The sequence below is a fragment of the Carassius gibelio genome, chromosome B21 (assembly GCF_023724105.1).
Source record: "Carassius gibelio isolate Cgi1373 ecotype wild population from Czech Republic chromosome B21, carGib1.2-hapl.c, whole genome shotgun sequence".
In the NCBI taxonomy this organism is placed as follows: Eukaryota; Metazoa; Chordata; class Actinopteri; order Cypriniformes; family Cyprinidae; genus Carassius; species Carassius gibelio.
The window spans coordinates 29052544-29124632 of NC_068416.1; the positions used below are offsets into that span (position 1 = coordinate 29052544).

A 72089-nucleotide genomic window follows, 5' to 3' on the forward strand; every position below is an offset into this window, starting at 1 on the left:
TGGCTGGAGGTGGACGGCTGGCCCTCCGGCGCCGGGCTGCAGGGTTTGGACCCGTTTCCGTTGCTGTTGGTGACGGTTGCTGGGGGAACCACTGCTGTGGTGGGTGTGGCTGAGGCGGGGACAGATGCTGTGGTGGGCGTGGCTATAATACAGGCCACGCCTTCATCGTTGTTGAGGGAGGGGCTGTCTGGTGCATCTGTCTGCGAGCGAATGAGAAGCTGGACGATGTCGTTAAGACCGACGTTATAATCGAAGAGCGTCTGACCATCTTCCATCTACAAGAAAGCATGTCTAATATTAATGATTAGTTATGTGAATAAGCAGTACATTATAAAATTTCATTATATAAAATGTGCAGCTATTGTGTGCAGTTTTATTATATTTATCTATTTAATATCTTTAAATCTTCAATATTCTTTTGATTTACTCTAATATTTTAATCAGAAATGTTTCTTGAGCAGTAAATCATCATATTATCATGATTTCTGAAGATCATGTGACACTGAAGACTGGAGGAATGATGCTGAAAATAAATTACACTTTAACACAGATTCACACAGGAAACAGATGATTTACATCAGAATAATATTACACAATTTTTACAATATTTTTGATCAAATAAATGCAACTCTGAATGAGCAAAATCATTAAAAAACTATTTATTATTATTGTATTGTATTGTACACACTAAATATACAATTAAAGCACACATGAACCCCAGTATTTCAGATCGGCTCAGTGTGTGTGTGTGTGTGTGTGTGTGTGTTATCGGGGCACAGAGGAACCATTCTGTGCTGCAGCGGACGCCATCAGCTTCGCCTTCTGCTCAATCTCCAGCACAAATACAGAAATAAAGAGATGCTGGAACAGTGATGACGGCCCTAGTGCGACCGTGTGTGTGTGTGTGTGTGTGTGTGTGTGTGTGTGTGGAATGGATCCTGGTTGGTTGCTATGGCAACACACACACACACACACACACACTCTCGCTCGATTGTAATGTGTGTGGATGTGTGCGGGTGTGAGATATGTACGGTGGATTGTCCGGTTCGTCTCGTGTCAGATGTGTTTCCTGTTCTCTCTCCAGAAGAGCGTCTGAGTCCACACCTCTGAGAAAACCCAAAGACCAGCGCTAACAGAGATCTGAACGCTTGCGATCTGCTCGACTGACGCCCGCGTTAAACCCTCGACTCGACAATAAAACATCTGGAATCTGAGAATCGAAATATTGAGAAAATCATCTTTATATTTGTCCAAATGAAGTACTTAACAATCATTTTGATCGTTTTGATATATTTACAGTAGGAAATTTACAATATATTTTCATGGAACATGATCTTTACAAAATATCCTATCCTACAGGAAATATAATATAATATCCTATAGGAGAACTGTATAATTGTGACAAGTTCAGTGTATTGTTGTCTATTTCTACAAATACATCTGTGACACTGCTGAGTGAAAACAGGAGAAAACCGCTGCTCATCTCAAAGCGCTGACACAGTTATTATTACAGATGTTACAGTTATCGTTACAGTTGATCTAAACGAGTCTTATGAGGGTTGGTTTAGTTAACGAACATTAACTACACACAACAGCACACACACTTAACCAAGCAGACGCTGCATCTATGAGCTTTAGGTGAAGCTGTATAAAGAGTGTTTATATAATCATTAACAGAACAGAACCACGTGTGTGTGTGTGTGTTGCTAAAGCACCTCTTCATCTCTAACAGTGACGCACAAGCTTTAAGCTCAACACACACACACACACACACACACACACACTGGCAAAATGACAACGCTCTCCTCTCAACACACCAGCAGCCGTCCGTTCCTCCCACACACACACACAGTTTAAACACAAATGACCCAAACTTTCATTAAAGTGTGTGAAGTGAGCGCTCTGAAGATCCTCCATTTGCAGCTAACGCCGCGCCATTTTGAGCGAACCACAACGCTATGATGGTTATGTAAATCACCAGAGCGCTTCACAAGCTCAAATACAGCCGTGATTCAGCGTGTGTGTGTGTGTGTGTGTGATATTTGTGCATTTCTTGAGCTGTGAAAGTGCACGTGTGAGAGTCAAAGCTTGTGCTTTTTCTTCCAACCAAGATGGAAAATCAAACTAGCCGAGCAGGGGAATGTACGCCACTGCAGAGCCGTGTGGAATTCTGGGATACGTGCAGACCCCCCCCCCCCTCCTCCCACCGGCGCAGGATTGAAGGAAGAAAGAAGAAGTAGGTCATGTTCAGATCGAACACAAACAAACCAACTTATAAATCAAAGTCTGTTTACTGACGATACTGCGGTAAAGTGCTCCGATCCAGCGACTCGTTACACCGGAGAGAACCGCCCGCGTTACACACACACACACACACACACTAAACACACACACCACACACACTAAACAAACACACACACACACGATACACTATTGATGCATTCACACTAGGACTGGACGATATGACCTAAAATCAAAACCTTGATTATGATTATTGAACGATTATTTTATTAGTCATTTATATATATAGTCGTGGTTTACAGTGATGTTATAACAGCTGAGGGGCATTAAGCACAACGCGAAACAGTTATTCCATATTCACAGTACAGTTTCACAAAATAAAACAGCAGATAAAAGTGTAATGATGTTAATAAAAACAGTATTCATCCACTAAACAATGTAGTTCTTCAGAAACTTGTGGTTGCTACAAAGTGGTTGCCAAGCAACACACAGAAGTAAACAAAGGTGTATGTTACTTTGTAATTAACAACAGCTTTGAACGCAGCTTAGCCAATCAGAATCAAGCACCAGAACCATCCACTTTGACCATTTATCGCATCCAAAATAAAAGTTTTTGTTTACATAATATATGTGTGTGTACTGTGTGTATTTATTATGCATATATAGAAATAATAAATATACACAGCACACACATACATATTATTACAAATATTATACAGACAAAAACGTTTATATTGGATGCGTTTAACCACGATTAATCGTTTGACATCACTAGTTTACACTTCAGCAGCAAGACAACATACAAAATATAACTAAAATATTATTTTTTTATTTTATTTTATTTTTTTACACTGTTTGTAGATTTTATTAATTTTCTAGCAATGAAATTTAAGAAACAGTAAATAATTCAAGATTGAAAGCAAGAAATCTGCAATTATATAATAATTACTAGTATACTGTGTCATTCCCAAACACACTCAGGGATACACTCGAGTGTGTGTGTGTGTGAAGATGGAAATCCCCTGCAGCGTCTGCTAATAAACCCACACACACACAGAGAGAGAGAGAGAGAGACTCTAACACACACACACACACACACAGAGACTCACACTGGTCTGTAACGACTCAGTCAAACACACACAGTGTCCGATTCTTCCTGCTCTGAATCTAACGACAGAAGCAGGTTTTTCTCCATCAGTGATGATTTCCTCCAGCCTCACACTAACCCTGACCAGCAGACTAAAACTCATTAGACGACAGACGCGCTCCACACAGCGGCGCAGGGTCACTCTGCAGCAGTGAAAGAGTTAAACAGCTTCCTCTCAGGACGCCAGATCATTCCTGAGCCATCTGCACAGTATTTATGATATATTCCTTATTATTTTGTATGAAAATCACATTGATTTTTCACATGAGTATGTGCGTGTGTGTCTGTGTGTGTGCATGTTTGTGCACTTGTTTGTGTGTGTATGAGAGTGTGTGTGAGTGTGTGTGTGTTGAGATTATACATCATGCTCTGGCTTGTGGTTCTTGGTGGCATTCAGGAACCCAATGGAGCTCAGAGTTCATTCTGACCGCAGCGTTCCACACACACACACACACAGACACACACACACACACGTTTTTTCTTTCAAATCCAATTCTTTCCAATGTAATTTTTCTGTATTCATTTTAAACATGATCAGTACAGTAATCAAACAGCAGCTGCCAACAGATTAATTAACAGTAGTGTATAATGATATCTGTTACGCTCTGGGGACACATTTAGAGGAAAACAGTGTAAAAATATAAATGTAAAGGAACAGAAAATAAAACATTATCTTGGTGAGGCGTGACAGATCCTCCACCGTCCGCGTCTCTTTGCTGTCTAACGTGCGGATCTGGATCCACATCAAAAATTTTATAGTCCCAGAGTATTAATGTCATTATTTTTTAAATAATATTTTTATGGATATTTCTAATATGAATTTTCCACAGTAATGGGTTTTTATAGAAGAGATTATGAAACCGTATCACTGCGGAGTCATATCTGGGTCCATAAATAATTATACTAGTTATGATAGTTAGACTAGTTAGTCACACACGTGTCCCTGCAGCACAGAAGCAGTAGAAATAGACAACAATACACTGTATGAGTCACAATTATACATTTCTCTTTTATGACAGAAATCATCAGGATATTAAGTAAAGATCATGTTCATGAAGATATTTAGTAAATCTCCTACTGTAAACATATCAAAACTTAGTTTTTGATTAGTAATATGCATTGCTAAGAACTTCATTTGAACAATTTTAAAGATGATTTTCTCAATATTTAGATTTTTTGACACCATCAGATTCCAGATTTTCTAATATTGTCCTCTTAACAAACCAGACATCACTGGAGAGATGATTTATTCACCTTCAGAGGATGCATGAATCTGACTGGTTTTGTGCTCCAGGGTCGTGTTTACATCTGAACATGTGCGTGACAAACACTCGTGAACGCGCGTGACATCCAACTGTCAGTCAGCGCTACGCGCGCGCGCGCTGGAACGGGCGTCATGGACGCGCACCAGTGAATCGCGCGCGGCTCTGAGCAGGAAGTTTTCTGGATGAATCCGGATCAGCTGCGAGAGCAAGAAGCGGATCGGAAGCGGATCTCACCTGCTTCCCGCGGTAGAAGAGCCTCTGCTGCTCCGGCTTCACGTTGAAGATGTCGCGGATCTTGACGCGCAGCGACTCGATCTTCGTGAGGCGCGACAGATCCTCCACCGTCCGCGTCTCTTTGCCGTCGATCGTGCGGATCTGGATCCACATCGTCGCTCCGCGCCTATCGACCGACTAGCGTCAAACACGAGCGAGCGAGCGACGCGGGAAGCGCGCGTGTTTGGGGGGCGTCGGGGGCGCGAGCGAGCGCGCTCCTCTGCGGGGGAAACGCGCGTCTTGTAAACGGGGGTCACGCCAAGTCTCGCGAGGAGAGGGAAAATCTCGCGAAATGTACGTTAAATACGCGGGAAAAACAGTGCTTTTAAAGAGACAGAGACACTTTAAAAAAACATTCTAAAGAGAAGTTTAGAGGAAAAACTGTGTAAAAAAACAAAAGTAAAAAATATACAAATAAGATTAATATAACCGATTAAGTAAATACATTTAAAATAAAATTAATAAGTAAAATAAAAAACAGATTCACACAGTAAATAGAAATTTGAATAAAATAATTGATCACATATATTAAAATAAACATACCTAGAATAAAAACATGATGGAAAATCTCATGAAATATAAATACATGGTGCTTTTACAGAGACAATCTTCTGAAGCATATTTTGTTCTTTGTGATACAAGGAACCAGCCTCAGTAATTATATTATAATTAGATTGTAATACATGGACTTGATAATTAATCTTTCCGAGTTATCTATAAATGCTTAACTATTTTAACCCTTAAACTATATTAAACAGCTGTTCTTCTCGATGTCAACATTATTACAATTATTACTTATTTATTAATCATATTAATCGTTAAAATAACTATATAATTATTTAAATATATAAAAATAATAATATATTACTTAATAATTAAATATAGGTTATTTATAAACCGTATAATACATTTATATTATTAAAAATAATAATTAACAATGATCTATTATCGTATTATTTTGTAATTGATTGTTTTCCATAATGTTCATGTCGTTTTATTAATTTATCACTGAATTGCTGAAAGGTGATAATTCAGTGAATAAAAAGCAACATTCATAACCTGTATTGATCTCAGAATCAGGAAGGTTTTTTTTTTTGGTGTTTATCATCGTAACTGAATGGAGGAAAATGTCTTTTGAGACTCTACTCTGCTGCCTTGCCAGTCTGAAGAGTATGTGTATGTGTTCCTTGAGATTACTTATGTTAATAACGTTTTTAGCACTAAAAATAAAAATACTACGCTGGTGGGCGGGGCATACGTCGACGTATTGCTCCGGAGGCGTGTTTATGTAAATGTTTATACTCCGATGACGTCACCTGGCCCCTCGGCCCCAAACAAGCAGTTTTTGTGGCTTAAATTCTTCGCAGGACGTTTTAATGGTACAAACACCTCTTACATGCCAAAAGATCAAGACAATCAAATTTAATTTCTAAAAATAAACCTTGTGCATTTACCTGGCATCTGTAACAACAAATGAATAAACACCTTTAGTAAATAAATTACAGTAATTCAATTTAGATTCAATTAATAAATATCTTGCATTAAGAAACTGCTGTAAGTGCTATAACAAGACATTAAAGATAATTAATAAAAGTCAAAATCAACTGAAATCAAGAGCTTACATATGCAAATGAGAATTTTTTGTACATGATAGAAAATGAAACATTTAAAAGAAATTATAAAAAGTACACAACTCATGTCTGTCTTTAAATAATGGTTTTATTATCACAGAAGCTGTATAATGTACCACTACAGAGAAGAAAGAGGCTCAAAACGATGTGGAAAATAAATTGAAGTATGGAGAGGAACGCGAGTATAAGAGTGAAAGACTAAACACACTTCTGATGTACACAATCAGGACAGGACCGCTGGAGAAGAGCGCTTCGGACGCCTCGACTTCAGGGTTTGTACCACATTCAGAGAGAAATCAATCAATCACATGCTCCCGATTCATCAGTCCAGAACATGTAACAAACAAACACACTCCGAGGTAAAAACTGACCATAAACGTCAAACAGAGGAGAAAAACCTTACCAATGGGGTCAGAAAAATAACCTCGTTTGGCCTTTGATTTAAGAGGATTTTTCTTACTCCATCGGTGGATATTTTTGCTCGTTTTAGGCAGAAACTAACCTAATCTGGATAATATTTTCAGAAAACAAGACAAAATATCTTGAGTCATTTTACTTCAAGTAAATGCATCCGGATTCAAGAACTTACAGATATTTATACTAAAAAAACAAGAAATATACTAAGAAAGAAAATCCTTTTTTGCGGTGTGTGTACTCAACTGTGCTGTTCAGGGACGTCAGGAATAAGAACTAAACTGTGCTTTTAACAAACTCTCTCCGAATTAGAAGAAAAGCATTTAGTCACCCATCTTTCATTCACTAGTGCACTATAAATAGTGACTAAATACAGTTATATAGTGTGTTTAAAGCACATTTTAGGTCATATTCACAGTTAAAATAGCACAGTTGATTACACTAAAGAATGACTTTAAGTATGTGAAGTACAAAACTTGTGCGCCAAAACAGAGTACACTTATTATTAACCTTGAAGAGCAGAACATCCAAAAACATAGAAATGAGCTTTTGTAGACTGCAGGAAATCAAACCAAGGGCGTTGAAAGCAAGCGGAGAACAGCACGGTCTGGACGCTGAGCTCCGTCTGAAGCCTGTAGACGGTCCGAGCGGTCCACACGCTGCAGACGGAGAGCGTCTCAGAGGAATGAGAGGAGGCTAGTCTTCATCCGAGGAATCCCTGTCAAAGTTGTAGGCCATGAAGAGAACGTCAGGTCGAGCGGGGACCAGAGCGTGGCCCGGTTTCACCATCTCAAAGCCCAGGAAGCTGAACGTACGCATCAGTTTCACTACAAGAGAGGAACACACACACAGGTCAGAGCAGCACACACACACAGAGAGAGATCAGCGGAGCACACACACACGAGATCGGAGCAGAGTCTGACGTACCTCGGTCGTCTCTGTTCTTATAAAAGCAGACAAACACACTGACGACCTTCAGATGTTCTTCAGCAAACTCCAGCAGAGAGACGAAGCTGAAACACACACACACACTTCCTCATTAACACAGATCTGAGACGCTCTCAGTGTCCTCTAACATCCAGAACCATTCAATCACAGGGACATCAGCTAAACACAATTAGTCTAATTTGCGCATATAAAAAAAAAAAAAATATATATATATATATATATATATACCTTATTCAAAAATACTTCATGATGAGGAAAAAAAACTAATTAAATTTATTTAGAACCAAGAGTTCACATTACCGTCTCCAGTCACGAGAGGGCGCTCTATGTTTTCAGTGTAGACTACAGGAGAACTGAGCAGCATAGAGCGCCCTCTGGCGGCTGGAGACGGTAATGTGAACTCTTGGTTCATGTCTCTTGGTTCTTGTCAAATTAATTTTATTGGACTGGTTTACTCTATTTCTTATTTATTTGAAAGTCATTCGTTTCAGATCTCTCTACTATTATACATTTAAATTCTCTTTTTTTTTTTTTTTGTATTTAAATCTTATATTTACATTTTAATCAAAATTAGTTTATTAATTCAGTCTAATTTGTATTATTGTATTATCACATTTTTCTATTTTATTTAAATCTCTCTCTTTTTTTAACCAAGTAATACTTTATTTTTATCATATGTATTTAACTTTCCTATATATTATTTCAGCATTTTAATCTTAATTAAACCTTTCATTTTACATTTAAGCCCCCCCCCAAACGTTTCCATGGACACCCAGCGCCCCCCTGTGGCCCCCGATGTTGTGGGTGGTTGTCAAGGTGTTGCTATGGTGTCGTGTGGTTGCTAGGCGCGCACCTCTCTTTGCTGCCCTCTGCAAATGGTTCGCAGGGAAGCTCCACAAACAGGGCGGGGCCTCGAAGCACCGCCTCCCATTGGATCACCCGGGAAACGGTGGGCCGGCTCTGGAAGTGCAGTATCCGGGGGCGACCGGCGCCAGCGGGCTCTTCGGTCACAGTCAACTTCCTGTCCTGAGGAGCCAATCAGAAGCAATAGTTCTCTTAAATATACACAGTATACACACATTATGTAAACAAACTTATTTGGGATGCGACTAAAATCGTTTGACAGCGCTATAAATAAAACAACTTCCTAGAAACAAAACACTTTTAAATGTATTTATTTAGTCTAATAAAAAAAAAGCACCTCAAATACACAAGTTCCTATTACACAGCCGTTTTCTGTTCAAAACTGGTTTATACTGGTTTAAAAAAAATAAAAAACATATATATGGACATTAAATCACTCCTTCCAAATGAACAGTGTGTGATGTAAAGAGGTCAGAGAAAGCGTGTGAACCTGCTGAACATGCAGAGTTAGACGTGTGTGTGTGTGTGTGTGTCATGACAGGATATGACACGTCTGACGCAGCACAACACGCCGGCCTGCTGACAGTGTGCTGAAGGTCTGATTTTTAAAACACAAAACACACTGATGTTTACAGAGATCTGAGTGTTTCTGAGAACGCCGAACCCTTCAGAGGACATCTACATTCTCAGAAGATCATCTGACAGTGTGTTCTCACCGTCAGCCGCTGGACCACGACGGCTCCCGCTGGGTACGGTGTAGTGTGGAGCGGTGATGCAGGATATTAATATTACATTACGATATTAGAAGTGTGCATTATGCAGTGTGTAGTTTTATAGTGTGCAGATACTCACGGAGTACAGCTGCTGCTGCTGTGGTGGTGGTGCTGCGGTGGATGCGTGATCCCGTGCTCCATTCCCTCGCCCACCTGGGATCTTCAGAGGTGGGTGAGGGACATCAGGAACACCACAGAGGCCCCGGACCAGTGGATGTACTACAGCACAGCGACAGACTGAGAGAGAGAGAGAGAGAGACACATCAGACACACACACACACACACACACATCTGATGCGCACCAGAGGAAGTCAGTCAGCCGTGACGCACTGACCCACCACCAGAACACCTACACACACATCAGACATCAAAAACAGCTATCTCTCAGGACTTTAAGACTTTGTGCTGTTTGTAAAGAGCCTGCTACTTTATATGGGTATCGTTTTCTTCAAATAAAACAAAAAACTGCATAAAGAAAATTAATCTAAATAAATTAGATGAAAATAATCAAATAACACGCAGTAATAGTAGAGAGTACACAAAAAATTAAATCAGTAATACAAACATACATTATCAAAATACACTAAGGAAAAAAGATTTGATTGAAAACATTACAACTCAAAACGTACATATCACTAAAATATAGTTTTTATTTATATTTTACACTTTATTTTATTATTATATATATTATATATTATGTCTTCTCATTTTTGTGTGTATTTAGTCCATTAACTTTATTTGAGATTTATATTTTTAGTAAATCAAGCTGAGAAATGTTTCCTTGAATCTAGTTTTTGGTTTTAGTTTCATTTACTGATTATAACCCTGGTAACAGGAACTAAATATTTAAAAAATGCCATGTGGCAGGACAACATTAGAGGCGTTTTGTTGTTGTTGTGTTACGTTTATTAATTTCTAAATACTTCTTTAAAAGAATAGATTAGGTGGGACATATAATTATTATTGGCAAATTTTGTCATTTTTCATGGTTTGTTCAAATAGATATTTAGAAATTTGTACAACAAATTCAACGCCGTCATGGACATAATATAATCATCCAATTTCAACACAAAATACTGTAAAATAAAAATCAATATAAAATAACCAACACTAATATTTAAAAACTAAAAACACGCGGCGCGATCAAAAGCCCGAGGCTGGTGACGTCATGACGACTTGTGTTACGTGCTCGTGAAAACGAGGCTTCGACGTCACAGCGCACAACAAAGCGACTTTAGAACGAAATCAACACAATAAGAGCGTTAATGATTTCGTGAAAAGCGAAAAAATTGTCGTATATCGCTGGGTGTAAAATCAGAGAATAATCAGATGTGTAGATGTGAGTTTAAAGGGCCACATCTGTTTAGGCCACAGATGCTAGCACAGGATTTCACTCAGATGGATTAAAGTGTAACATCTGAAGATCACACGGATAACAAATCAGGGTTTCCAACACCTTTAACCCCCTAAAAATATAACGTGCTGCGTGTTAGCTGACAAAAACTGCTGTCGCAAATGTTGAACGTGATGGAAAAAAGGCTGCTAATATTAGCATTGGCCTATCAGGCCCAGAGAGAAAATAACTCGCGATTAAAACTCCCCGCTCGTTAATTAACCCCAGCCTCCCGCACTATTATGACTTTATATAGTTGTATAAAGAGTGTTCTGCTTATGCTAACGGTTATATTTGTTGTTAAAGGACTCTCACCTCCCCATCATGTCGTTAATACTGTTACTGAGTGCCTCCATGATGTTGCTAGTCTCACACGGTTTATTTCCTTCTTTCTCGCGGGCAAAGCAATGACTGTTTAGGATCCGCTGGAGGTTGGATTTTACCATCCGGCCTCGGAAGAGTTCACGGCGGCTGTGTGTGCTCGACTGCAGTCGGCAGAAAGTGAGCAGCGCGGAGGCGGAGACGCGACTAAACGCCGTCCGCGCTACTACGGCGAAGGCGCGTGCTTCGGTCACGTGATTGATTAATATTCAAAAGTTAACGGTTTTAGCGAATCGGTTCGCTCGAATGAACGAAAGCGCGCTTGCGTCATTAATATTCATGAGCTGATCCTTCGCTATAGTACGCGTGATTGTTCGCGTTTGTTCATCGAGTGGAAAATTACTGAGAGGAAGCGACTCGAGTTCTGCACTGAGACTCAGCTGAGAAGTGAAGGTGTTATGATGTTTTAGCACCTTATTTACGCACATCTGAGAAAGTGAAGGTCATGCTATTGACAGAGAAAGTTTAGAGAAGACTCATCTTTAAATACAAGTGCAAAATACTATCTATAAGTATTCATTGTATGTATATTTTATTACATTATTATATTTTATTAACACGTTATTTAACGTGCATACTGCATCCTACACTTTACAAAGTATGCATAATTACATGCAAGTAACCCTAACCCTATAGTAAGTACATGTAACTCAGTAATTAAATGTATAATTACACTGTAACAAAGACTCCTTAAAATAAAGTGTGACCTTAACATTTCTTCAGTTTAATAATGTCAAATTCCTAATGTGTTATTATTTTGTGTAAATGTAAGACAGCAATACAGTGGAGCACCATATGAAGCCATCATAATATTTAATCCTCATGTTCTCAACTGCTACTGCTACACTTTACATAATTTGAACAAATACAGAGGAAATGTTTGTTTTTTGTTTTTTTTATCTTCTCACATTTTTTTTTCTTGCTGTTATTGAATATCTTTTCCTTTACCTCATTGTTCTGTTCTTGAGTTTCTGTTGTTTTTTTTAAACACTAATTAACAGACGGTATCACAGACTGTATGGATCAGTACTTGGCAAAATAATATTCATGTCCAGTGTCACGTAAATCATGTTTCATTGGCTTCACTGCAGATCTGCTGATCAGGGTTCAAAGGTCAAGAGATGTAATTGGCTTTATGTATGTTCTCCTTACAGTCACGTAGCTCACATTCAGCACATACAGCACATCATCATCATCATCATCATCATCATCATCATCATCGCTCTGCAGACAGAAGATGATTCATTTATTTAGGGCCAAAATACTCAAAAGTACTCACTCATTCAGTGCAGTATTCTGGTGTTTTATCATCACATGATGTGTGCAGGACAACATGAATTATTACTCTTGAAGGCCTACTGTCAGCTTGTACAAACAATTATTTACTAGCTTTTTTTCCTTATTGTGTATTTATTTGAAATCATCTTTAACTAATTATTAATTTAGTGTGGGATTGTGTGTGCAAACTATAATAATGCACACATTATATTTTATATATAAATAGTTGTTCAATTAATTTAAACAATGATTAATACTGACCTTTTTTTTTTCATTTCTACTTATCTTTGTTTGGTTTATTAATTATATGTTTATTTATTCAGGCTAATTTATAAATTATATTTATTTATTTACAGGTCGTAGACAAAGTTTTAAAATAGATACAAATGCATTTTTGTAAGTGATAAAACCTTTAACCCTTTCCAGAAAATATGACAGCAGTTATCACCATCGGGAAAAAGTTTTTATTTTAAGCAATATACATTAATGACATTATACAGTGTTATAAATGTGTTTCTTTTGATGAATGGGCAGTGCGCATGCGCGGTGGATCTGCGCGCACTGGCGCCCCTGGTGGCGCTTCTGAGTCAGTGCAGCATCTTCACCAGCAGCAGATGTCAGTCTAACACTAACACTGAGATGAAATCATGCTGAACCATGACACACAGCAGCACACATCACTGTTAATGCTCAGTTCAGGCCAGAATTGTGTGAAAAATCACTTCGAGAATCCCAAAACAACACATTCATCGAGTTGAGACTCAGTGTCTCCTGTTTACAGCGCTCAGGAGTCTTATATGAGGCCTTTATGTGTCATCTTTGTGAGGTGAGATGATGTTCCTATATCCCACGTTCCTACACTCTTAGAAATAAAGATATAGATGTTTAATAGGGCTTCCACTACAAACACACTTTTTTCCAAGGTTCAGCTTTGTTAAAAATGCCTTAATTTGTAATAACAAAGTTATATTTTGGATAAACTAGATATCAAGAGTTTGGAGAATGTATCTGAATCATATAAAACTGAGAAATGAATGAGATTGTTCACTTCTCTTTATATTTTTAATTGTAATATATATATATATATATATATATATATATATATATATATATATATATATATATATATATATATATATATATATATATATATATATATATATATATATATATATATATAAAACTTCCAGAAATAAGTAATTAAAAGAAAAAAAACTGATTAAATAAAATAAATGGCAGTATTTGAAAGTTTATCTTTTCAGATATTCTTTAGCAAATCGAATACCTTATTCAAAATACATAGTTCAGTTAATAAAATTGTGTATCTAGATTTACAGATAAAACATTTAGCCAAATGTATGTTTTTAAATTCGCAAATAGATTTTCCATGCAACTGTACTACAGTTGTCTCATAAACTGATAAACATAATGTGATGCATATTAAGTTTACTGATTTGTAATCCAAATTTTATATGCAATTCAAAAATATGAATCCTAGATTTAGGCCTAAAGATGTTTCGAGACTAAAGAGATTCAGAGAAAGAGTTGTTTATGCAGTTCATCAGATAATATAACCAGGTATAAACAGATCAAGAACACATCAGAAGACGCCTCATCCTCGCGCTCGAGGACAGACGGAGATGATCCTGATCTCTGGTGTTTCAGTGTCTGATCCGGTGTGTGTCTCTCCTGAAGCCTCTATTGTCTGTCGTCCGCTGGAAGCGTCCAGACTCAGAGCAGCTGAAGAGAAAAGCAGCGAATGAAGGCCTTTGTCCAGCGACTCGTTCTGGACTCCCGGGAACAGCATTCCATTGGCCGGAATTCCATAGCAACACATTCCACCTATGACAAAAGAGTGTGTGTGTGTGTGTGTGTGTGTGTGTGTTTCTGGGATCACCGGGCAGATTTCAGGGAATACAGCCAGACGTTCCCAGGATCCAGAGTCGAACTATTGTGAGCCAAAGAGCAGACGGCGAGGAGTGAGTCATAATGAGACTTTGAACATTATATTATCAGACGATCCTTCATCGCTTCATCCTCAAACATAAGTTAATAATCCAGAATAACACTTCCTCCAGTGAAACATCTGCTGTTGTTTCTCACATATTTGTTAAGAGCTGTTTAAACACTGCTTGATCTGTGCAGATTTCTCTCCTGATTCAGACCAGAACACTTTTTCACTGGAGGAAGTGTTATTCTGGATTATAGACTCTATGTGTTTGAGTTAAAATCATCTTAATGCTGGATGTGTTTCAGGTTTTGTCTTCTCCAGATGTTCACTGATGGACTGGAGTGCTGTGGATTATTGGGATGTTTTTATCAGACTCTCATTCTGACGGCACCCATTCACTGCAGAGCATCCACTGATGAGACACTGATGCAGTGCTACATTTCTACAAACCTGATGAAGAAACAAACTCATCCTGATCAACTTAAATATTAAATGAAAACAAATATTTTAATAAAATCAGTAAAATGTGAAAATATGAGACTTTATTGAATGCAGCAGAGGTCTTTGACACACAGTGTATTAATCGAGGATGTTACAGCGCATGTGTGTGTGTGTGTGTGTGTGTGTTTGTCCAGTGTCTCGTTTCAATTAAAACATCTTCAGACTGAAGGATGCTTATGTACAGTAAAAGCTTTAGAGCAAATGAAAATGAAAGAACATGAATCAGGTAATCAGACCGCATCTGCAGCTGTTAAGACCTGCTTCACAAAGTTATATACAAAATAAAAGCCCATTTCGGTTCCATCTGAAGATCTTCTGTGACATCCCAGACTCACAGTTTCATCTCCATCAAGCTCGAAATGATTCACAATCGGCTTCAACCTCAAAATATAAATCACAAAAGGCACCTGAAATAAATCAGTCCACAGAATAAACAATTAACTTTAAACCAGTTCATCAGTGTCCAGAGGAAGCTAGGAATATTGCACCAGGAAGTGGCTTCTCTTCACAAACAGGAAGTTTAATCAGAGCCTCGTGTTTCTACAGCCGCTTTCACGAGGAAGAGTCGACAGTGTTTCTGAAGCGGTCTGTTTCTCATCCGGAGTCTTGTGTGATTTACCCAGCAGAGACCGAGACGCTCTGAGAGAAGAACCAGCGTTACTGAACAGATCTAACACACCGATCGAATCCTGTCACTGCAGATCACACTTCACCTCAAAACCAGAACATCCTTCCCACATAAAGCTAAGAGTCTATCATACTGTGACATTAATCACATTTAAATACATTTTACCATAACCGAGTTACAGACAAGGACATTTACAGTAAGAATAAACTTTAAAAAAATACTGCATCCAAATAACATGACTGTCATTATTGTATTAAGATTTTATTTTTGCCTCACACACAATGTCATGAAAATAGTCACAAATGTAAAACTTCCTAAATTCAAAGAAAAATAATAATAATAAATATTATATTTATTATTGTATGTCTGTACGTATGTATATATTATTATTATTATTTTTTTTTTTTTTTTTTTGAAAAATAGTCACAATATAATAAAATCTTAAATCATTTATGTAGAAAATATTTTCTTATTAAAAAGGCAATATATACTACATTTATATAAAATTGTATATATAAAATTATTATTAATTAAATATAATTATTAATGAAATCATTGAAATAACATGAAAAGTGTACACAGACACACACACATACATATATATATATACAAACACACACACACACACACACACACACACATATATATATATATATATATATATATATACTTATTAATTAAATAGGAAAAGAAATAATGAATTTACATAAAATTTCTATACAACCCACCCACACACACATATATATCCCTTTTTAAATTTGGGGTGAAAAGTGATCTGTACATTTGAGACACACTGAGTTTCAGTCTGGAAGCAATGTTAGATCTATCCACAGACTGATTAGTAAAAGTGTAATGAAGTGTCGTGTGTGCTGGTGTTTGAGTCTAGTGAAGTGACTCAGTGTTAAACACAGCTGATCTGACGGCAGACGGTGTTGATCTGAGCTCAGTGTGTGAAGCGCAGGCTGTAGAGCAGCTCTGCCGTCTGACACAGGGATCTGGGGTTAGCGCTGGAGAAATACTGACAGCAGAGCCAGTCCTCCAGCTCCGCGCTCCTCTCCGGCTCCAGCGAGCGCTCGGCGAACTTCATCATCAGCAGCGCACGCTTCACATCCAGCCAGTTCAGCAGCCCGTGGTCCCTGGGCTCCAGCCTCCACCCGGCTCCTCCATCTGCTTCTGCTCCTCCACACACCCACGGCTGCTCCAGCAGCTCCCTCCGCGGCCCCCACAGCAGCGCCTGCAGAGCAACACACACACACACACACACACACACAGAGTAACACACCTGAGTCACCTGATGACTGGACGCAAGCACAAGACCGTGACCGTGTCCTGAACACTGGGGGGAGGGGGGGCGACTTTACACACACACACACACACACACACACACACACACACACGTGCATATAGACATAGATATATATGTATATGGGCAATTATTCTTTTTTTTCGCGATTAATCGCATGATTTTTGCAATTAATCGCGATTAATCGCATTGTTATGCACAAATTTCAATAATGGATTTAAAAGTAGTGTATTGTGCACTTTTTCCATTTCCAAAGTAATGCTTTATAAACAAAAGTGCAATAACATTTGGTTTGCAAACACAATTTACAGCAGAATTGCTTTTACACAGTAGCTGATAAAATAGAGGGGCGGGGATAAGTAGAGCTCATTAGCATTTAAAGGGACATGCACCAAAACGGCAGCTGTTTTTGAGGGTAAAAGTTGTTTTACATTGCCATTGCGAAATTTTAACCTTAGTACATTATAGAGGTTTCATTAAGACCCTAAGAATCATATTAACTTGTTTAATGCAACAAGACAGATTACGCTGGTGCAATCTGTTTTTAAAACTATCTCCAAGACTAATATTGATTATAGCTGATGAAACGGACACTACCTGCAGGATGCGGCGGGCGTCCTGGATGTGGATGCGGCGTCCGGGGTCAGGCTCCAGCAGCAGGTGAGCGAGTCTCTGCAGGCCGGGCGAGTAGATGGAGGCGGCGGGGATCGGAGGCAGCTCCTCACATCTGTAGTCGTATTTGCCCGGCGTGGCTTCGAACGGGTTACGACGGTGCAGGAGCTCATAGATCAGGATGCCGGTTTGAAACTCGTCGAATTTGTGGTACTGTGCTGCGGAGACGATCTCAGGCGCGAGCCGAGTGTGATCCCGCTTTAGAAATGGGTCGTCTGCATTGAGCCGTTCCAGCTTCAGAACCACAGGAACAAATTACATTTTAAAACAGATTTAAATAGAAATTGTAAATTGTAAAAACACTTCACAATATAAGTGCTTTTGCTGCACTTTGGATGAAATAAAACCAGGCTTGGTGGGTAAAAGAGACTTCTTTAAAAACATAATAAAGATTTTCACATTTTTGAAAAAAAAGTTGTTACAATTCAACAAGGCTGCATTTATTTGAAAAAAAAAATATAGCAAATATTAGAGGTCAACCGATTTATCGGTTTGGCCAATTAATCGGCACCAATAGTTGATTGGCGGAACTATCAGTTATAGGCAAAAACCCATGCTTTGATAGTTTTTCCAGGTTGTGTTTGTTGCTAGAGCAGCTGAAGCATGATAGGAAGTATACCTGCAAGTTTTATTTTGTTTTGTTTTTTTGACCGGTGTGTGACTGCCGTCTTATTTTTATTAGAAAATAATCAAATGTTCTAGAATAGATACTGTTAAAGTGTCAAGAGTTTTAATTTAACTTAACTCTTAACTTTACTGATCAATATACAGTTAATATTAATACTTTTTTTTTTAGTTGCTGTTCAGTCTTTTTTAAAACTATCGGTTGATTAATCGGTATCAGCCGATGTGGTTCAACCTAGCAATCGGTATCGGTAAAATCCACTATCGGCCGACCTTTATTAAAAACAACAATATAGTGAAATGTTATTAATGACAATTATTCAAAGTAACCCCGCCCACTTTGTTTGGCCCTGTTTTTTTTTTTTTTTTGCAACTAAATGACTAACAAACTTTTATCTGACCAAACCTCTTCTCGTCAACTAACAGTCGACTATTAGGGGGCAGCCCTAATAATTAATATTAATACTTTTATTAATTTACAAAATACGGTTCTGTATTTTTTAAAAATAGTAAAACTGTCGGTTGATTAATCGGTATCGGCTGCTGTGGTCCAACTTAGATATCGGTATCGGTAAAATCCACTATCGGTCGACCTTTAGTGAAAACAATAATATTATGTAAAGTTATTAATAAGCATGGCTCCTAATAACCTGGTGTGTGTCGCGGCGCTTGGCTTTGCTGAAGCTGCTGATGAGGAGGCGAGGGAGGCTTTGCTGCTGAGGATCTGGACGCTGCACCAGGAGCAGGTTCTCCATGCACAGATCTCGATGCGTGACGCCGTGTGCTTTCAGATGCTCCAGACCCGCACACAGCTGCAGCAGAAGAAAACACACGCGCCGCTCGTAAACCTCCGGCTGGGCGCGGTGGAACGACTCCCACTCACGGACGAAATCAGCCACGGTCTGGTGCGGGACGTCCCGTGTGATGACCACCACTCGCTCCTGCTCGGCCGGACCGCTCTCCTCGCTCGGGGACATGCTCCGCGGCACACAGGCGATGAAGTGACCGCAGTCCTGCTGCAGATTGAAGTGAGACGGGACGCTCTGCTGCACCGAGAGACCGTACAGATGAGTCCGCTTACTGTCCGGAGCCTGGCCTTTACAGATCTGACCAACACACAGAGAGAGAACAGACACGCGGCGATGATAAATATCAATTAAAAAAAAGTTTTTTTTTTTATATTTTTAAATAAAGCCTTTTGTGTTCAGCAAGGCTGAATATTTATATATATATATATATGTGTGTGTGTGGACACATTTCAAATAAATTCTTATCTTTTGAACTTTCTATTCATCTGTGAATCCTGAAAAATAAAATATGTAACAGTTTCCACTAAAATGTTCAACACTGATAATAATCAGAAATGTTTCTTGAGCAGTAAATCATCATATTATTCTGATTTCTGAAGATCATGTGACACTGAAGACTGGAGGAATGATGCTGAAAATACAGAAATACATTACACTTTAACACAGATTCACACAGAACACAGATGATTTACATATAAAGAATATTTCACAATTTTTCGTGTATTTTTGATCAAATAAATGCAGCCTTGGTGAGCAGAAGACACTTCTTTCAAAGAACCTTATTTATAACAAACATTTGACGGCTACTTTACAGTATATATGTGACCCTGGAGCACAAAACCAGTCATGAGGGTCAGGGTTTTTAAACTGAGGTTTCTACATCATCTGAACTGAATAAATCATCTCTCCAGTGATGTGTGGTTTGTTAGGAGGACAATATTAGAAAATCTGGAATCTGAGGGAGCAGAAAAATCTAAATATTGAGAAAATCATCTTTAAAGTTGTTCAAATGAAGTTCTTAGCAATGCATATTAATAATAAAAAACTAAGTTTTGATATATTTACAGTAGGACATTTACAAAATATCTTCATGAACATGATCTTTACTTAATATCCTAATGATTTTGTCATAAGAGAGAAATGTATAATTGTGACTCATACAGTGTATTGTTGTGTATTTCTCCAAATATCCGTCTGTGCTCCTGATGACTGCTTCTGTGCTGCAGGGACACATGTATATATTATATGTATATTCTCTGACCTTGACAGCGTATGTGTTTGCAGTGTCTGACGCGCAGGAGGCAGAGTAATACACGGCGTCTCCGGACACACAGCAGGGTTTGTTACAGGTCAGTTTGAAGAGTGACCAGTTGCTCTCGTCGAACATCAGTGTGTTCCTCTGTCCGCTGGAGAAGTGCTCCTCACACTTGAGCGCGAGCCGGCGCAGAGACTCGGCGTACAGGCCGCCCAGCTTCGAGTAGATGCCCTCGCGGCTGTCCATGTTCCTGAGCAGAGCGTGCAGGTGCAGCGTGTTGAGCTGCGGAGACGAGCAGGACGTCACCATCCCCAGACGCGGGCGAGGACGGGCGAGCGGATCATCACCCGGGTCGCTCGGAGCCGAGGCCGTGCGGTTCACCTGCTTCTTCTGTGGTAACGGAGGCGGCTGCAGCTGATTGGCCAGACCGCTGCAGGGAAACGAGTCGGGCCGCGGAGACGAGGGGGCGGAGCCTAACGGGCTGCTGGGGAAAGGGGAGGGGCTGGAGCGCAGGGTGGAGTCTAGATCACATGACCAGGAGAAAACAGAGAGGGAGAAGAAATAGTTAATTACTTTTAGTTGAAATGAAAAATATATATTAACGGAATTAAAAATTGTTTAATGTCATTGTTGACATTATATTGAGAAAATACATAATTGATATATACAATATTTACCAAACATTGATAAAAAAAAACAACAGAAAACAATAAAAAGTAAAAAGATAAATAAATAATGATTATGAGATATGTATCACAGTGTTGCTGTCGCTCCAAATAGAAACACATGTGATCGGCTGTAAAATACTGAAATGAAAGCAAGTTTGAAAGATCTGATATATCAGATTCATGATCAGAGTTCAGTATCAGGAAATCATATGATTGTGATTTCTAAATAATTCCCATCAGACAATCAGGAGAATTAAAGTGTTCGGTAAAATGAAACTGTTCGTGTTCCTCATTTCTCTTTCTGTAATCTAATACAACACATACTCACACACACACACACAGTCACACACACACATACACACACACACACACACACACACACACACACACACACACACACACACACACACACAAGAGTCTCTCAGTGGTCTGTGGTCTGCAGATGAAGATCAGTGGCTTCTCGAGGACCATCATCAGAGATCGTCCTGTGATAAACACAAACTTGACTTCCTCTCTAACGCTCCATTATCTGAGCAGGAACACAGCACACACAGCTCAGAACGATCAGGAGGAAGAGCTTCCCTTCTCATCAGCGCTGATTATCAGGAGAGGAAGTGTCCTTCACAAGAACACACTGTTTATAGACTTGAGTTCAGGAAGTTCCCTCAGAGACGGCCAAACTCAACGGATTCAAAACAACTCTATTCTCAATCTAATGAGTGAATAAACACAGAATACACACAAATATGGCACAAAAGTCCATGTTTAATTAGACCTGATGGGTTTTTCCCTCTCAAATCCTCCTGCCATCTAAGCCTTTTGCAATGCATTCTGGGACAGCGGTGTTGATGAAAAATACTAGCATCAGCGTTTGGAAGAGCTTGGCTTAAAATGATTTAATATAAGACAAAACTAACTAAAAAACCCCAAATTAGCTTAAACTGAATAACCAGATTTGGGAAAAAAGCCTAATTTTAAAAGTGTGATTTCAAGACCTGGAAAACTCTTAAAGCTGAATAAGAGTTTAACTATAATGAATACTTTTTTACTAGTTATGCTAAGCTCTTAATATTTTTAATCAGGCAGAAATTGTGAGTAAAATATATTTTAAAACCTTTTTTTTTATCTGTTTTTGAGTTTATTTATGTTTATTTGGGTAATACCCACCTAAATTTGAAAAATGATCACATAAAAATAAAATAAAATAAATAAAATACAATTAAATGAATAAATAACAAAACTTAAAAATAAATAAATTATTAAATTATTAAAAGAATGTAAGTGAATGAAGTTAAACCCCAAGCACTCAAACAGGAGTGTGTGTTGTGTCTCACCGGTGTGTGTGAGCGTCTGCAGGCCGTCTCTGGATGCACTGATGCAGCACTTCAGTCCTCGCTGTGATTGGCTGAGATTCTCCTCTGACCCCTGCTGACCCACACGCTCCAGATCCATATTACTGCCACTGAGACGCTTACACACCCTGCAGACGACACACACACACACACACACACACACACACAGGTTTGTACTCTCCAGCTGTTCAAACTCATGAAATCAAGAGGTTTGTGGCAACAACTGAAGAACAGAAGTGAAGTGAATCCTTCGCTGTGTCATTACATCATTATCTCTCTCTCTCTCTCTCTCTCTCTCTCTCTCTCTCTGTCTCTCTCTCTCTCGCTCATGTCATTTACAGTAAAGAGAAATTACAGTCAGTTTAATCAGGTCTGAAAATCTCTCAAACTACGGATGTTTACATCTGAGAGCCACAATGGGCACTAGACCTGCTATACATATATAAACAAAGATCAACAACACACTCATGATTCTGTGTGTGTGAGTCGCTCTGGAAGTAGAACTGCAGCACTTCCTGTGAGTGTAGAAATACATGTGTGTGAGTGTGTGTGTGTGTGAGTGTGTGTGTCTGCGTGAGTGTGTGTGTGTGTGTTTGTGTGCATGTGTGCGTGAGTGTGTGTGTGTGTGAGTGTGTGTGAGTGTGTGTGTGTGTGTTTGTGAGTGTGAGTGTTTGTGTGCGTGTGTGTGTGTTTGTGAGTGTTTGTGTGCGCGTGTGTGTGTGTTTGTGTGCGTGTGTGTGTGTGTTTGTGAGTGTGTGTGTGCGCGTGTGTGTTTGTGTGCGTGTGCATGTGTGTGTTTGTGAGTGTTTGTGTGCGTGTGTGCGTGTGTGTGTGTGTGTGTGTTTGTGAGTGTTTGTGTGCGCGTGTGTGTGTGTTTGTGAGTGTTTGTGTGCGCGCGTGTGTGTGTTTGTGAGTGTTTGTGTGCGTGTGCATGTGTGTGTTTGTGAGTGTTTGTGAGTGTTTGTGTGCTTGTGTGTGTGAACATTTTGAATAACTTAAAATTAAATTTTTTGTTTTCATTCTAATTTTAAAGTTTTCATCATTTTTATTATTATGTCTATATAGTTAGAATTTTTATTTTATTTGGTCTACTTAAACTAAACAAAAATGAGAAATGAAATTATTTTATTTCAAGTAATGAAAATGTTTTTTATGTTATAATTTGTATTTTTAGTTAACAGTGTAAATAGACACTGCGTAATAATATTTACTGTTATACTAAATATATTAAATTTGATCATATATTTAATTAAGATCCCGAGTCATTGATCTGAGCCTCAGTTCCTCTCAATCTCCTGATTTACACACGTTTCTGCTGATCTCAAGTGCGTCGTACAGACACACACACACACACACACACACACACACACACAGCAGCCGGCGCATTGTGACCTTTCCAAAGATCCTGCACACACACTACAGGACCTGAGTGAAACACACAGAGTCACTCACCTCAGAATCAGCCGCACCGGAGGATCATCAGCGTCTAAGCGTGAATCACGCGTCTGTGTGAGTGTGTGTGTGTGTGTGTGTGTGTGTGTGCTGATCTGCTTTCATCATCATCTCTGACCCGAGGCATGGAAACAAACACTCGAGGCACAGATCATCTGTTCTTCTTCACCTCGACCGACGCTCAGAGGAACGACGGAGAACCATCAGAACCAGACCTGGAGCTCAGAACATCTCCACACCTGCACTTACACCACAGCTTCTGATCGTGAACCATCTGCTCCATAAATCATTCATCAGAGTTCATAACTTCATTTACACTCTCGGTTCCTCAACAATGGCTTATTTAAAGAAGGTTCCCCAAACAGAGCCGATGAAGAGCTTATAATTCATTTATTTATAATTAATATATTTAATTATTTATATGTTCCAGTTTTAGTGTTTTATTTATTCAATTTAAACTGACATTTCATCAACTCCTAAATAAAAATAAAAATAAATTAAATTAAAAAACAGTTTGGAAACCCTGCATTAATAAATTTGTAACTATTGACTGGATTTTGAAAATATGTCGTTTTTCAGATTCAGAACAGGAAAATACTATTTTAGTCTTTTCTACTTCAGGTTTCACATATAATTAAATGTGCTAATTATGTTTCTTTCTAAGCAACTGTGACATTTACTATCTATTTCCAAGCAAATATATCGTCTTCTAGTTTATTTCCCGTGCAGTCTCCTGTATCTGATGGTGGTTCTGATAGGAGCAGCATATTTCAGTAACCACAAACCGCTGCCATCTGCTAAAAAAAGCTCTTGTTTAGATATAAGGTATGAACACAGAGCGTGGATGCTCAGATAGTGTCTCCAGCAGCAGACAGGAAGTGCAGATCATCTCAGTGCACTTTACAGTAGTGACGTGACTCTGGGCCTGGGATGTTCCTGTGAGTCAGTCACACATGAGAACACACAGAACGGAAACAGCTCTGAAGGGCAGAGAGCTGATCCAGCATACGCTGCTAGAAAGAGAACGCGCTTAGCAGTACAAAAACATTTTCCCCAGCACTAATATGGAACACCATTAGTGTCAAAAATTCTTTTCGTAAAACTTTCTGTGGAGTTACATTAGTGTCAAAAGTTTTTTTTAAATATATTTCTCCTGTTCCCCACATCTCGCACACTTTTGGACTGAAGTCTGTTGACGAACCATTACAGCATAAAATAAAAACATTTTCATCTGAAAATTAACGTTTATTCAAGTAGAATGCATTTATTTCATTTGAAAACTTTTCAGAGTAATGTGTATGTTCTTCTGTTAGAAATATATATTTAGGTTTCATAAATTTAGACATTTTTTAATTGTTTAAATTTAATTAAAAGGTATTAATTACAGTGTTAGTTAATACTTGAAATTCTCAAATGATATGTTATTATAAATTACATTAAATATATTTAAATATAATGTCTCATCAATGTTGAAAAAATGAATAAATATTGTATTATAGTTTGTTTGTTTTTTGGTATGGTTCATGTGTGAAGTTAATTAATAAAAGCAGTATATACAATAATAACAAACAAAACGTAATTTTCACATTTACTAATTAATGAAAGTTCATGGTGTGTGTGTGTGTGTGTGTGTGTGTGTGACTTTTTTGTCACTTAATCAAGCCACACTTATTTAAAACATGATGACGTTTTATTTCATGTCATTACGTTTGCGTTGGTTCTCGTGTTGAACCATTTTGACTTCAACCATTAATGTATTTAATTTCTACAGGTGACTTATTTGGTGCACATCATTCTCTTTATATGAAATCTGTTAACTGCATTCACAGGTTCTCACTCTATAGCAACACTAACTCTATAGTGGTTTACCCGACCATTGTGATTATTTCGCATTTACTAGAATTCAATCAAATTGCTTTCCCAAATAATTTTTGCACGCATGCAACTGTTTTTATAAAATAACGATTCTTGTATGCAAAAACAGTGTACAGGTTACAAGGGGTTAACAGTCTAAGCAGATGAAGTTCAATCAGGCTGAAAGTGTTAAATGAAGTAAAGGCTAACAGCAAACACACACACATTCAGTGCTGGCGTCTCAACAACACAAGACCTCTATTTACAGAAAACCCAAATCTCACGTTATACGTGGTTACAGCAGAATAAATGAATCGAATGGCGCTGATTAACAGGCGTCACATTCAGAACGACGTGAACAGATCTGCACTTGATATCGTCTCCATAATGGCTGAAAGAAGGACTGATAAAACTCACTGCAAACAAACAGCAGAGAGACCGGCCTTAAACTCACGAGTCCAGACACAAACCACAATCAACTTCATTCAGAGAGATCGAGAGAGAAACAAAACTTCATCTCATTAAACACTGAGCCAATTAATCACATCACCTTATGAGGGTCGATAACAAACCAATACAAGAAAAAAATAATGAATATCTCACAATGAATATGAATCCAGAGATCAGACTGACCGGGGACAAACTAATAATAGATCACATGATCAGTAATGCAATGATTAGCAATACTAAGAGTTAGAAATGTCCTAATTCCCGCTTCTGAAGTCATATTTACTTGTTTATCAAGAGCTTTGTTGTTGGGAACAATAGGTTCATTCTTGCCAATTTCTTGGGGAAACTGCATTAACACCAAAACACAGTAAAGAGATTTAATCAATATCCAATGGATTGTGAATAAAATGTAGTGTCCTAATTGTTCACCTCCAACCTGTGACTCTGAAGCTTCAGTCAAACAAATGCTAAGCAAAATACACATAACATGCATCTAATGGTTATTTAAATACATAAATAAATGACTGTAATGCAAGAGAAAACATTTTGTAGTTTAAAGTTTCATCCTCCCAACTCAAAAACTGTGTTATTAAAATTATCTCTAAGTTTCCCAGTCATTAATATGACTTGAGAGAGTTTTTCTATACCAGATCACTAACTAGCAATACCAAGAGCTTTGCAATTCATTGAAATGACCAGGTCAGGCAAACCAGAAAAAAACAACATAACTCGGCCTCTGCATTTACGCTGACTTCATGTGTTATTGGACATTTCCTAATCCCCACTTCAGAAGTCTTATTTACTTGTTTACTGCATTCAAGTGCTTCATCATTGGAAACAACAAAAATAATGGAAGACACCCGATTAATTCTTGACAATATCTTGGAGAAACTGCATTAAAGCCAAAATGCATTGAAGATGTTCAGCCAAAATCCAACAGAATTTGAATAAAATGTAACGTCACATTTACTGACAACCAACTAGATGTTCAACATGCAATTATGTTTAAAGTTTAGTCTGGGGTATCATAATTATCTCCAGGTTGCCAACTCATAAATCTAACTTGAGAGCCTATTCGTTTCAAATTCCCAAACCCTAACCTTAACCTGTGTCCAAAAATGACTAGAAAACTCATATGTACCAAAGCACATGAAGTCAACATATATACTTAGACTAATCTGGCTCCATCAAAGGATAAGTATCAATATGATCAACTGATTAATATCCATACAAACAACATAATATAAGGATGCGGCTCTCACCGGTGGTGTTTTTTGGGAGGTGGCGGAGGCGGTGCGGGATCCCGGCTGGTGTTGGGTTCACTAGAGAGGATGAGAGGAGACGGGCTCGAGAGCAAGCTCTCTTTGGCTCTGCCATCCTCTGCCGGCGTTTGACTGGTGCTTTTGTTGGCGGTGCCTGGCATTGCATTGCTCTCACTCGTCCATTCTCTGGACGGAACAGCAGGAGCATTGATGGAGTGGCCTAGTCCACCACAAGAGCCCAATCTCTTGGAGTCGACCTCCTCTTCTTCCTCCTCAATACATCCCTCCAGACTTGTGGCACTGTTAGACTTGTGTCGGACGGCATGAGCATTGGTATCCACTTGTGAGGTCATCTGATTTGGAGGAAGAACCACGTGAAAGCTGAGCTGCGGTAGCGGTAAGGAGAGACTGGAGGTACCAAGTCTTGGTGGACGGGTGCTGATCTTAGGAGGAACAGGGGGACTGGACTGAGGCTTGGGTTGAGTAGATTCGGTGGCATCGGGAGGGTTTGGCCAAGTGAACGCCGGGCTTGATGGGTCTTTGGGCATGGTTGGGCTGAAGTGGTTCCATTGGGTGCTTACAGCCGAATCCGGGCTGCTCAGGTAAAACGTCCGGTTGGTTTCCTCAGTATGGGCGGCGACGACAGTAATAGTTGCTCTTTGATTGTCGCTTAAGATGACTTCAGTTTCAGACTCAGAGGACTGCAGAGCCTTCTCATCGCTTTGAGCATTGGGTTGTCTTTTCCTCTTGGTGCTCTCGGCATAGATCGGCTCTCTTTCCTCGAGCCCGTTTGGAGAAACGCTTGGAGACTTCTGAGGACTCTGGAATCCCACTGACGAATCCACACTGCTCCGATTGTAGCACGAGTCTGATAGGCTTTCGCTGAAGGAGTCTGGAGTCACTGGAGATGGTGAAGTACCTGGCGTCTCATTGGACGATCCATTAACCACATTCCCTGGCCTGGTTCTTCTTTGCCTTTCCTCCGCAGATGCCCTTAGAGGACGTGTAACTCCATCACTGTTTCCAGTCCCATTATGAAGATATGTATCTCCATTGGCATAAGTGCTCTTGACCGCTTTGGTCATCTGTCTGTAGGAGTCACTATTCCCGTTCTCTTTCAGACTGTGTTGAACAAAGCCATCTTCTTGACTCCGAAATATATTGCTGATAATCATGCAGTCTTTGGATAATCCAGTGGGAGAACAAACGTTTGGGGAGAACTTCTTTCCGCAGATGTTGTTTTGTATGATGGTTTCTCTGAGAGATTTATTACATCCATTGCTATCGATGTACAGAGGAGCCAAATCCAGAGCTTTCTTCAGTCCTACAGAGGTCTTCTGCTTGTTCTAAGATACAGAAGCAATTATAAGTCTGGGAAAAATTCTAACACTGGATCACTGGGTTTACAATAAAAAGCTTATTAAATAAACATACTCAACTTGTCAATGTAAGAAACCCACATTGAAATAAAAATATCAAAGCGTAAACAAGCATGATGGATAAACATGGCAACTTTTCACATGCATGTCAATTCAATCAATCCATTGCATAGACAATGAATCACACAGGTATAAGTAACTAATCAATCATCTTCTTTGACTCCACAGATGACTTTATGTGACTGTGTCCATGTGTTTGCCTTGTAGTCTGTCACCCTTGGCGGTGATCTAATTATCTTTGTTTAAACAGCCTGAATGTCTCCATATAACTGCCTTCCTGTACAGGATGCATACATCTGAATGGCAGTGTGTTATCTTGTGTTCACAAAGACATTCCAGTCTCCACCCATGCACTGGAGAATGTTGACCCAACCACACCCACCTTGAAGATATCCCTGAGCTTCACCATAATAAGAGTTTAAAGGAACAGTTCACCCAAAAATTTAAATGTTTGTCTTTATGAGTTTTGTAGAAATGTAGCACTGCATCAGTGTCTCATCAATGGATGCTCTGCAGTGAATGGGTGCCGTCAGAATGAGAGTCTGAGAGTCTCTCATATTAGTTTAGAGCTGTTTAAACGCTGCTTGATCTGTGCAGATTTCTCTCCTGATTCAGACCAGAACACTTTTTCACTGGAGGAAGTGTTATTCTGGATTATAGACTCTATGTGTTTGAGTTAAAATCATCTTAATGCTGGATGTGTTTCAGGTTTTGTCTTCTCCAGATGTTCACTGATGGACTGGAGTGCTGTGGATTATTGTGATGTTTTTATCAGACTCTCATTCTGACGGCACCCATTCACTGCACAGCATCCGTTGATGAGACACTGATGCAGAGCTACATTTCTACAAACCTGATGAAGACACAAACTCATCCTGATCTTGGATAACCTGAGGGTGAGCACACTTTTCACTTTAGGTATTTCTTTAAGAGTTCATCCACTCAATGAATTCGTGCAGTTACCTGTTCTGTATTCGTCTCCGTCTTGACCTCCGCTGTGACGTCCGTGTTCATCATGGTGGGTCTGACAGCGATGGTGGGTTTGCTATACGGAGAGGGAGACGTCACCCCATCCTCGTCTTCCCCGATCAGACTCGTTCGGACACAAGCGGCTCCCGTCGTGCCGGTCGGTCCGTGAGCGCTGCGAGGATGGAAGCAGTTCTTACAGGAGCCTGGTTTCCACACATGCTCTGCAAACTCTCCACACGCAGACATTTTAACGCAGACCTCGAGCTCCTGTCTGATCGACTCTACTGAATCCGGAACAAGCTGAGAACAGACGACGGTGTTTGGTCACATAGTGTGTGGCACAGGAGATCATCAGCCTGTACACCTGAGAAAACACAAGACACATCTGAGATGATTACGAGTCATGCTGATTTTGGTGTTTGATATGAAGAAGCACATGCATTTGGAGAATTACTTCTATGGTGATGGCTATTAAAACAATCATCACACACACAGAAACTCAAAGGTCTTCACAACAAAACAACAACATATAAATATTGACACAAATATTAGCAGTGAAATGAACTTTTAAACTACTACTACTACTACTAATTATTAAGGTTTCAAAAAAGTGGAAAATTGCCAAAAAAAATTTGGAAACTTTCCAGGATTTTTTGTACTTATCAGGTTTATTTTGGGAAACATTCAAGTTTTTTTTAACTTATCAGGATATTTTGGAAACACTCCAGGATTTCTGGAAAACATTCCAGGATTTTCTGGAAACTTTTCAGAATTTTTATTGGAAACATTCCAGATTTGTTTGGAAACTTTTCAGGATTTTTGGAAAATATTACAGGATTTTGTTTGGAAACTTAACAGGATTTTTCAGAAATCTTTCCAGGATTTTTTGGGAAACTTTTGGAAAGCTTAGGAAATTTTAAGAAAGTTTTCATAAACTTTAAACCCTAACCCTAACTTTACAACCCTAATTATTATTAATGAATTAAAACATAATTTTAAGGAATATCACCTGATCAACAGACTTTATTAAATTAAATTAAATTAAAAAATTTAATTTTTTTGCAATGTTTTGTTGTAAATAACTGGTGCCTTTAATTATACTGTTATAGTTATATTAATTATCTTGATTACCACAGTTTTCAATTGTAAATATAAACCACAGATTCCAGAAACAGGAAAACTGAATTTGGAAAAAAAATGAAGTATTTCATAGCACCCCCTAAAATTGTCAAAATTTTAAACAATCATTAAATGGTAAAAGTAATAATAAATCAACTGAATATACATTTTTGATAGATAAAATATACAGTCCAGAATAATAAAAATGTAGAACACTGAATTTGGGGCAAAAAATAAAAAAGTGTCTCCAGAAATATCAACAATGCTGCCACTGAAAAACTCAAAAAGTGTTTCTTTAAAGCTTCAAGTGTTTCTGCCAGGGAAAAGCACTTGTGTAAGAGACTTTGGCCTCAATAATCAGATGAAAGTACTTCACGCTTACTAGTGAAAAACAAAAGGTGCAAATCCGCTCCTGCAGTTCTCGGCCCTCCCTCCATAGAAAGCTTTCCTTTGGAGAGACCTACTCACCCTCCTCATGAAACTCAGGACATTAACAAACTCATTCTGTTCACACACATGGACCAACGACCGTCTATTAGCCGAGCCGGACCACTAAACAAATGTGTTATGGTCGTTAAATACATGCATTTTAATTTACTGCATATTTTCAACCTTAAACAAGTTGCATGGACCAAATCTGGATCATCCCAAATCAATTCCTTAAAAAAATCAACCAGTAGCCGGAAAGATCCAGAAGTATTCCATGCAACTTGTTTAAAGTTAAAAACATGCAGCAAATGATCATGCAAATATTTAATGACGGTAGCGCATGTGTTCAGTGGTTTTCACAGGACAGCACTAGATGGAAATCTTTCAGATCATTATGATCTTTCCTGCACATGTGACTCATTTCTAGACTCTCAGTGAAGAAACACGCTCTTGTAAAGCGAGGAGCAGCAGGTGCTGGAGTCTGAGCGAGTGTGTCGTTGCACAATGACTCTGTTTGATACACTAATCTATTCACAGAAGAAGTTTCTGTTATATTTAAAGACACGGATGGTTAAAACAGGAAATAACCTGACCTTTTTCAAATAACACACTCGAGCCTGAGCAGCTGATTCACTAATAGTTACATTACTTTTCTCTCACACCACACAGACGGAAACATTTTCTCAAATATTATTTATTTTGATTAGTAATATGCATTGCTGAAAACTTCATTTGAACAACTTGGTGCTTGCTGGAAAATCATTGTGAATGTGTCATGTATATTCCATATATCACCCAAGAATCTCCATGGACTGAACCACCTTAGTTTATGGTTTACAGTCTTTAAATACAGTTAATTTTAACATGCACTTTATTGGAAACTATGGTTCCATGAAGAACCTTTGACACCCATAAAACCCCTTCATTCAACAAAAGGTTCCTAGATCACTGAAAGGTGAACCAAGATGGTTCTTCTATGGCTTCCTTTAGAGCAGATTCTGACAGGAACTTCATGAGGGAAACTTTAGAAGCAGATCTTAATCTTCAGGAAGCTTCATGATGTTTATGAGCAGGTGAGGACAGATCAATAATGGCCCGCAGGTTGAAGTCTCCGGCCGGTGTGTGTTTGCTCAGGGTGAGTCGAGCCGTTAGACTCGCTGGCAACAGCTTGACAAGTCAAGACCCAAGACACACAGCAGAAGCAGAAGCAGAAGCAGAAGCTCTTTGTTCCTGCAGCAGCTGAAAACACCTCAGCACTCGTGAACAATGATTGTTTTTGGCTTCAGATGTTGCTCAGGAGGAAGGGTGACGCTCCTCTGGTGCTTCTTTAAACCCTTGAGTGTCACAAACACTTAATCTTTACCTGCAACCTTCGAGACGCATGCATTTACTGTGTAATCAGACTTAAACATGGTCAGATGTGTTCAAATACACTCTTACTGCCCATCAATCCAGCCAACATATTCAATACACCAACATGCAACATGCATTCCACAGATTCCATATGAATCCACACTTTAGACATCTCACCTCCTTAAAGAAACCGTGTGGTCCATATCGAGTTAAATTAAAAGGCTGGTCATGATCAGATGTGACCCTGGAGCACAAAAATGAAAATGAATAAATAAATAAAGTTATATACATCAGCTGAATAAATAAGATTTCCATTGATGTGTGCTTTGTTCGGAGGACAATATTTGGTTTAGATACAACTATTTGAAAATCTGGAATCTGAGGATGAAAAAAAAACATTTAAAGTCTTTCAAATGAAGTTCTTAGCAATGCATATTACTAATTAAAAATTCGGTTTTGATATATTCCAAGAATGGGTCACCGTTCTTGGCTGAATGTCACTTCACTCACTCACTATTTACAGTAGGAAACTTACAAAATATCTAGTCATAAAAGTATAATCATGACTCATACAATGTATTGTTATGTATTTCTACAAATCTCCCTGTGACACTGATGACTGCTTCTGTGCTGCAGGGACAGGTATTTTTACAGAACTTTTCCAGAACTGACCACAGTTTCACCTTTTTCACTAATAGTTTGTAAACTTGTGAAGATGTTTTATAATGAGAAAATGATGGTAAATCGTTTATCAGATTGTACAATTCAGTTTCGCACTTGTTTAGAAAAACGATAGTTATGTGGAAACATGAGGTTTACAGGAACACTGTCAGGAACATCAGACATCATTAAACCAGCGCGACTGGGCGCGTCGCGTCAAAATCCAGCTTCACGCGAATGAATGAACCAAAGCCGACATGAACCAGACTGATCCGGTCCATATGAAACCAGCCTGAGTGTGAATCTGGTTCTGAAAGCGGATCCAGATCAAAGCTCCAGTCTGATTTAATATGTATCAGATCCACGCCAGAGAACAGATCTTACCTGCGCTGAAACACGCGCGATCCCGCCGCTAGACTCCCGCAGAACACGCGTGACTCCGCTCGCTCACACAGAACCGCACACAGACAGACGCGACGCGTGACTCTGCGCTGACCAGACTGAAGAGACGAGACTCCTGCAGAGGGGCGGGGCCTCACGGAGAGAGAGAGAGAGAGAGAGAGAGAGAGAGAGAGAGAGACACACACACACACACACACAGTTTTTTTGCTGATGTTCTACACGGTCGATTGAAAAGGCATTAGTGTTCCAGCCGTCACTGTAATCAATAAAGTGATCAATCGCCTGGAAAAGCCGATCTAATCTACACTTTCATGTTCAATGTCAACAGCTCACATCCCAGAGTCTGGAATTTACTTGAAATTCCCATCATTCCCTGTTCAGACCGCTGGAAGCAGGAGAGGAGAGAACATGTCGTGGCATGAACACTCAAAACACAATTCTAAAGCATCTTGATGTACAAAAATAGCTTAAGCAAAACCTGAAATAGAAATTATTAAAAACTATATAGACATCTAAAAAAAAGACAAAAACAAAACAAAAAAATGTTACTAAAATTTATAAAGTAAATAAATAATACATATTTTATAAAAAATATATAAACATAAAAACTGTTAAAAAACTATTAAAAACTATTAATAAAAATTATAATAAAACTATAATAATACCTAAGTGATAGTAATATAAAACTAAATCTAACTTCATTAAAGATCCTGATCCATCAAGAACAAGACTTAGTTTGTATGTTTTTCGTTCATTAAAAACTGATGTTTTTGAGATCTGCTCAATTATGTTGTTGCTTGAACATTGAAACCTTCTGCATCTCATCAGATTTCTCCTGTGACCTCTGCTCTGACCTCTGACCTCTGGGTTAATAATTCAGAAAGACTTTCTCTCGCTGCTGTCTGAACGTGACAGATGAGAGATGTCGTTTACAGGTGTGTGAACCCACACACGTCCACAGGTCTGATGTTCACCTCCATGCGCTTCAGTGGTTGACAGTGAAGGAAACAGCATGATAAAATCAGGAAGATGTTTGTAAGACATTTTCACAACACTCCTCATAAAAGAGCCTGCATTTATCAGCCACCAATTCAGGCATGTCTCACACATTCACACACACACACACACACACACAACCACAAGTGCAGTATGGAGTTCCTCAAGGCTCAGTACTAGGGCCGCTACTCTTCACGCTTTATATGTTACTCTTGGGAGATATCATCAGGAAACATGGTGTTAGCTTTCACTGTTATGCTGATGATACGCAGCTCTATATTTCCTCGCAGCCCAGTGAAACACACCAATTTGCAAAACTAACGTAATGCATAATTGATGTAAAAAACTTACTTATAAATTCTGAAAAAACAGAGGTGTTAATTATAGGACCTAAAAACAATTCTTCGTCATCAGTTAGGAACCTAGGTGTCAACACCTGACTGCTTCCTATCAAACATCGTATAGATTTTAAAATATTGCTCATTACTTATAAGGTCCTGAATGGTTTAGCACCTCAGTATTTGAATGAGCTCCTTTTACATTATACTCCTCTACGTCCGCTACGTTCTCAAAACTAATATATTACCTAGAATATCAAAATCATCAGACGCTGCTCTTTCTCTGGAGGTGTGTGGTTCTGTGGGAACCGCTCTCAGAATCTTTTGTTTGGTGAATCATGTTGTCTGCAGACTGTGAGGTGAATCCAGAGGAACGCTGCAGGGTTTCAGGTGTCCAGAGTAGACACAGAATATAGTCATTGTAAGTATTATAGTGTGTGTGTGTGTGTGTGGATCCATTACGCCATATGGCACTATATGAAGGAAAACAGCACACTGAAATAAACTCACACTCCTAAAACTAAGAATTCTTTATTAACATTCACAGTTCCATGAAGAACTTTTAACATCCATTGGTAATTTTTAATGGAATAAGCTTCTTTATGAAAATGTTCTTCACAGTATGAAATAAAAATGATTGTCATAAACTGTTCATTGAAAGGTTCTTTGAGGAACTGTTAAAATCTGCATGTTTATAACAGTCAGTCATTTCTTATTTTTTTCTTTTGAGATCATGTTCTTAAGTTCTTTATGACATCCAATACAATAATGGTTCCTGTCTGTCTCTGCGAGAAGAGTGTTAATAATTAAACACTCATGCGGTGACACACTCACACACACACACACGCGCGCGCACACACACACACACACACACACACACACACACTCATAATGCTGTTAGTGTGTATCTCTGTGATTATTTGTGTGCAGCAGATCATCTTCTCGTTCTGTGCGGCAGACTGAGGCTCTCGGGACGTGATGGTGTTTGTTTAATTCATGATGTTTTGCTGAACTGTGTTTGTGAGAAACATGACAGCCGTTTCTGAAAGAGTCTATTCTGTTTCTCATAACTGGATTTATTTGATCAAAAATACAGAAACAACTGTGAAATATTATTTTAATGTAAAACTACTGTTTTCTGTGTGAATCTGTGTTAAAGTGTAATTTATTTCTGTATTTTCAGCATCATTCCTCCAGTCTTCAGTGTCACATGATCTTCAGAAATCAGAATAATATGATGATTTACTGCTCAAGAAACATTTCTGATTATTATCAGTGTTGAACACAGTTGTGCTGCTAAATATTTCTGTGGAAACTGTGATATATTGTTTTTTTTTCAGAATTCACAGATGAATATAAAGTATAAAAGAACAGCATTTATTTTAAATATAAATATTGTGCAACATTATAAATGTTTTACCAGGACTTTTGATCAATTAATTGCGTCCTTGATGAATTAAAGTATTAAGTATTACTTTTAAAAAAATATTACTGACCTCAAACTAGATAAACGTGTGTGTGTGTGTGTGTGTGTGTGTGTGTGTGTGTGTAAAGTGAGGCTCTTCAGTTTTGTCTCCTGCATTCCAAACTCCGCCCACCCTGAATTGTAAACACAGTGTTGCCATGGTACCACACTGACCCTTGGCCCCACCCACCACTCCCGCTGTGCACCTGCTGTGCATGTGAGTGTGTGTGTTTGTGTGTGTGTGTGTGTGTGTGTGTGTGTGTGTGTGTGTGTGTGTGTGTGTGAGAGAGAGAGAGAGAGAGCGTGCATGTGAGTGTGTGTGTGTGTGAGTGTGAGAGAGAGTATGCATGTGTGTGTGTGTGTGTGTGAGAGAGAGAGAGTGTGTGTGTGTGTGTGTGTGTGTGTGTGAAATGTTCGTCTACAGAGACCAGCTGATTCCTCAGTGGTTAATGACTGTAAGTGGGTAATTGAAGATTAAAAGCCCCTGTGTGTGTGTGTGTGTTTCAGTATTTAAGGATGTGTTTTGTCAGTCAACAGAAACAAACAGCAGAAGTGAGTGAGCTCAGATCTCCAGTAAAGGGAGGAAGTACTTTAAGCAGTTAGATGTTCCTGGAACAGAAAACAATAGAACACAGAAACCCTGGTGAAATAGATAAACACTGTTCTTCTGAACTTTCTGTTCATCTGTGAATCCTGAAAATAAAATGTATCAGGTTTCACAGAAATATTATGCAGCACGACTGTGTTCAACACTGATAATAATCAGAAATGTTTCTTGAGCAGTAAATCATCATATTATTCTGATTTCTGAAGATCATGTGACACTGAAGACTGGAGGAATGATGCTGAAAATACAGAAATACATTACACTTTAACACAGATTCACACAGAAAACAGATGATTTAATTTAGAATAATATTTAGGATTTTTTACTGTACTTTTGATCAAATAAATGCATCCTTGATGAGCAGAACTGTTAAAAATCTGTCTGATCTCTTGTGGATGATTTTGTTCCTGAAGCATCTTTAAGCATCATTACTGCGATGCATCAGCGTTCATGCGGCACGCTGCAACACGCTTCTCTCTCTAACATGATGATTATGAAATTATGTTCATTCACTGCATGTTTGGATGGATTATAAGAGTGATTTACAGCAGAATAAGATCAACTTGTTCTTTCTTAATTCATCACAATACTGTGCAACAGATGCTGCGTATGAAAATACATGCATGAGGGTTTAAACAGAAACTAATAACCAGTGTACATCATCACTAATGTGTGTAACAGAAGTTTAAACTAAAACAAAACAAATATAGTATTGACACTTTGTATTGGTAGTTGTTGTTGGTCTGTAGTCTTATACAATCCTGTATACTCATTTAGTTTTAAAATTAAATATTGTTTAAACAGAATCCTTAAACAGGGTTATTATAGAAACTGAGACAAAAACTAATACAAAATAATATAATATATTAAATACATTCTCTTCCTGCACTGTATAGAAAGTGTTTTCTTGTGTCTTATTATTATTTATAAGCTATATTTCATTCTGTGCAAAACAAAACTTTAAAGAGCGCATTAGAAGAGTTTTCTGACGTGTGAGCTGATGTTCATACAGAGCTCTTGTGTTTCACAATCAGTGAAGAACCATGACGAATTAAAGACAGAAAATAATATTTCCATCATCACTTTTACAGATGCATGTAAGAACTGGACTGTTGTATATACAGCTCAGGAATTCAGATGACGTACAGTCAGAAAGCATGTTTATACAGTGTGTGTGTGTGTGTCTGTGTGTGTGTGTGTGTGTGTGTCTGTGTGTGTGTGTGTGTGTGGTATTTGTTCTGTCAGTTTCATACCTGCAGGCCAACAAAACCCTCATTTGTCTGCAATCTACATTAATTACTAAAAACATGAAATACATTAATAAACTCATTAATTACAGATGCACATTGTTTAGTTCATCAGTTTGCTGACATCGCATCTCTAATAAACTACTAAGTTTTTACTAATGTTTTCATTTTAGTTTCAATTAAGTTTTAGTATTTTTTGTGTGTGTTTTTGTAATTCTAAGCATTAATTATATTTCAGTTTTAGCTATTTTTATTGCTGTCAATCAATTAATCGTGATTAATCGCATCCAGAATAAACGTTTTTGTTTACATAATATTTATTATGTATATATAAATACAGACATTTTAGGAAAAAAATAATTACATATATTTATTTATTATATAAATTATATGAAAATAAACATAGACATGTAAACATTTATTATTTTCAAGATATATATTGTATGTGTGTGTGTATTTATATATACATATTCAATATACACAGAACACACACATATATTATTCAAACAAAACTTTATTTTGTATGCGATTAATCGTTTGACAGCACTAGTTATTTTATTACATCAAGTTAAACTACATAAAAATGAGAAAAGTGGTTTTGACAGTAAGCTGAAATCAAATAAGTTGAAACTTTTTATGTTGTTATTGTCCTGAAGCTGCTTTGAAAGAAACTATTGTATAAAGCATTACAGAAATAAATGACTAACTCAGTCTGGTTAACCCTCATACTCTAGAGTTTTTGGGCTGGAATAATCTGAAATATTCCAGTGAGCTGTCAGTCATTAACTGAAATGGGTCACTGCCTTAAATGTGACTCTGATGGAAAACACACACCAGGAGAGACCGGATCAACACACACACACACACACTTCTCTTGAAAGTCATCGCTTCAGACGCTAAAGAGAGGAAGGGTAAGAAACAGAGACACAGAACAATGAGAAGCCACTTCCTGTCTTCCGTCTGCTTCTTCCTGATTGAGGAACACAAAGATCTGTGTAGATAACAGAGAACCTCTGATGCTGGAGTTCCCTCTGAAAGACGTCTGCTGTTCTCAGAGTGGATTTAGGACACGATTCTGTGTAGAGTGTGTAATAATTCATGACGATGTGCTCCTACAGAACACTGACATGAGATTCTGTGGTTTCTCTGCTCAATAACTCCTTCAGCGAGTCTGAAAACAGCAGTGGATTGTGTTCTGGAGCGGAGGTTTGCTGAGAGAGATTCTAAAAACTAATTATTAAAATACATAAATATATGGAAAATATATTAATTTATTATTAATTTTACATCATATCTGAATAACACTTATTATTTTAAACTGTTTTAATTTTCACTTTTATTAACTTTTTTTATTACTCTTTTTAATAATATTAATTTGGATCTTTATTTTAGAAACATTGATCAGAAAATAATGAGAAAAAAATAGATAAATAATTGCAAATAATTTCTTGATTTTCAACCGGTATTAGAAAAGCAAAATAAAATACTCTTAAATTCATAAACTAGGGTTAATATCGATAGTGAAATAAAATATTCATTAACTTAAATTAAATATTTTAAATAATATGTATTTTAGCTAGTCATCAAGGTAACGTTTCTTTCATTCTTTCATTTAGTTTTCATTTAGTTTAAGTTAAAATGACTAAAACTAAAACTAAAATTTACAATGCAATAAAACTAAAAATGACAAAAAAAAATCAATTAAAATGAAACTGAAATATATATATATATATATATATATATATATATATATATATATATATATATATATATATATATATATATATATAATTTAGAATATTAACCAAAGGTATAATAGTTTATCAATGTTTCTCAAAATATCACTGATGGAGCATAAAAAAAAGGAATTTATTGAATATCTTCAGCACACTAATTAAGAGAGAGAGAGAGAGAGAGAGAGAGAGAGAGAGAGAGAGAGAGAGAGATGCCACCCATGTTTTCCTTACAAAGAGAGAACTGTAAAACTGTAATAATAACAGTGTGTTTGGGTTGTGTGTGGAAGCAGGTGTGTTTCTGGAATAGAAACAGTGACATCATACGGCAGGAATCCGGTGTTGCCATGGAGATGAGAATTCCAAACATCAGGACACATCAAAGCTCCATATTTCCTGGAAAAATCTAGTCAAGTCACATTTATTTCTCTACAGTTTAATAAAGTGCAGATTGATTTGAGCTGATTCATAGAAATGAACAGGAAAATTGTGTCAATGTTATACAATTCAGAAGTTATGAATTATTCTCTACAGAAGATAATAGTGTCAATATTTATTTATTTTCAGTTCAACTCAAACTCATTTTATTTCAGCGAGTTACCAAAACAGCATTTCTTATTTTTATTTAGTATATCTTGATGTGCTAATATAAACTAAAAAAAATAAAAATAAATAATAAATAATAATAATTAAATTAAATTAAATTTGAAAACACTACAAAATTACTGAAATTAAAAAGAGGGGAAATCTAAATAGAAATAAAACTTTCATAGTTTCCAATACTAAATATAACCTAAGTATATGCTAAATATGCTACTAAAATAACCTGATTAAAAAAAAAAAAAAAAAAAAAAAAAAACACTTGTTATGTGTTTTTGTCACTTTTAATAGTTTTTGTTCTGATTAAATCTTACTATCTAGGTTTCATTTATTTATTTTTATTTTTATTTCAGTTTTAGTTCTCGTTTATTTCCAGTTTGTAATTTTTGTGCTTCAGCTTATTTTAGTTTCTAATTTTTATTTAGTATGATTATTTTATTTTATTATATTATTTTGGCTTTATTTTGATTAACCAAAATGTTTTCACTAGTTTTAGTTCACGATAATTACACTGACTGAAAGTGCTTCTTTGGTGACTTTATTCTAAAGAAATAAAGTTTGTAATGTCTGTACATTCAATAGAAACCCTACAGGAACGTGCAGGATTCATAAAGGAAACTGAAATCCTGGAATCCTGAAAGAACATCCAATATGACACAAGATCCTGTTTTAAACTGCCAATAGTATTTAGTTCTATGAATTTAAAGTCATTTTGATTATACTTTCTTTCAGTTTAAAGGCAATTCTGCACACTGTTTGCCGACTCAATCCACATTCAGTTTAATCTCAGGAACTGAAACAGAGTTTAAAAATTATTCTCAATCCATTGTTCCATGACTCAAGTATATTGCAAAGAATGATTCTGTGACAGAAAAAAGCTCTCTTCCTGTTGTTTAAAGCAACACAGAGTCTGACATCACTTCCTTCCTCCTCACTATAAGCTGCTTGAGCTTCACTTCCATCCAGCATGGAAAACTGTGTCAGAGATCGTATGTTGAGGACACTTTAAATCTGTCCAATCACAGACTCAGATTCAACAGGAAGTGAACTGTTGGAAAGATCGGCATTCAAGCTGCTACATTATTTCTCAGCAGACCTTTGATTATAAATGACGATAGAGTGTATATTCAAAAGGAAAACAAGTTCATTTTTCTTAGAGGATCTTATACTTACATATACATATACTGTATATATACACTCAAAAGATGTCTGGGTTAAAAATAACCCAATTAGCAACCCAGTGCTGGGTAAATATTGGACAGAACACATGATAGTTTACACATTTTAACCCAGCAGGCTGGAGTGTTGAGAGAAGCCAAGATATAGTCATTTTCACTATTTATGTGTTTGCATTTTTGTGTTTCTAGGTCATTCTTGTTTGGTTATTCTCATAATTTTGCCTATGCTTAACAAGACAATCATGGATTAATAATTAATGAAGAATACAGGTTATTAAGACAGTAAAAAAAATATTTTTAATGCCATCTGACATTCACATATGTGTTATTTTTTGGACCAATGAAGAAATGACATGCAAATTTATTTTTCTTTTTTTTTTTCAGGAAATGCAAAACTCACATAAATACAGTTGCAGTAAATAAGAAAACTAGTTCTGAATGACATGCAGGGGTGGTTCTAGGGTGAGTGGAGATCCGGGGCTTAGCCCAGAAAAATCCATGTATGTGACTTTTTATTTTAATAAATCAGAAAGATTTACCTTGTTTAAAATATACAAAAACAATCAAAACAAAAACAAATTTAAAACATTTTCTTTACTATTGAGGAAAATACATTTGCTTTTTGCAAACAAAAATTAAGAATTGCAAAACAAATGAAACAGCGCGAAAGCAATGATTTTGCACTACATATTGTCCGTGGTCATATCTATTAATTTATTTGCAACTCTGCTTTTATTTTGCGTGTCAGTCTAGTTTGAGCTTGCCATACCATTTTCCCTTTGCGCTTCACTTTTCTGCACGTCTCTCTTTGTGGCAATGTTTTGACGTGGGGGCGGAGTCAATGGACGGGGGCGTGTACAACATCGTGACATCATCGGCCCGAGATGCAGCTCACTGATCCAGGTCCTGTCCAGGCGGCAAGAAACTTGACCGGAAGTTGAAGTCGGGTGGGGGCTGCCATCTTTTAGCAGAACTTCACTTGCGTTAGCATTCCCATTGACTCCCATTCATTTTGGCGTCACTTTGACAGCGAATAACTTTACATCTGAGGCGTTTAAAGACTCTGTTTGTCCATTATTTATTTCTAAAGATACACGACAATGTATAAAGGGCTCCATTACCTTCTATGTTACATTATGGCCCCGTATAAACAGTTTTTGTAAAAATAGGCTAACGATTGCGTCATAACCACTCGGCTCTCTGTCGCATTACCGTACAGACAGGAGGAGAAGCTCGCAGGCAATTAACTTAATATGGCGTACTGGCGTTATATTTTAAAATACTATACAAAATAATTAATCAGAATACTTACTCCTGCTCACTCACGACAAAGAACTCCCCGCTCAAGCTCGCCGTCTCTGCAAGATTAACGATGGCAGTTTGCACGCACAGCTACTAGAAGATTTACATCTGTCAGACAGGTTGCTGACGTCGTCAAGCTTCGTTTGAGTCTGCGCGTCAGAAACGGAAGTGATAAAAAACGCTAAAAATGTGCTTCACTTGTCTCAATTGAGTTCCAATGGGGTCGTTGAATTTTTTTTCTTTTTATAACTCATCCGTTTAAATTATATTAAGCCTTAAAGTTCTGCATAATTAAGGGCGTGGCCACTTGAGTGACAGGTGGATTGCCGCTGCTGACACTGCCGTCGTGCTAGGTGGGCGTGGCTTCAGCAATCAGCTCCCGCCTTTTTGACCATTTTCGATTATCCGGGAGAGTCGCACGATGACGCGCTGCCAAGATGGCGATGGCCCGCTCTGCACACTTTAGGCTTCAAAACCGCTATTGAGGAGTCTATGGGTGACGTCACGGACACTACGTCCATATTTGTTTACAGTCTATGGTCCTGTCATGATGAGCATAGACTTTCGAGTGGATCCTTTATTTTTATTCAGAAGCATTAAAACATTAATGTTTTCATTTTATTTACTTTATTAACAAATGTTAGTGTATAAGCAGCATTTGCTCAAGTTAAAGAAGTTGTTAACAGGAACATCTGCTGTTTATTTCTCTCGATGTGCACACTTTTATAGCATTATGATCGCAAACCATTTGAGTCAGTTCGGGAGTTCGTAGCGGGTTTGCGAATCATTTGAGTCAATTTGGGGATCGCGAATCATTTGAATCAATTTGGGAGTTGGAGCGGGTTCGCGAATCATTTGAGTCAATTTGGGGTTCGCGAATCATAGCTGTATTTGGATAGGCATTTTTAACTAATTTAGTAGCTAGTTATAATTACGATTTCCACACTTGTTTAGGTGTGAAATGTGAACTCGTATTTTTTGTTTTAATGACGTGCCTTTTAACAGTATCAAGTATATTCAAAAACTAAACAAATCGTGACTACAAAGTGCACGCTTCTAGGCTAATGTAAAGTTACATGATGAAGTCATACTAGTGCGCGTGTGCATTTTGAGTGCGTTTTTCACTGCATTTTGTCGGTGTATTCAAATGCATTTATGAATGCATGTGAATGATCACAAAATTCAAGATATGAACCCTTTGTGCCAAAAGGGTTCTTTCTTGTCCTTATAGAACCTTTTTAGCATAAAAGGTTCTTTGGAGTTGAGTAAAGAACCCTATGGTTCTATATAGAACCCTAATGATCCCTTTCTTCTAACAGTTTGTTGTCATAACATGTATCTGTCTAGCTGTTTAACTATTACTTTTTGACATGTTTTGCTATTTAAATACACAGTGAAAGGACATTGACAAATCCAATTTAAAAAATTTTACAAAGACAGAGAATGCAAAATAATTTTAAGATTTCTTAAACTTTATATGAAGTATTTAAAGTCTCTCAGGTATGCGCACTGCTTAGGGTAGTTCAAAATATAGTTCCCCCGAAAATGAACCATCTGTCATTACTTACTCACTCTCATGACGTTACAAACCCATAAGACCTTCCTTCATCTTCGGAACACAAGATATTTTAGATGAAATCCGAGAGCTTTCATAACAGGGTAAATAATTAATGACAGGATTTTCATTCATTTTTGGGTGAACTATCGTCAAACACTCAGGAAGCTTTGAAGCAAAGATGTACAGCCGAGAGCAGTGTGCTCTGCAATAGATCCTGTCTATGGAAGGATATTCCAGACCATTTACAAAAGGAATTGTTAATTATATTTTCAGTTGTGTTTTCCACATGTGACAAATTGTGACATAATCTAAACACAATTGCAAATCATTATTGGTTGCGTTTTCACAAATGCACAGTGACTCCCAAATTTCAAATGTAAAAGTAAAGATAATTTGCAACGGTATTGCCACGCACAAACAGAAACAAATAGCAAAATAAAATCCAGCCCTGGTCCTCTCTCATCTTGCACTGTTGTCACTCCTCCTTTTATCCTCCTGGAGCTCCTCCATGGGGCTTTGAGACCGGTGAGTGGTGCAGGTGTACTGTATTAACATTTCCTCCACCGGCCTCACTCCATTCCCACGGCTCTCAATCCCACCCCACTCATCACAATCCTTAATCAATATCACACCGAGAGGGCCCTTTTCTTTTACAAAAATCACAAATGTGATAGTGATTTTATACAACAGTTCAATTAACAAGAAGGTCATATTAAGAGACTTATGTTTTAGACCCCATATTAGCTTTTTTTTTGGTCTATTTCTCTATTTCTATCAAACTGGATTGAAGCAGAGTCCTTCAGAGAGTGTAGGATCAAAAGAAAAAAAAATGCTGGAGCATGATTTCTCAAGAGAGAAATCGCAGATCATTAGAAAGCAATTCCAACAAGTGCAAGATTACAATGATAAGAGATGCAGTGGGCCAGTGTTTTTGACTCTTACATCACATGTCACATCATGATGTCACATGTGTTCATGGGATCTTTATGTTATATGTGTGAAGTCACGAACAGATAGAAAAAATACTGGCAGTGTGAATAAACCAAAGTTGAGTTTTTCAAAGGTTGTGTTGGGACGCTTTCTTCCAGTAAATGGAAATGGCTTCAGCATATCAAGACATTTTGGACAATGCTGTGCTTCCAGCTCCAATCCTGTGCTTTCAGGATTGAGATGGAGTGAGAGATGTCATGACGGCTGAGGACTTACACAGCTGAAATACAACAGGTCTAATATCATTTTGATAATAGTTTCCCATCTTTTATTCTTTTATGACATTAATAAGGTATTTAGGTGAAAATTCATCAGTGGCACTAGCAAGTAACATGGATAGACTGTGTGACATGCCTTCATTTCTGAAACACTTGTCACTTTTTAGTGTTTGACTTTATTAACATTTTTGATCACTTTTGTATTATATTGGAATTAGATAACCAGCTGACTCTGATCCTGAATCTTATTTTATGTCAGTTGATTTTAGGACGAGAGAAGAAACTATAATGAGGTGCTTGATTTGTCTTCTGGAGATCTGCACAGATGAGGAATAAAACCAGCACTTTTGTCCATCAAGTGGGTAGAAGCTTTATTTATATCAGCCAGAGAACAGAAATAACATATTGACAAAATATAATAAAAATGTTTTTAAAATAAAAATGACAGAAGTTCATCTGCAGTATTAAAGTCATGAAGAGACTATAACATCTCACTGTTACTGTTACTTAAGAAACCCAACCTCAACCCATCTCTTTTAGAGAACTACAGACCAGTTTTCCTTCTTCCTTTCATTGCAAAAACACTTGTCTCTACACTCTTCTCACACACAACAACCTCCTTGACAGCAACCAATCTGGCTTCAGAAGTGGACATTCAACTGAGACGGCCTTGCTCTCAGTTGTTGAAGCTCTAAGACTGGCAAGAGCAGAATCCAAATCTTCAGTACTTATACTGCTTGATCTGTCCGCTGCTTTTGACACGGTTAATCACCAGATCCTCCTATCAACCCTACTGGCAAAGGTATCTCAGGAACCACACTTCAATGGTTTGAGTCTTACCTGTCAGATAGGTCCTGCAAAGTATCTTGGAGAGGTGAGGTGTCCAAGTCTTAACATCTAACTACTGGGGTGCCTCAGGGCTCAGTTCTTGGACCACTTCTCTTCTCTGTCTACATGGCATCATTAGGTTCTGTCAGTCAGAAACATGGCTTTTCATACCACTGCTATGCTGATGACACTCAACTCTACCTCTCATTCCATCCTGATGATCCGACGGTAGCTATTCACATCTCAGCTTGTCTAACAGACATTTCTTCCTGGATGATGGATCATCACCTTCAACTCAACCTTGCCAAGACAGAACTGATTGTGATTCCAGCAAACCCATCGTTCCATCACAATTTCAGCATCAAGTTAGGCACATCAACCATAACTCCTTCAAAAACAGCTAGAAGCCTTGGAGTTATGATTGATGATCAGCTGACTTTCTCAGACCACATTGATAAAACTATCTGATCCTGCAGATTTGCTTTATTCAACATCAAGAAGATCAAGCCCTTACTTTGGGAACATGCTGCACAACTCCTTGTTCAAGCTCTTGTTCTGTGGCTGGACTATTGCAATACTCTCTTGGCAGGTCTTCCAGCCAATTCTATCAAACCTTTAAAATTAATTCAGAACACGGCAGCAAGATTAATTTTTAATGAGCCAAAAGAATACACGTCACACCTCTGTTTATCAATTTGCACTGGCTTCCAATAGCTGCTTGTATAAAGTTTAAGGAATTGATGTTTGTGTAACCCCTCTCACCCGGGTCCTCTCCAACGCTGGAAGCAGGGCTCGAACCCGGGTCTCTGGCATGGGAGGCGGACGCACTAACAAGGAGGCTAAATGGCTACAGCCACTAGCATCTGTCACTAGTGCGTCTCTTGAGATTGGGGAGTGAGGTTTACCTGCACAGCACTACTCGCTGGCCTCCGTTACATTTGCCTACAAAACTATCACTGGCTCTGCACCCATTTACCTAAATTTGTTACTTCAGACTTATGTGCCTCTAGAAGCTTGCATTCTGCAAGTGAATGTCGCTTGATTGTGCCATCCCAAAGAAGCACAAAGTCACTTGTACGGACTTTTAAATTAAATGTTCCCTCCTGGAGGAATGACCTTCCCAACTCAATCCGAGCAGCTGAGTCCTTAGCCATCTTCAAGAATGGGCTTAAAACACATCTCTTCCATCTTTATTTGACCCTCTAACTTTAACACTCACTATTCTAATTATATTCTTTAACTACCTTTCTAATCTATAATAGACCTATAATTTATGATCTATAAATGTCAGGGTTTGGGTAGAGGGATGAGGCGAGGACTCAATGATGCAGAGAGAAGGGCTCTTTAATAGTAGTAATAATAAAATAAACAAACAAAAACTACCCCGTAGGGGAAAACAGACAAAACTTGATAGGCAAGGCAAAGCAAGGCAAGGCACGATAAGCAAAGACAAATATTCGACAACGAACTACCAACCAGACTGCAAAGACAAGGACAAAAAATAGGGAGCTAATGAGGAGGGTAACGAGGGAACACACATGGGAAAAATTACATCAATAATCAGGTAACAAGATGGGTTCACAAGCTCATAAACCGTGTGTTCACACAAGACAACACGCAGCCAGTAAAAACTAAGCTGAGTGCGACAGCACAAGACAAAATAGAACAAGAAAGCACACAGCCGATAACTCGAGCTGTGTGCAACAATACAAGACAACACTTTGAAACCGCACGTTACCACAATAAAACAGAACATGGAGTGCGAGTGTCCGGTCCCTGACACAAAACCGAAGCCAAGGAGGCTCAGGCAGTCCAGGAGTCCCAGCAGTGGGCCAGGGTGGAGCCGGAGAGATGAGCCAGCAAGGATCTGGCCTAACAGAAACCCCGGCAGACCAGGAGGGCGGAACCAGTGGGAGAGACCAAGAGGGCTCCGGCTTAAAGAAACCCCGACAGACCACCAGGGCGGTGCTGGAGGGACAGACCAGCGAGGCCCCGGCCTAACAGGAACCCCAGCAGACCACCAGGGCAGAGCCAGAAGGACAAACCAGCGTGGATCCAGCCTAACAGGAACCACGGCAGGCCACCAGGGCCGAGTCGGAGGGACGAACCAACGAGGATCCAGCCTAACAGGAACCCCGGCAGACCAGCAGTGTGGAACCAGACGGAGAGAACAGGAGGCCTCCAGCCAAACAGGGACCCCAACAGATAGGAAGGGCAAAACCGGCAAGGCACTCATCAAGGGCAGAGCCAGCATCAGGGCAGGGAGCTTGGTGCAGCTTTGACGGGCACCACAGGCAGCACTGCAGCCTCCTTAGCTGGGGAACGTGCCACGAACTCCACAAATTCCCCAAACAACAGGTGGTCCAGCCCCCTCATTCTCCACCAGCTGAAAGGCTCATCAAGGGCATATTTGAAGAGGTCCTTGAGGGCCGCATCATTGAACTCCAATCCCTCTGCAGTACCACTGAACTCCAGGGCAAAATCCCTCACATGAGTCCCTCGTTGATGTAGAGAGATCAAGGTCTTAAACTGGAGCATGCGCTGGTAGTGGGGGCTGGAGAGAGTGGATGCTGGTGGATGGTGCAAATCCTTCTTCCGCTGAGTCCTCATAGTGGCTAGTTCGTACTGTCAGGGTTTGGGTAGAGGGATGAGGCGAGGACTCAATGATGCAGAGAGAAGGGCTCTTTAATAGTAGTAATAATAAAATAAACAAACAAAAACTACCCCGTAGGGGAAAACAGACAAAACTTGATAGGCAAGGCAAAGCAAGGGCTCTGTCACAAAACCATGAATAACACTAGACTGAAGTGACAGAACCCTGACAATAAAGACCTCTAATACTAGCTTGTTCTATTTTTTTTATTCTATCTGTTTTCTTTCCTATGCTACGTGTACTGTGTTAACCTAACTGAGACTTGTTATAGCACTTATATATCATTGCTCTTTTGTTGTTTTTGATTGCTTCCACTGTCCTTATCTGTAAGTCGCTTTGGATAAAAGCATCTGCTAAATGAATAAATGTAAATGTAAATGTACTGATTCATCATGCAGCGCAAAGCATTATGGGTAGAATCTCTCATCAGTCTACACTGATTCATCAACACAGTTTCACTGATGATCCAGAACCAACATAAAACCCAGGATAGAGCGTCTGAGTGAATGTGGTCTGGACTGTGTGGATGAGGCTCATTGTGTCAGAGACGCTGTAGAAGGACAGAGTTCCTGCACTGTGATCCACAAACACTCCTATTCTACTGCTGATGGGCTTCACAGAGAGAACAGTCTTTATCTTATTGTGTCTGAATGAGTAACTGAAGGGAGAGCAGAACAAACTCCAGGACTGATCATTACGTCCAAACCCACACTCAACACCCGATCCCTTCCTGCCGATGTTCTTATATGACACTGATATATGCACACCTCTATCTCCACTCCACTCAATCTCCCAGTAACAGCGTCCACACACACTCTCTCTACACAACACCTGAGGATACACATCAAATCTGTCTGGATGATCCGTATACGACTGGACTGTGTTAGTGAATGTAATCACTCTGTTGTTCTCAGACAGACGGAGGCGTGTATTCACTGTGTTCAGATCCGGAGTGAGCTGATGGGAATCTGATGGAGATAAAACACATCAGAATCAGAAATTATGAATCTGTTTGATCTCATCATGTTCAGTGTATCATCAGTGTCTCAGTACAGATGAACAGATATCTGTGAACATCATCATTTACATCATCAGTTATAAAACTCTTCTTTCTCCTTCTACAGGAAGAACATGAAGACTGTCAGAGAGTTTTTCTGTTGGTTTTCTTACTGACTTACATTGTAGGAAGTCCTTCCTGGTCCTGATGACTGCAACTGTGGAAATAAACAGACATGAACAGTGTGATTCTCATGATCCTGCATCTATTCCTAACACATTTCTAATATGATGTTCTCCATGATATGAGATGATGACGGACTGGTTTCTGAGAGCAGATGAATCTCCAGGACTTTACCTCTGTCTGAGATCTTCTTGATCTCCTCTTTGCAGAAATCCTCCAGTTTGTCTCTCAGCTGATGGACAGATTCTCTCAGATCATCAAAAGAGAAGAGAGAACTGAAGAGATCATCATTTACGTCTGTAGATTCAGGAGGTGCTGAGAGAGACTGGAAACTCTACAGAAAACAGAAATCAAACTAATAAGCTCCACATTCACTCAATAACCTGCAGGAACATCAGATTTGATCTTCATTAACATTCTTCAGTCCAGCACTTCCACAGCATCAGCTTCATTCTCTTCATATTCATTAAATCTCATTAGAGCTACAGATTCTAGTATTCACCACATACACTGTTTGTGAACTTTCTAGGAAATAGTTTGGATGATAAAACATCTGCTAAGAACACAAATGTCCATCTAACAGCCCAAGCACATCAATGGAGTCTCATTGTAGAGTTGAGTAGATTTGTTCAGGAAAAACAGCTCAAAGATATGATTAGATTGACCATTATGAGAACACTTTACAATACTGCTGCACTAATATGCATTACTTCATTTTTAAAGCACAAGATAACCATGAGTTAATGCACAGCTTCTTAAGAACTAAATCATTCATTAATGATAACTACATCAGCAACTAATCAAGAGTCTGTCTGATTAATAGATTAAGTAATATATCAGTTGTTATAAATTTAAAATGTCAACCTGTATTAAATCCTTAATAACATAGTATTAATTAATAGTCTACTCTAATGTGTTAATTACACAAGTCAAAGGAGTGTGTTTCATGGTTAACAAGAAATGGTGTGACCCCAGGAATACCTCCACTCTGTCGCGCTCCTGCTCGTCTCATCTGCAACATTAATCCATTATTTGCCGCCCATTCTATCTGCCCCGGGAGTTTCCATCGATCATCATAACTGCTGTTTACATCCCTCCACAAGCAGACACTGGCTTGGCTTTGTCTGAGCTTCACGATGCGCTCAGCGGCAACATCAACAAACATCCTGACGCTGCTATTATCATCGCTGGGGACTTTAACAAAGCCAAACTCAGGCAAGTTATGTCTAATTTTTATCAACATGTTTCTTGTCCAACTAGAGGACCAAATACACTGGATCATTGCTACACTCAGTTTAAGAATGTCTACAAAGCTCGTTCACTACCGGCTTTCTGCAAATCGGACCATGCCGCCATTTTCCTCACACCGGAATATAAACAACGGCTCGTTCAAGATCCCCCGGTGCAGAGGTGGTGACGCGATGGTCCGACCAATCAGAAGCAACGTTACAGGCGGCTCTTGATGACGTAGACTGGGACATGTTTCGCGCAAGTTCATCTGACGTTAGCGAATTCACGATGTAGCGTTAAGCTTTGTAAACACGCTAGCTGAACAAGCTACGGATACAATAAATATAAGGACATTCTCAAACCAGAAACCGTGGGTGGACAAAACAATCCATGCAGCAGTAAACAAACGCACTGCTGCTTAAAACGCCGGTCTTCTATCGGAAAAAATGAGCGAGTACAAAGCATTGTGCTATGCTCTCCGACGCGCAGTAAGAGCCGCCAAACACAGACACAGGGAACGCATAGATTCACATTTCCAGCTAAATGACTCCCGACATCTGTGCCTTTGGAAATAAATCCTCTGCAGAGGCGAGAGCAGATCCGTCACTGGCTGACGAGCTAAACACTTTCTACGGCCGCTTTGAAAGCAATCGAAGCAGTGCGAGTCTGCCGATCAGCGCGTCAGGAAGCAGCAGTCAGAGCAGCGATCATCATGGGATCACCGTGTCGGAGGACGAAGTTCGGAGGGCACTAAAGAGAGTGAATGTAAGGAAAGCAGCTGGACCTGATGGGATTTCTGGCCGTGTTCTGCGGTCCTGCGCTGATCAGCTCGCTGGTTTGTTTACATCAGGGGCGTCGCTAGGCCCTTTTTAGGGGGGCTTCAGCCCCCCTAAACTTATGCCCAGCCCCCCTAAAAAATGATTTGATTAATTAATTAGTGATCGCTTCAGTCCCCTTTAAAAACTCATTTGAGACGGTGGCAAGCTGCATCAAGTTCCGGCTCCTCCCCTGATCTGAGTCTGCACGGATTCAGCGCGTTTTTCAATCCACAGGGGCGCCGAGCAGAGCGAACATCAGAGAGTACAAGGTGTGTGTGTGTGTGTGTGTGTGTGTGTGTGTGTGTGCGTGTGCGTGTGCGTGTGCGTGTGTGCGTGTGGTGTGTGTGTTCTCGCATCCAATACCAGTACGTCTTCGCTGCGTTCACTTTCAGCCTTTATCACAGTGTGACAGATGTTTTTTCTTCCAACAAAAATGAAGCGATTAACACCCATGAAAACATACTTTAGAAAACGATCATGATTTATTTTAATTTACTTTTTGAAATTGAAAACATATTATTGTGTATTTCGGCATTACATTATGCAGCCATGCAAAATAAATTATTAACGACACACATCATTGTCTGAAAGTACTAATGGCACAGAGAGAGAAACATCATGTGGAGTTATTTTGTTTTCTATTATTAAACATAATTTTGTATTAAGTAATAATTAATCATTAGTGTATCATGATACATATATTAGAGTAAGAGTAAAGGGATCTGTGATTTTTTTTTTTTTTTAAGTAATTGATTTATACAAGTGGCAAATTGATAATTATGTTATTTTTAATAAATATAAATAAATATAGAACAGATTAAACATATTGCCAATAGACAATTACATTAATACATGTTTTGTCTATATTCTGAATGAATATTAGCTGGTTAGTTAAATGATTTGAAATGAAATAAATGTTCAGGGGCTGACTTGATTTATAACCAACCGTATTGTTGATTATAAAGGCTAAAAAGCTAAAAATTTATAATAATAATAATAATATAATAATTTATATTTCATTGTAGATGGATATACAACATTTTTTTTGTTGTGCGGGAGTAGGTCTGCAAATGAGCAACAGTCAGGTGAGAATAGAACAGACAGCCTCACACACACAATACCACTGTATTCCCAAGATTCATTGCAGTCATTGAACCCTTATGTTGTTTTAATTTTCTGCCAATTTCCACGTACATTTCATAAGAAAAAGCAGTGGTATCATCAAAGGATAAACATGAATGTCCTAATACTGAATCAGGAAGTCTTTATTGTAAAAAAAATAAAAGTAAAAAAAAATATCTACATTCCCAATTCAAAATTTTCCAGTGACTGGTCACATCTAAAAAACTGTATTAGTTTTTTTTTTACAGTGTTATATATGGCTCAGTCAGTACTCCTACTCCCATATATGAAATACAGGGAATACAATGGAATAGTGGATTGCAATAAGGTTAGTAGTATACAACCCTACCCTAATAGTAAAATAATATTTTTTAATCATACCCTTATTGGGGGCTGAGCCCCCCTAAAATCAAAATCTGAGTCTCTTGCTACATCGGTGGTTCCCACCTCATTCAAAATATTTGTCATCATCCCTGTGCCTAAGAACAATAAACCCTCTTGTCTGAATGACTATCGTCCAGTTGCCCTCACATCAATAGTCATGAAGGTGTTTGAGGGACTGGTTAAAAACGTCATCTGCTCCTCCATCCCGGATACTTTGGACCCTCTTCAGTTTGCCTATCGCCCAAACAGATCCACCGATGATGCCATCTCTCACATCCTGCACTCTTCTCTTACACACATAGACAGCAATAACAGGAACTATGTAAGGCTGATATTGACTATAGCTCAGCTTTTAATACTATAGTCCCCATAAAGCTAGCTTCTAAACTCATAGACCTCGGCCTGAATTCTTCACTCTCGACTGGATCCTTGATTTCCTCACCGGCAGACCTCAAGTGGTGAAACTAGGCCAGTACATCTTCATCTACAGCGATATCATTGACTTGATTGCAAATAAAAACAGACACTATTTAAACTGAACAGAGATGACATCACTGAATTCAATGATGAACTGCCTTTAACTGTCATTTTGCATTATTGAGACACTGTTTTCCAAATGAATGTTGTTCAGTGCTTTGACGCAATGTATTTTGTTTAAAGCACTATATAAATTAAGGTGATTGATTGATTGATACATCTCCAGCTCCATCACCCTGAACGTAGGAGCCCCGCAGGGCTGTGTCCTGAGTCCCCTGTTCTACTCTCTCAGTGACTACTCACATTCAAACACAGGTTAATAAAGCCAGGCAAAGACTGTACCATCTGCGACAGCTGAGGAAATTCAGGGTCTCACCAGCAATCCTGAAAACTTTCTATTCTGGGGCTATAGAAAGTGTATTGACTCAGTGTATCTCAGTGTGGTATGGGAACAGCTCCAGTCAAGGCTGCAAAGCCCTGCAGAGAGTTGTGCGCTTAGCTGAGCGCATTTCAGGGTCTGCTCTCCCTCTCTGCAGGACATCTACCTCAAATGCTGCAGAAGTAAAGCTGCAAAAATCATCAAAGACTCCACCCACCCCAGTAATCATCTCTTCACTTTGCTGCCATCTGTAAAGCGCTTCCATAGCCTGATGGCAAAAACCGAGAGACTCAGGAGGAGTTTCTTCCCCCAGGCCATCAGGCTCTTAAACTCTAAACCAGCTTCTTAACATCCTCATGCCTCCACTTAATGTTCACTTTATCAGTATGATATTCATCATTTAATACCTCACATAGACACACTGACAGTGTCAACCTGTTTGCACATTTGCCTCTTGTACATTCCTGTACATCTTAATATGTAAGACTACAGTTTACTTTCATGCACATTATTTTGCGTTCTATATTTAATTCTACAATATACATCTTTTTTTATATTTTATTCTTATATTTTTATTGTTTCCTTTTATTAAATTCTTACATAGCTATATTTATGTATATTTTCATCTGTGTTGTTTTCTTTAATAATTGCACTGTCCATGGAGCGGACCTGACTCACATTTCACTGCTTGTTATATATGCTATATATAATTGTGTATGTGACGAAAAAAATCTTGAATCTTGAATCTTCTAGATGTGTGTTACCTGCAGGAACTGGATGTGATCCTGTGTGTGTGAAAGCTGCTCCAGCTCAGCGTCTCTCCTCCTCAGATCATTGATCTCCTGCTCCAGTCGCTCCAGTCGTTCTTCAGCTCGACTCACTGCAGTCTTTTCCTGATCTCTGATCAGTCGTATCAGCTCAGAGCGGCTGCTCTCAATGGAGCGGATGAGCTCAGTAAAGATCCTCTCACTGTCCTCCACTGCTGTCTGTGCAGAGCGCTGTTAGGACACACAGTGATTCAGCTTCAGTGAGTCTGAACTGAGACGGAGACAAACTTCTCTTCTTCTCCAGACTCACCTTATGAGACTCCACAGTCTCTCTCAGCTGCTGGAGATCTTTCTCTCTCTGCTGGATTCTCTGCTGGAGCGTCTTCTGTGTCTCCTTCAGCTGCTTCTGCAGGACAAACAGATGATCGTCAATCTCACAGAAAACTACTGCCACTAAATCATCATCTGAACAGATGAATCCAGGAAAAGTGGAGCTGATAACTAATGACTGTAGGTTCAAACTCCAGAAGTGATGATTGATCATTTACCAGCATCACACAGGAATTAAGACCTGCTTCAAACTACAAGTGTAAGTATAAAAGTGAAATAAATATCAGCAGTATTTGATCAGTGTCTAGTGTTAAATACCTGTTTCTCTGTCCTCTGATCTGCAGCTGATACAATGTCATGGTTTTTATGTTCAATAATCGTACACAGCACACATATACACTTCTGATCAGTGCGACAGAAAACCTCAAAGAGCTTCTCATGTTTCTGGCAGATCATATCCTGCAGTCGTCCAGTAGCTTCAATCACTTTGTGTGGTTTACGTGAATGAAACTCCTCATGACGGTCAAAATGAGATTGACAGTAAGATTCCAGACACACCAGACAGGACTTGACGGCTCTGTATTTTCTTCCAGTACAGACGTCACACTGCACATCTCCAGCTCCAGCGTAACAGTCATCAGAGAGTCTGGTCTTCTTCAGTTTCTCCACCAGTTCAGCCAGCATGGTGTTTCTAGCTAAAGCAGGTCTTGGACTGAAGGTCTGTCTGCACTGAGGACAGCTGTAGACTCTCTTCTGATCCTCCTGATCCCAGCAGCCTGTAATACAGCTCTTACAGTAACTGTGTCCACAGGGAATAGCCACTGGATCCTTCAGGAGATCCAGACACACTGCACACAAGAACTCCTTCTGATCCACTGAAATTCTGGCTTCTGCCATTTTACTGCTTAAATACAGAGACATACATACACAACAGCTTGACTATACTTCAGTTTCTCTTTCTCTGAACTCACATGATTCTGTTTCCTGGTTCTGTGTCTAAGTGATGTGTGTAAAACAGGTTTGTCTGTTAGTCTGTAAAACAGCTTCTTCATTCTCGCTCCCACTGAGTTTGTTTCGACACATCTGGCTGTTATTAAAGTAAACAAAAAGACCTTGACTAGTTGAAACAGGTGCGTTTAATTTGAGATCAAACTAAACTCTGTAGGAAAGTGTCTCTCCTGGAGAGGGAATGGGGAACCATGATGATGAAATGTCTACTAAATGTCAGTCTCAGACAAACACAACAGCTTTAACCTCTTTGGCAGTCAATGTCTCGTCCCTGGAGTCTGGCTCCTTTTTGGTAGCTGGACAAGTTAAACTAACCAACAGTGTTTAAAATGTTATAAAATGACCCAAAGAATCAGCCCAGCATTTGGGGTTAAAAACAACATAAAAACCGAATATTTAGTAATAATTAGTCTTTTTGTCTTGTTTTTCTGTACAAATATTTAAACATTCTAAAAAAACAATAACTTTTTCTTGAAAAGAGAAATTACTTTATTTTAAGTCTTTGTTTCTTTACAAAATCGATCAACATTAGAGTCTGAGTTAGAAAAACATCTTGGTTACGTATTTAACCACGGTTCCCTGAATAGGGAACGAGATGCTTCACATCCTTCGGTGTTATGAATGTCTGAAGCCCTATACCATCCCACCATTCTTATTGGCCAAATACCGCATCATATACCTGAGTGCCGTGAGCTATTTCACTCAGATTTTATGAACTGAAGAAATCCTATCAAGGTACGGAATGGCCGGGACCATAGGTCACTTCAATGCTGCGGTGACATCACCCTATGGGAACCCTATACCATAAGGCCTGACATACCTGATAGTTGGAATTCAAGGAAAGCATCTGCTCAAGCGGACAGAACCCGGGAGACAGGAGCCATCCTCACATCCAGACTGTAAAACTTGACAAAAGTGATCGGTGAGGAACATCCTGCCGCAGCACAGACATCATATATAGAAGAACCACTGAGAAAGCTTGTGATGAAGCCACTGCTCTCGTGAATAATAATAATAAGCTCTAACTCCTAAGGGAGAAATAGTCTGCGAACCTCATAGGCTAAAGATATAGTCTCCACCAGCCAATGGGAAATGTGCTGCTTTGTGACAGCATGGCCTCTATTTTGTGTCCTAACAGACAAAGCTGGTCGGACTCAAGCCATGAAGCTGTTCAATCAACATAAGTCTTCAGCGCTCTGACAGGGCAAAGATTTAGATCTCCTGACCCCGCCTCTGCAGGGGCTAAAGCCTCCAAGACCACTTTTTGAAAGTGAAAAGGGTTCGAAGCGACCTAGGGACATAATTAGGCCTCGGTCACAGCAATACTTTCACAGAAAGGAAAAATGGAGCGCAGATGGAGGAAAACAAAACTTGAGGTATTTCGTATTACTTGGCGGGAAAGTAACCTATCCTACAGAAAAACATTAAAAACTGCTAGATCTGATTACTTTTCTTCTCTTTTAAAAGAAAACAAACATAACCCCAGGTATTTATTCAATAAAGTGGCTAAATTAATGAAAAATAAAGCCTCATCAAGTGTTGACATTTCCCAACACCACAGCAGTAATGACTTTATGAACTACTTTACTTCTAAAATCGATACTATTAGAGATAAAATTGTAACCATTCAGCCGTCAGCTACAGTATCGCATCAGACAGTGCACTATAGACCCCCTGAGGAACAGTTCCACTCATTCTCTACTATAGGAGAGGAAGAATTGTATAAACTTGTTAAATCATCTAAACCAACAACATGTATGTTAGACCCTATACCATCTATGCTCCTAAAAGAGGTGCTTCCAGAAGTCATAGATCCTCTTCTGACTATTATAAATTCCTCATTGTCATTAGGATATGTCCCCAAAACCTTCAAACTGGCTGTTATTAAGCCTCTCATCAAAAAAACACAACTTGACCCCAAAGAACTAGTTAATTATAGACCAATCTCGAATCTCCCTTTTCTGTCCAAGATACTAGAAAAGGTGGTATCCTCACAATTATATTCCTTCTTAGAGAAAAATGGTATATGTGAGGATTTCCAGTCAGGATTTAGACCGTATCATAGTACTGAGACTGCTCTGCTTAGAGTTACAAATGATCTGCTCTTATCATCTGATCATGGGTGTATCTCTCTATTAGTTTTATTGGATCTTAGTGCTGCATTTGACACAATTGACCACAGCATTCTTTTGCATAGACTTGAACACTTTGTTGGCATCAGTGGAAGTGCATTAGCATGGTTTAAATCGTACTTATATGACCGCCATCAGTTCGTAGCAGTGAATGAAGATGTATCATATCGATCACAAGTGCAGTATGGAGTACCTCAAGGCTCAGTACTAGGGCCGCTACTCTTCACGCTTTATATGTTACCCTTGGGAGATATCATCAGGAAACATGGTGTTAGCTTTCACTGTTATGCTGATGATACTCAGTTCTATATTTCTTCGCGGCCCGGTGAAACACACCAATTTGAAAAACTAATGGAATGCATAGTCGATATAAAAAATTGGATGACGAGTAATTTCTTACTGCTAAATTCAGAAAAAACAGAGGTGTTAATTATAGGACCTAAAAACTCTGCTTGTAATAACCTAGAACACTGTCTAAGACTTGATGGTTGCTCTGTCAATTCTTCGTCATCAGTTAGGAACCTAGGTGTGCTATTTGATTGCAATCTTTCCTTAGAAAGACACATTTCTAGCATTTGTAAAACTGCATTTTTCCATCTCAAAAATATATCTAAATTACGGCCTATGCTCTCAATGTCAAATGCAGAAATGTTAATCCATGCATTTATCACCTCAAGGTTAGATTATTGTAATGCTTTATTGGGTGGTTGTTCTGCACGCTTGGTAAACAAACAACATCTAGTCCAAAATGCAGCAGCAAGAGTTCTTACTAGAACCAGGAAGTATGACCATATTAGCCCGGTCCTGTCATCACTGCACTGGCTCCCATTTAAACATCGTATAGATTTTAAAATATTGCTTATTACTTATAAAGCCCTGAATGGTTTAGCACCTCAGTATTTGAATGAGCTCCTTTTACATTATACTCCTCTACGTCCGCTACTCAAAACTCAGACAATTTGATAATACCTAGAATATCAATATCAACTGTGGGTGGCAGATCCTTTTCCTATTTGGCTCCTAAACTCTGGAATAACCTACCTAACATTGTTCGGGAGGCAGACACACTCTTGCAGTTTAAATCTAGATTAAAGACCCATCTCTTTAACCTGGCATACACATAACATACTAATATGCTTTTAATATCCAAATCCGTTAAAGAATTTTTAGGCTGTATTAATAAGGTAAACTGGAACCGGAAACACTTCACATAACACCGTACTTTCTACATCATTAGAAGAATGGCATCTACGCTAATATTAGTCTGTTTCTCTCTTATTCCAAGGTCACCGTAGCCACCAGATCCAGTCTGTATCCAGATCAGAGGGTCACTGCAGTCGCCCGGATCCAGTACGTATCCAGACCAGATGGTGGATCAGCACCTAGAAAGGACCTCTACTGCCCTGAAAGACAGCGGAGACCAGGACAACTAGAACCCAGATACAGATCCCCTGTAAAGACCTTGTCTCAGAGGAGCACCAGGACAAGACCACAGGAAACAGATAATTCTTCAGCACAACCTGACTTTGCTGCAGTCTGGAATTGAACTACTGGTTTCGTCTGGTCAGAGGAGAACTGGCCCCCAACTGAGCCTGGTTTCTCCCAAGGTTTTTTTCTCCATTCTGCCACCGATGGAGTTTCGGTTCCTTGCCGCTGTCGCCTCTGGCTTGCTTAGTTGGGGTCACTTCATCTACAGCGCTATCATTGACTTGATTGCAAATAAATGCACAGACACTACTTAAACTGAACAGAGATGACATAACTGAATTCAATGATGAACTGCCTTTAACTATCATTTTGCATTATTGACACACTATTTTCCAAATTAATGTTGTTCAGTGCTTTGACGCAATGTATTTTGTTTAAAGCACTATATCAATAAAGGTAAAGGTGACAGAGCCTGGTGCAAAATCCATGCACAAGGGCGAAACAGAAAATGCCTGTAAATCCCCAACTCTCTTGAGGGAGGATAAAGCCACAAGAAGAACTGTCTTTAAGTAGGATTTTATCCGGTATAGTTTCAAAGGGCTCAAACAGATGCCCTGATAAACCTTGCAACACAATGGATAAATCCCATGAAGGGACTCGCACAGGGCGGAAAGACTTCAGCCATCTTGCACCTTGTATAAAAAGAGAGACCAGCAGATGACGGCCCACTGAAGCAACATCTATTTATACGTGGTTAGCTGAAATGGCTGCCAGGTAAACTTTCAGAGTGGCTGGTGTTACTCCATCAGAGAAACGGTCTTGAAGGAACTCCAGTACTAAAGCCACTGGGCAGTTGTGGCGGGGGAGGTGTGGTTTAGCGAAGTCTACATCGGGAGAGCGAGTGAAGAGACGAGCGGCGGTAAGTGGTTCAGGTGAGAGACAATTAACACCTGGATCTCGTTGCAGTGATTGGCGCGGGGAACCAGTATTTAAGCAGCGTCACAGCCGGCGAAGAACGAGAGAGACGGGGACTCATGAGTGTGAGCTGGTGAGCTGTCAAGGACGTAAGACTGCAGAACCGAAGCAGAGAAGAGTTTTGTGAAGTGCCTGCACCTGCTGCATTTGTTTGTTTTGTTTTGATTAGTGTAAATCAATCAATCAATCAATCACCTTTATTTATATAGTGCTTTAAACAAAATACATTGCGCCAAAGCACTGAACAACATTCATTTGGAAAACAGTGTCTCAATAATGCAAAATGATAGTTAAAGGCAGTTCATCATTGAATTCAGTTATGTCATCTCTGTTCAGTTGAAATAGTGTCTGTTTTAATTTGCAATCAAGTCAACGATATCGCTGTAGATGAAGTGACCCCAACTAAGCAAGCCAGAGGCGACAGCGGCAAGGAACCGAAACTCCATCGGTGACAGAATGGAGAAAAAAACCTTGGGAGAAACCAGGCTCAGTTGGGGGGCCAGTTCTCCTCTGACCAGACGAAACCAGTAGTTCAATTCCAGGCTGCAGCAAAGTCAGATTGTGCAGAAGAATCATCTGTTTCCTGTGGTCTTGTCCTGGTGCTCCTCTGAGACAAGGTCTTTACAGGGGATCTGTATCTGGGGCTCTAGTTGTCCTGGTCTCCGCTGTCTTTCAGGGCAGTAGAGGTCCTTTCTAGGTGCTGATCCACCATCTGGTCTGGATACGTACTGGATCCGGGTGACTGCAGTGACCCTCTGATCTGGACACAGACTGGATCTGGTGGCCACAGTGACCTCGGAACAAGAGAGAAACAGACAAATATTAGCGTAGATGCCATTCTTCTAATGATGTAGAAAGTACGGTGTTATGTGAAGTGTTCCGGTTCCAGTTTACCTAATTAATGCAGCCTAAAAATCCTTTAACGGATTTGGATATTAAAAGCATATTAGTATGTTATGTGTATGCCAGGTTAAAGAGATGGGTCTTTAATCTAGATTTAAACTGCAAGAGTGTGTCTGCCTCCCGAACAATGTTAGGTAGGTTATTCCAGAGTTTAGGCGCCAAATAGGAAAAGGATCTGCCGCCCGCAGTTGATTTTGATATTCTAGGTATTATCAAATTGCCTGAGTTTTGAGAACGTAGCGGACGTAGAGGAGTATAATGTAAAAGGAGCTCATTCAAATACTGAGGTGCTAAACCATTCAGGGCTTTATAAGTAATAAGCAATATTTTAAAATCTATACGATGTTTGATAGGGAGCCAGTGCAGTGTGGACAGGACCGGGCTAATATGGTCATACTTCCTGGTTCTAGTAAGAACTCTTGCTGCTGCATTTTGGACTAGCTGTAGTTTGTTTACCAAGCGTGCAGAACAACCACCCAATAAAGCATTACAGTAGTCTAACCTTGAAGTCATAAATGCATGGATTAACATTTTTGCATTTGACATTGAGAGCATAGGCCGTAATTTAGATATATTTTTGAGATGGAAAAATGCAGTTTTACAAATGCTAGAAACGTGGCTTTCTAAGGAAAGATTGCGATCAAGTAGCACACCTAGGTTCCTAACTGATGACGAAGAATTGACAGAGCAACCATCAAGTCTTAGACAGTGTTCTAGGTTATTACAAGTAGAGTTTTTAGGCCCTATGATTAACACCTCTGTTTTTTCTGAATTTAGCAGTAAGAAATTACTCGTCATCCAATTTTTTATATCGACTATGCATTCCATTAGTTTTTCAAATTGGTGTGTTTCACCGGGCTGCGAGGAAATATAGAGCTGCGTATCATCAGCATAACAGTGAAAGCTAACACCATGTTTCCTGATGATATCTCCCAAGGGTAACATATAAAGCGTGAAGAGTAGCGGCCCTAGAACTGAGCCTTGAGGTACTCCATACTGCACTTGTGATCGATATGATACATCTTCATTCACTGCTACGAACTGATGGCGGTCATATAAGTACGATTTAAACCATGCTAATGCACTTCCACTGATGCCAACAAAGTGTTCAAGTCTATGCAAAAGAATGTTGTGGTCAATTGTGTCAAACGCAGCACTAAGATCCAATAAAACTAATAGAGAGATACACCCACGATCAGATGATAAGAGAAGATCATTTGTAACTCTAAGGAGAGCAGTTTCAGTACTATGATACGGTCTAAATCCTGACTGGAAATCCTCACATATACCATTTTTCTCTAAGAAGGAATATAATTGTGAGGATACCACCTTTTCTAGTATCTTGGACAGAAAAGGGAGATTCGAGATTGGTCTATAATTAACTAGTTCTCTGGGGTCAAGTTGTGGCTTTTTTATGAGAGGCTTAATAACAGCCAGTTTGAAGGTTTTGGGGACATGTCCTAATAACAATGAGGAATTAATAATAGTCAGAAGAGGACCTATGACTTTTGGAAGCACCTCTTTTAAGAGCTTAGATGGTATAGGGTCTAACATACATGTTGTAAGTTTAGATGATTTAACAAGTTTATACAATTCTTCCTCTCCTATAGTAGAGAATGAGTGGAACTGTTCCTCAGGGGGTCTATAGTGCACTGTCTGATGCGAAACTGTAGCTGACGGCTGAATGGTTGCAATTTTATCTCTAATAGTATCGATTTTAGAAGTAAAGTAGTTCATAAAGTCATTACTGCTGTGGTGTTGGGAAATGTCAACACTTGTTGAGGCTTTATTTTTCGTTAATTTAGCCACTGTATTGAATAAATACCTGGGGTTATGTTTGTTTTCTTCTAAAAGAGAAGAAAAGTAATCAGATCTAGCAGTTTTTAATGCTTTTCGGTAGGATATGCTACTTTCCCGCCAAGCAATACGAAATACCTCTAGTTTTGTTTTCCTCCAGCTGCGCTCCATTTTTCGGGCTGCTCTCTTTAGGGTGCGAGTATGCTCATTATACCATGGTGTCAAACTGTTTTCCTTAACCTTTCTTAACCGTAAAGGAGCAACTGTATTTAAAGTGCTAGAAAAGAGAGAGTCCATAGTTTCTGTTACATCATCAAGTTGTTCTGAGGTTTTGGATATGCTAAGGAATTCGGATACATCAGGAAGATAACTTAAAAAGCTGTCTTTTGTGGTAGAAGTGATGGTTCTTCGATACTTGTAACAAGAAGTAGAATTTACAATTTTGGCTATATGAAGTTTACACAGAACTAAATAATGATCTGAGATATCATCACTTGGCTGAATAATTTCAACACTATCAACATCAATTCCATGTGACAGTATTAAATCTAGAGTATGATTTCGACAATGAGTAGGTCCTGAAACGTGTTGTCTAACACCAATAGAGTTCAGAATGTCTATAAATGCTGATCCCAATACATCTTTTTCATTATCGACATGGATATTAAAATCACCAACTATTAAGACTTTATCTGCAGCCAGAACTAACTCGGATGTAAAATCACCAAACTCTTTAATAAAGTCTGTATGGTGCCCTGGTGGCCTGTATACAGTAGCCAGTACAAACATAACAGGGGATTTATCATTAACATTGGTTTCTCTGGATAATGTTATATGAAGCACCATTACTTCAAACGAGTTATACTTGAAGCCTGCCCTCTGAGAAATCCTGAAAACGTTATTGTAAATTGAAGCAACACCTCCCCCTTTGCCTTTTAGACGCGGCTCGTGTTTATAACAATAATCTTGGGGGGTGGACTCATTTAAAATAATGTAATCATCAGGTTTTAGCCAGGTTTCTGTCAAGCAGAGCACATCTATATTATGGTCAGTTATCATATTATTTACAAAAAGTGTTTTCGTAGAAATGGATCTGATATTCAATAAGCCAATCTTTATCATTTGTTTATCCATATTGCATTTGTTTTTTATTTGTTGAACCTCAATTAAATTGTTAACCTTAACTTGGTTTGGACGTTTTTTGTATTTTCTAGTTCGTGGAACAGACACAGTCTCTATAGTGTGATATCTTTTTTTTTTTCCGCTCTTCCTGTTTGTTGTTGACGGCTGAACTGCGTTTGAGCTCCGTCACTATATTCTTTTCATTGACTATTTTTAACTTAAAAATCAATTTTATACACCATCGTTTCCGTTTATATAACGCGTGAATATATCCTCTATTGTATTCTACAACAAAAACAATCAGAGCGACTCGCTATCACTAGATTTATTTTGATCTCCCGGGTCCGCTATTAGCTTTTAGCCAGTTAGCATCAGCAAGCGTGGTTGCTGCTAACTGCGCTTACATTGCTAATACTCTATTCACACACATTACCACTGCTGTACTCACTGTTACTTGCTTTAATGGCGGATGAATGTCTCCACTCTGTGCAGCTCGAGCTCGAGGCCGTGGGGAAGCAGATTCGCGACCTGGAACAGAGGCAGGCCGAGCTGAGAGAGCGGAGAGCCGCGCTGGAATCATCCCGGGCTGACGCTCACAAGTCCGGGGTAAGTATACAGCGTGCTGTTAACAGTCCCACCACGTCTACTCCGTGTGTTTCTCTGCGCAGGCCCGGTGCACCCAGGACGCGATCTTCCCAGATGTCCTTCACTGCGACGCCGGGACACCACGGACCCTGGGTGCATCCACAGCGGAGGATGCGAGCCGGGTCCCGGGCGACGACATCTCCCCCTCCTGCCTTCGAGATCTCCATCCAGAACCGCTTCGCTCCCCTCCGCGAGACAGGACGCGACGCTGTGATCATCGGAGACTCCATCGTCCGACACGTAAGTGCTACGTTAGCCGAAGGTAAAGTGCACACTCATTGTTTGCCTGGTGCTCGTGTTCTCGATGTTTCTGCGCAGATACCCGCGATCCTGAAGGACGACGAGAGCCCGAGAGCGGTCGTGCTTCACGCCGGGGTTAACGACACCACGCTGCGGCAGACGGAGACGCTGAAGAGGGACTTCAGGAGCCTGATCGAGACGGTTCGCAGCACGACGCCCGCGGCGACGATCGTCGTGTCAGGACCACTGCCCACGTATCGACGAGGACACGAAAGGTTCAGTAGACTTTTTGCTTTAAATGAATGGTTGTTGTCATGGTGTAAAGAACAGAAACTGCTATTTGTTAATAACTGGAATCTTTTCTGGGAGCGTCCTAGGCTGTTTCGCGCTGATGGATTACACCCCAGTCGAGTCGGAGCGGAGCTTCTCTCTGACAACATCTCCAGGACACTTCGCTCCATGTGACTAGTAAGTCAATTCTCAAATAACCATTATGATGAGTTTTGTTCCACCCGCTTAAATGATAAAAGTACTTGTGCTGTAAAACCTATTAAGACTGTGTCTGTTCCCCGAATAGTGAGGTCAAAATATAAATATAAATATAATGTAGGATCTAGAAAAAATCTTATCGTAATTAAACCAGAAAAATGTAAAGTAAATGAACAAAAACAATTTTTAAAGTTTGGGCTCATAAATATTAGATCACTCACACCAAAAGCAGTTATTGTAAATGAAATGATCACAGATAATAGTTTTGATTTACTCTGCTTGACTGAAACCTGGCTAAAACCAAATGATTATTTTGGTCTAAATGAGTCTACTCCACCAAACTACTGTTATAAACATGAGCCCCGTCAGACTGGTCGTGGCGGGGGTGTTGCAACAATATATAGTGATATTCTCAATGTTACCCAGAAAACAGGATACAGGTTTAACTCTTTTGAAATACTAATGCTAAATGTTACTCTGTCAGACATGCAAAAGAAATCTAATGTATCTCTTGCTCTGGCTACTGTGTATAGACCACCAGGGCCGTATACAGAATTCCTAAAAGAATTTGCAGATTTCCTCTCAGACCTTCTAGTTACAGTTGATAAGGCGCTAATCATGGGAGATTTTAATATTCACGTTGATAATACAAACGATACATTAGGACTTGCGTTTACTGACCTAATAAACTCCTTTGGAGTCAAGCAAAATGTCACCGAGCCCACTCATCGTTTTAATCATACACTAGATTTAATTATATCGCATGGCATCGATCTTACTGCTATAGATCTTGTACCTCAAAGTGATGATATTACAGACCATTTCCTCGTATCGTGCATGCTGCGTATAACTGATATTAACTATATGTCGCAGCGATACCGTCTGGGCAGAACTATTGTTCCAGCCACCAAAGACAGATTCGCAAATAACCTGCCTGATCTATCTCAACTGCTATTTGTACCCAAAAATACACATGAATTAGACAAAATTACTGACAACATGGGCACTATTTTCTCTAATACATTAGAAGCTGTTGCCCCAATCAAATTGAAAAAAGTTAGAGAAAAACGTACTGTACCATGGTATAACAGTAATACTCACTCTCTCAAGAAAGAAACTCGTAGTCTTGAACGCAAATGGAGAAAAACTAACTTAGAAGTTTTTAGAATTGCATGGAAAAACAGTATGTCCAGCTATAGACAGGCTCTAAAAACTGCTAGGGCAGAGCATATACACAAACTCATAGAAAATAACCAAAACAATCCAAGGTTTTTATTTAGCACAGTGGCTAAGTTAACAAATTACCAGACGCCACCTGATTCAAATATTCCACCAACGTTAAATAGTAATGACTTTATGAATTTCTTCACTGATAAAATAGATAACATTAGAAATACAATAGCGAATGTAGATTCTACAGCATCTAACACTTCAGTTTCATCCATCGCACCCAAACATAAACTGCAGTGCTTTACAACCATAGGACAGGAGGAGCTAAATAAACTTATCACTGTATCTAAACCAACAACATGTTTATTAGATCCTGTACCCACTAAATTACTGAAAGAGCTGTTACCTGTAGCCGAAGAACCGCTTCTCAATATCATTAACTCGTCGTTATCTTTAGGACACGTCCCAAAACCATTCAAGCTGGCGGTTATCAAGCCTCTTATTAAGAAACCAAAACTAGATCCTAGTGTACTGGCAAATTATAGGCCTATTTCAAATCTTCCATTTATGTCTAAAATTTTAGAAAAAGTTGTGTCTGCTCAATTGAGCACCTTCCTGCATAAAAATGATCTGTATGAAGAATTTCAGTCAGGTTTTAGGCCCCACCATAGCACAGAAACTGCACTTGTTAAAATTACAAATGACCTGCTCCTTGCGTCAGACCAAGGCTGCATCTCATTTCTAGTCTTACTTGATCTTAGTGCTGCGTTCGACACCATAGATCATGACATACTCATAGATCGATTACAAAACTATACAGGTATTCAAGGGCAGGCTCTAAGATGGTTTAGATCCTACCTGTCCGATCGCTACCATTTTGTGTACTTAAATGGGGAGTCATCTCATTTATCATCAGTAAAATATGGAGTGCCACAAGGATCCGTCCTAGGTCCCCTTCTATTTTCAATATACATGTTGCCCCTTGGTAATATTATTAGAAAATACGGAATTAGCTTCCACTGTTATGCTGATGATACTCAGCTATATATATCAACGAGACCAGATGAAACTTCCCAATTATCTAAGCTAACAGAGTGTGTTAAAAATGTAAAAGATTGGATGACAAATAATTTTCTCCAATTAAATTCGGATAAGACGGAGATATTAATTATTGGACCAAAAAACACTACACAGAATCTTGTAGATTACAATCTGCAACTAGACGGATGTACTGTTACTTCCTCTACAGTCAGAAATCTGGGTGTTATATTAGACAGCAATTTGTCTTTTGAAAATCATATTTCCAATGTTACAAAAACTGCATTCTTCCATCTTAGAAACATTGCCAAGCTACGAAACATGTTATCTGTTTCTGATGCAGAAAAGCTAGTTCATGCATTCATGACCTCTAGACTGGACTATTGTAATGCACTTCTAGGTGGTTGTCCTGCTTCGTCAATAAACAAGCTACAGGTAGTCCAAAATGCAGCAGCTAGAGTCCTTACGAGGTCAAGAAAATATGATCATATTACCCCAATTTTACAGTCTCTGCACTGGCTACCTATTAAGTTCCGCATCAGTTACAAATTATCATTACTTACCTATAAGGCCCTAAATGGTTTAGCTCCAGCGTACCTAACTAGCCTTCTACCACGTTACAACCCATCACGCACCCTAAGGTCACAAAACGCTGGACTTTTGGTAGTTCCTAGGATAGCAAAGTCCACTAAAGGAGGTAGAGCCTTCTCACATTTGGCTCCCAAACTCTGGAATAGCCTTCCTGATAATGTTCGGGGTTCAGACACACTCTCTTTGTTTAAATCTAGATTAAAAACACATCTCTTTCGCCAAGCATTCGAATAATGTATCTTTTTAATTGTGAGTGTAGTTGCATCTGATCAAAGGTGCATTTTTATTCATTAGCTTGGGTTAAACTAATTTTACTTTGTTGGATCAGCAGCTATGCTAATGATGTCTGTATTTTGTTTCTATGTTTTGCCACGGGATTCACATCCCGTGGTAACTAGGATTTACACAAGCTCCAGTCTGGATCCAGAACACCTGAGAAGAGATGATGCTGACCCTCAGAGGACCTCAGATGATGCTAACCCTGAATCAACAAACAGAACTAACAATTATTCCTAAATGTGTGACTTAATCATATAATAACTTAATTAATAATATTGATAGTTCATCGTCTAGCTGACTACGTCTTGTATTATTATTATTATTTTTTTTTTAGTTTTTCTAAAATCCTGTCAAATGTGCACAAACTACTAGCTACTACTAAATATTGTAGAAACATAATTTTCTGTAAAGTTGCTTTGTAACGATTTGTTTTGTAAAAAGCGCTATACAAATAAACTTGAATTGAATTGAATTGAATTGAATTGATATCTAGGTGAAAGAGTCTCTATGTGCTGAGAATTAACTGACCTCTGTGATGGGAGGCAGCTAGCAGACGGTCGGTTTAGCCAGTCTGTCTGCTTCCTGACCTGGGCCCCAGTTAGTCAAGTATAAACACTAAGACTATTTGCCATATTTCTAGACAGAAGAGTGGCGCCGCCCCAGGAGGGATGAAGACCATCTCTTTTAAACAGGTCAGGTCTGCCCCAAAAGCTCGTCCAATTGTCTATATAACCTATGTTATTCTGTGGGCACCACTTAGACATCCAGCCATTGAGTGATGACAATCTGCTATGCATCTCATCACCACGGTAAGCAGGGAGGGGACCAGAGCATATTACAGTGTCTGACATCGTGCTTGCAAGTTCACACACCTCTTTAAAGTTTAAAGTAAATAAAGTCTCTCACGAGCCCCGTACGCCGACCCTGGTCTCCTTCCTCTACATTAGTCAGAACCTCGTAACAGCAGTAAACCGGATCCAATTACGAATTCCACATCAGGTCGTAAACAGTTTCCATTTGAAAGCATATGTGACCAATCACGGAAAGTAGGGACACAAGTCGGTTCTGGGGCATTTTGAGTTTTTCACAGATCCTATAAGTGTAGTCTCAAAGCTTTCCAACGATGTGTAATACATGGAAATCTGATAATATTTGGAGAATTTGTGGCCTCTAAACATTGTGCAGTTCTCACCTGTTCTCACCTGCTGGGAGTGACAATAGGGCTCAATTACATCTCATTTAGATAAGCCATACCCCCTGTAAAGCTCCCCCTGTAAAGCTGCATGGTTTCATAGCAACGACAGACACAACAAGAAAAATCGGACCGCATACTATTAATAAGAGAATAAGAATAATAGGAGAATGTGCATTGTAAATGTCAGTAATTTATCTTTTTTGATTTTTATAAAAATGATTTAGAGGCTGAAATATGTGAGTTTTATCTTTTTATAAAACCTTTTTTGTCAAAACTCTATTTTAACTTGTGCAGTGTAGATAATGTTGCAAGACAATCCTTTAAAATCTGGCCATCATTTTTAATGTTATTATTTTAATGTTTATGTAAACAAAAAGTACATATTGATGCTAATTTATTTTTTTATTTGCTGGTTTTCTACATAAAACTTGGTGAATTGATTTCATTGTGTAGCATTAGGACTTTTTGAACAGGATTCTGTGATAACCGATGAGCTAGCTAATAACAATAGGTAGATATGGGAAGGTCTAGACATGGACTTAACATGAGATAATGTGTACGTGTTCTTAGAATGAACACAGAACGACAAACGTTGATGTTTATGGAAACTCACCCCTTAAGAAACAGAAAAGTATTCTTGAAGATCTCGATGCCTCCAATGAAATAAGTCGTTCGGGCACACTTTCTCTTTATCGGGGTCTTCTTTGTAGATGCAATCATCTCCGAAGTTTGCACTGTGTGTCTGTTTGCATCTAAATGTCCAATTATTCGCATGAGCTGAGCTTTCATCGTCGCTCAGATCGTCTTCAGAATCAGTGAGCGCTTATTCATAAGCATCTGGCTTGTCGAAGAAGTACTTCAAAACATTTTTGGTGTAACGGCCACGGTTCAGCTTGTCTGCGATCATCTTTGCGGCG

At 39.0% G+C, this 72089-nt stretch overlaps 5 protein-coding genes across 13 annotated transcripts in view; 1 reads left to right on the forward strand and 4 right to left on the reverse strand.

The window, feature by feature from the left end:
• LOC127986293 (E3 ubiquitin-protein ligase UHRF2) overlaps window positions 1-5183 on the reverse strand; it is a 22869-nt gene extending 17686 nt beyond the window's left edge. For 2 of the 4 annotated variants that reach the window (XR_008160791.1, XM_052588567.1), the window contains exons 1-2: window positions 4888-5183; window positions 1-275 (exon numbers count right to left, since the gene is read on the reverse strand). The exon at window positions 1-275 is cut by the window's left edge and continues 37 nt beyond it. Coding sequence is in view for 3 of the 4 variants with exons in the window: in XM_052588567.1 (XP_052444527.1) it covers window positions 1-275; window positions 4888-5040 (428 nt within the window). In the remaining variant the exon portion in view is untranslated. The remainder of the gene's footprint in view (window positions 276-4887) is intronic. The other 2 variants (XM_052588566.1, XM_052588568.1) reach the window with 2 other exon arrangements.
• A 1444-nt stretch (window positions 5184-6627) lies between these two features.
• Window positions 6628-11475, reverse strand: LOC127986323 (ornithine decarboxylase antizyme 2-like). The gene is given in 6 exon segments (XM_052588613.1): window positions 6628-7798; window positions 7899-7984; window positions 8773-8945; window positions 9636-9740; window positions 9742-9793; window positions 11265-11475. Coding segments are annotated over 6 exon segments (678 nt in total). The 5' UTR covers window positions 11396-11475; the 3' UTR covers window positions 6628-7667.
• A 3609-nt stretch (window positions 11476-15084) lies between these two features.
• On the reverse strand, window positions 15085-33887 carry LOC127986288 (inactive tyrosine-protein kinase PRAG1-like). 2 transcript variants are annotated; one of them, XM_052588561.1, is made up of 9 exons: window positions 33743-33849; window positions 32876-32942; window positions 29792-30161; window positions 27390-28735; window positions 22354-22499; window positions 20358-20872; window positions 18938-19393; window positions 17589-17897; window positions 15085-16922 (listed from the first exon to the last, which is right to left on the reverse strand). In XM_052588561.1, exons 3-9 carry the CDS (start codon window positions 30041-30043, stop codon window positions 16632-16634), a joined length of 3315 nt encoding a protein of 1104 aa, XP_052444521.1. In that variant the 5' UTR covers window positions 30044-30161; window positions 32876-32942; window positions 33743-33849; the 3' UTR covers window positions 15085-16631. The 2 variants fall into 2 exon arrangements, with proteins under 2 accessions (XP_052444521.1, XP_052444520.1); XM_052588560.1 differs by lacking the exon at window positions 32876-32942 and having other exon boundaries at window positions 33743-33887.
• Window positions 33888-49910: 16023 nt separating this feature from the next.
• Window positions 49911-57131, reverse strand: LOC127986331 (tripartite motif-containing protein 16-like). Its single transcript, XM_052588620.1, has 6 exons — window positions 56479-57131; window positions 56141-56236; window positions 55828-56061; window positions 50792-50987; window positions 50652-50681; window positions 49911-50441 (listed from the first exon to the last, which is right to left on the reverse strand). Exons 1-6 carry the CDS (start codon window positions 57079-57081, stop codon window positions 49918-49920), a joined length of 1683 nt encoding a protein of 560 aa, XP_052444580.1. The 5' UTR covers window positions 57082-57131; the 3' UTR covers window positions 49911-49917.
• Window positions 57132-65860: 8729 nt separating this feature from the next.
• On the forward strand, window positions 65861-70233 carry LOC127986315 (uncharacterized). Of its 5 annotated transcripts, XR_008160792.1 has the most exons (4): window positions 65861-66131; window positions 66194-66410; window positions 66489-66878; window positions 70097-70233. XR_008160792.1 is itself a non-coding variant. In XM_052588598.1 (3 exons), exons 1-2 carry the CDS (start codon window positions 65988-65990, stop codon window positions 66873-66875), a joined length of 810 nt encoding a protein of 269 aa, XP_052444558.1. In that variant the 5' UTR covers window positions 65861-65987; the 3' UTR covers window positions 66876-66878; window positions 70062-70211. The 5 variants fall into 5 exon arrangements, 4 of the variants coding, with proteins under 4 accessions (XP_052444558.1, XP_052444556.1, XP_052444557.1 ...); XM_052588598.1 differs by having other exon boundaries at window positions 65861-66410; window positions 70062-70211; XM_052588599.1 differs by having other exon boundaries at window positions 65864-66131; window positions 66194-66878; window positions 70062-70211.
• The last annotated feature ends 1856 nt before the right edge of the window (window positions 70234-72089 follow it).

Excerpts from the sequence above, each read along its gene's own strand:
- LOC127986288 (XM_052588560.1), bottom strand. The coding sequence starts at position 30,043 with ATGTCTGCGTGTGGAGAGTTTGCAGAGCATGTGTGGAAACCAGGCTCC. Across the intron at positions 28,736-29,791 it reads CGGAGACGAATACAGAACAG|AACAAGCAGAAGACCTCTGT; the intron begins GTAACTGCACGA and ends TCTGTATCTTAG. Across the intron at positions 19,394-20,357 it reads CAAACACATACGCTGTCAAG|ATCTGTAAAGGCCAGGCTCC; the intron begins GTCAGAGAATAT and ends TGTGTTGGTCAG.
- LOC127986315 (XM_052588596.1), top strand. The coding sequence starts at position 65,988 with ATGGCGGATGAATGTCTCCACTCTGTGCAGCTCGAGCTCGAGGCCGTG.
- LOC127986331 (XM_052588620.1), bottom strand. The coding sequence starts at position 57,081 with ATGTCTCTGTATTTAAGCAGTAAAATGGCAGAAGCCAGAATTTCAGTG. Across the intron at positions 50,988-55,827 it reads ATCACATCCAGTTCCTGCAG|AGTTTCCAGTCTCTCTCAGC; the intron begins GTAACACACATC and ends TGTTTTCTGTAG. Across the intron at positions 50,682-50,791 it reads TCATCTGCTCTCAGAAACCA|TCATCAGGACCAGGAAGGAC; the intron begins GTCCGTCATCAT and ends CCACAGTTGCAG.